At 40.3% G+C, this 72,089-nt stretch overlaps 1 protein-coding gene across 1 annotated transcript; it reads right to left on the bottom strand.

Annotated features, from left to right (window-relative positions):
• Positions 1 to 47,678: 47,678 nt before the first annotated feature.
• On the bottom strand, positions 47,679 to 63,180 carry LOC122045656 (derlin-1.1-like). Its single transcript, XM_042605974.1, has 7 exons — positions 63,089 to 63,180; positions 50,665 to 50,800; positions 49,529 to 49,602; positions 49,354 to 49,447; positions 49,080 to 49,208; positions 48,836 to 48,996; positions 47,679 to 48,011 (listed from the first exon to the last, which is right to left on the bottom strand). Exons 1-7 carry the CDS (start codon positions 63,103 to 63,105, stop codon positions 47,891 to 47,893), a joined length of 732 nt encoding a protein of 243 aa, XP_042461908.1. The 5' UTR covers positions 63,106 to 63,180; the 3' UTR covers positions 47,679 to 47,890.
• Positions 63,181 to 72,089: the final 8,909 nt, after the last annotated feature.

Raw genomic sequence — 72,089 nt, 5'->3', positions numbered from 1 at the left:
ACAAGTTTAACTTAAAAGGACACATGGTAGCTAGGAAAGGTTCAGATCACGTACAAAATTTTTGTACAGTAGAGCCATTGGATTTTCCGAGTAGCAACCAACAAGTGGTATCAGAGCGAGGTTTTGCCTTTGTGTATTTGGTATTAGTTTAATTATGCACATGTCATACATAATTTAGGCAGGTTAATAGTAGGATGTGCTAACTTTGTGGATGCAGGATCCAACCATTATGGCTTATAGTTATTATGTGTGTGATTGGACCCTTGGACATGTCAAGGGCATTTATTATGTGTGCATAATTGTATTATAAAATACAGCAGGAGCTGTATTTAGTTTTAATAGGATTTTATTTTTTGATCTAGTTACATGTACATTCCGTTTATGGAATATAGGATCGATGGATGTAAATTTTTATTTTATGTTCGATCTAGTTCACATGTGCATTCCTTCGAGGAATATAGGATCGAAAAATGTAAAATCCTATTTATGTCGTGGATTGAATCTTGCAAGGCGTGGAACCTTTTTGAGGACCAGAGACGCAGCGGAACAAGGGGCAAGATGGATGCGACAACTAGACCCGGTGGCAGTGGCCAAAGATGATAGCAGCTAGGGTTGGCGACACACGGAGGACAACAATAGATAAAAGTCATAATAGTTGAAAATTAGTTTTTCTATTTATTGCTTTTTATGCTGTGACTGTGTGTGCTTGTTAGTATGCATGTTTAGTAGGCTAGCATAGTCAACATTCCTCACTTTAAATAACTAAGTGGGAGAGGGATTTATTTTTAAATAAATTCCACGGTCTCCATTACTGGTTTATAAGTTATGTAACAAGCTTGCGCGTTGGCTCTGAGTGCCTTCCTCCATATCGGATGAGCTTGTTTGCGGATCACTAGATTAAACTTCCATTCTTAGGATGACTATAAGAAGTTAATTAAGAGCGTGTGATCTTCCCCATCGGAAGGGGCACAATCTTATTAATGGACTTAGTGTCAAGTAATGGTACACACTTAGGCACGTCTAATAGTATCCTCCCCATAGGAGTCACTGCTATTATTCGTGTGACCAAAGTAAACCAACTATTAATTTTATTTGTCAAAAAGTTAGGTTGACAAGATAATAAAATTAATGGGTAAAACCCTCCTTTTACAAATGTTGAATTTGTATACGTCCACACTATCGTGGCATACAAAATTCATGGTGTTTTGAGGTGTTGGTTAATTTAAAATAGTATTGTTTGAGGAATCAATATTATTCTAAATTTAGAGTTCTGACCAAAAGTTATTTGTGATTCTTAGAATGACTTTCAACCCACTGTCCATCATACTAAAAGAGAACAGACTTACTAGTCCTAACTACATAGATTGGAAAAGGAACCTGGACATTGTTCTTACTGCTGAAGGCTATAAGTTTGTACTGTCAGAGGAATGCCCAGAAACACCTAGCAATGATTCTACCCCAGAGGAGATTCAGTATCATAGTAAATGGGTAAAAGCTGATGAGATGGCGCGGTGTTACATCTTGGCTTCGATGTCAAATGTATTGCAACATCAGCATCAGGACTTACCAACAGCCTATGATATAATGAACAATCTCAAGGAACTCTTCGGACATCAGAATCGGGCTGCTAGGCAAGAGGCAATGAGAAAACTGATGACAACCACCATGACTGAGGGGACTCCCGTGAGGGTTCATATTCTCAAGATGATGGCTTACTTAAACGAAATACAAGTTCTTGGAGGGGAAATTGATGGGGAAACCCAAGTCGATATCATCCTCCAAACGCTGCCTAGAAGTTTTGAGCATTTTCGCCTGAACTATAATATGAATAAAATGATGTATTCATTGGCGGAACTTCTGACAGAACTTCAGGTAGTCGAAGGGTTGTTTCGTCAACATTTTCAAATTCACTATGCTGAAAATGGTTCTACTTCTAAGTCGAAAGGCAAGAAGAAGAAGAAACAAAATGGCTCAGCAAAGAAGGTGAATAAACCTCAAGGTGCAGGACAAAAAGCTGGAATAAAGAAACCGAAGAGCAAGTGATTTATTTGCAAGCAGACTGGACATTGGAAGGCAGACTGTCCTCGTAGGAAACAGAAAAATAAAGGTATATCTCATACTCTAGTTGTTGAAATATGTTTAGCGGTGTTATCTAACAGCACCTGGTGTGTAGATACGGGAGCCACTGATCATGTCTACAATTCCTTGCAGGGGTTCCAGGAAACCCGACGACTATCTGAAGGAGAGATTACCGTCTACATGGGCAATGCTACTAAAGTGGCGGCTGTTGCAGTGGGAGATGTCTACTTTGTGTAACGCCCGCCCTCCCTGCTAACCCTAAGGGACGGGGCTACGATACTCCATGTACAGATTTTTCTTTTTAAAACAGCGGAAGACTTAAAATAATTTTTTTAGTTTAATAAAAACTTTTCTTTTGTTTTTCTTTTCATCAAATCCGAACTACACTATCACGGCATCAATAACATGATATCAAAATTAGTAGAAACATAACATCAAGTCACACATACGGTACTACAATTCATGATACCAAAGCATAGTTCTTTAAAAGTTTTTAAAGCAGGTTCTTATTTGGTTGCCTAGCCACTGCCACACACATCTCCTGGCCTCTCCTGCTGCTCCTTTAGCTCATCCAGCTTTTTCCTTTATCTGTGGTACAAGGAAAGTAAGCTATGAGCACTCATGGCTCAGAAAGTTCCTTTCCTACTCACTAAAACCGAAAATCATCACATGATCAAAGAATGTCTCAACATAACATGATCTCAACTAGTCATGGCATAACATATCATACTCTTTAAGCATATCATGCAACATAACAAAATCATAACTAGTCATGGCATATCATCTCTTAAAGCATAGCATGAAACATAACATAATCATATCTAATCATGGCATATCATAGTATCATCATAAGGTGGCATGGCATATCAAGCTCTTAAAGCATAGCATGAAACATAACATAATCATATCTAATCATGGCATATCATAGTATCATCATAAGGTGGCATGGCATATCAAGCTCTTAAAGCATAGCATGAAACATAACATAATCATATCTAATCATGGCATATCATAAATCATAGCATCATCACAACATGATCATAAGGTATATGCAATATGATTTTGAAAACATGTATCCGAAAAACATGTGTATGTCTCATGATCTTTAAAACCATTTCTTCTTACATATATACTTGAACATAATATCAACATAATCAGGGCCCCGGCTTGTACCACACATAGATAAATCATGTAGATATGCGCGCTTCCTAAGTATATCCAAGGTAGCAAGTCTTGAATCATACTAGGAACTAGGTCCGGATCACACAGCCATAGACCTAGGGACGTACAAAGGAGCCCATCCCTTTGTTTTTACTAGCCTGGATCACACAGCCAAAGGCCTAGGGGCTTATTAGGAGCCCACCCTTGGTAAAAGCCTTACAAAGTAAAGTAGCATGTATAAAAATGCATCATTTAGTCACATAGCATATCATAGAAGTATGCATCACTTAGGCATACATTATGTCATAAAAGTATGCATCACTTAGGCATACATCATATCATAATTAGTATGCATCACTTAGGCATACATCATGTCATAAAAAGTATGCATCACTTAGGCATACATCATGTCATAAAAAGTATGCATCACTTAGGCATACATCATGTCATAAAAGCATGCATATTTTCACCACATAGCATATCATGAGAGCATGCATATTTTAGACACATAGCATATCATCAAAGCATGCATATTTCTATCCACATAGCATATCATAAAAGCATGCATATTTTAAGCACATAGCATATCATCAAAGCATGCATATTTCTATCCACATAGCATATCATGAAAGCATGCATATTTTAAGCACATAGCATATCATCAAAGCATGCATATTTCTATCCACATAGCATATCATAAAAGCATGCATATTTTAAGCACATAGCATATCATCAAAGCATGCATATTTCTATCCACATAGCATATCATAAAAGCATGCATATTTTAAGCACATAGCATATCATCAAAGCATGCATATTTCTATCCACATAGCATATCATGAAAGCATGCATATTTTAAGCACATATCATATCATGGAAAGTATAAATCACAAGCATACATGTTTAAGCATAAGGGTGTATCATGTGATTATACTATCATAAGAAACATGGTAACATAGTTAGCTTGGGTTCTAAGCTTCCTAATCCCTTGGGTTCTTATCATGGCCGAACCCCCCTTAGATCTCAATTTAGGTAAAAACAACCTCCAAGCATGTGGAACCTAAATTATCATCACATCAATTTCATAGGAAGCATTATTAGCATGATTAACTTGGTTTCTAAGTTCTCCAAGTCCCTAAACTTCATGTGGCCAAACCCTATCAGGTGTGAAACAAGGTCCCAAATTTCATGAAAGCATGGAAACCTTAAACCATATTTATAGCATTTTTTTTCCAAGTAACATAGTAAGCATATTTGAGCTAGTTCCTAAGTTCTTCAAGCCCTTAACATATGTCATGGCCGAAATTTAACAAGTATTCATTAAGGCTAAAAGCAAGCATACAAGCATGTGAAATTGAACTAACATCATGTATACATTCATAATAAGGCATCATACAATGGGTATGGCCGAAACTTACCCTAGCCTCATTTTAGGTCATTAAACAACATATAGCATGAGAACTTTGGCTTTCTACTTATCATATTTCATGTAGAGTGACATGAGCATATTTAATTTTTGTTCTAGGGTTTCTAGGGCATCTATCCCTTCATGGCCGAAACATACAATGGTCCATTTAGGTCATGGAAAAATTATACAAGCATGTGACACAATCAACATATTATCATATTTCCATAAGAAGCATTTTTAACACAATTGGTTTCAATTCTAAGGCCTCTAGGTCATTTAAACCCTACTTGGCCGAGACTCATCAGTGTTTAAATTTGCTTCAAATAGCCTAAAAGCATAGGAAGTCATACAAGTTTCATAGCATGTATAAAGACAAGCATAATAAACATACATGTGAATTGTGTCTTAGGCTTCCTAGGTTTCTTTCCTTTTTCTTTTATTTTTTTCCTCATGGCCGAAACCTACCAATCTCTAAACTAGGTTTTAAGTGGCCTAAATCATGGAAAACCTAAGTAAGTTTCATGGCAAAAATTACTAAGAACATCATATACAAATTTGGTTCATAAACAAGCTAGGACCCTTGTGATCTTACATGTCATATATCATGTAACTAAATTCTCTATACCCTAATTAAGCATGAGAGCATTAAACAACTTTCATATCTTAATATCATAGAGGTCTTGAGCATGTTAAAATTTTGTTTAAGCTTTTCTATGCTATCCATCTTATCATGGCCGAAAATCTTAATGAAGAGTTCATGAATTTCTAACAATATTCGACATGCAATTCTTTAAGAGAACTCTATATTCTATCATATAAACATGGTTATCTAAATTTAAAGGTCTTCCTAACCCTAAGCTCTTTTCTTGGCCGAAACATATGAGTGGGTTTCTTTTGGTTCCAAGTAACTTTCAAGCAAGAAAAACCAATAAAAGACCCTTAGTAATTCATGGAGGGAATCTTGTACTAGTTTGGTTAAACAATGATTTCCCTAACCTCTTTAAAATATTTTTGGCCGAAATTCTAGGGTTAGGTACTCCTCTGACCAAGCATCATATAGGTATAAAAACATGAAGGAAAACCTTCCTACATAGCATAGAAAAATATCATGAAATAAGGACTTGTTTAAACCTTCCTAGATTTGAAAACTCTTCTTTGGCCGAATTTTTCTTAAATTCTATTCTAGGTTTTCTAATCCTCATAAAATCCGAAAAGTACATAAAACGCCTTGTACCACAGGTGAGGGGAAGCTTACATCCTTTTCGCTTGTGGATCTAAGGTGTGGTGATGGAAGAAGTAGCCTCTTCTTCTAGTTCCCTTCCCTTGATTCCCTTGCTAAGTCCTCCTTGTATCTTAGGCTTTCTTAGGAGAAAACCTTGGCTTGGGGCCGAAGATGGAGGAGAGGGGACTGAGGGTTCGGTGAGGGAGAGGGAGGATGAGGGAAATGAGAGAAAAATAAAACCTCTCTTTACTTACTCTCTTTTATGTTAAGGGGGAAGAGGTAGAAAAATTGGTTTTTGCTTTCCTTCTCCCTTAGCCCCTTTTTTTCATTTTTCTTTTTATTTTATTTATTTATTTGTTCTCATCATTCATGATGAAACAAGGGGGAGTGAATCCCCTTAATGGTCCTCTTTAAGTCACTGCAAAAAGAGAGAGGAAGAGGGAGAGAAAAGAAGGAAGGCAAGTTGCCTTTCTCTTGCTCTTTTCTTGTTTTCTTTTGGCTAGCTTTTACTCTCACCCTTATCATGAGTTTCCCTCCTTTGCTATCAATATATTATTCCTATCCCAACTGGTTATTACCCATTAATCCTATCATTTACATCATGAGAGGTTCAAGGTTCAATCCTTGACCATTCCCTATTTTTATTTCTTTTTATTTCTTTTTGGTTCAACATTCTATTAATATTTTTCTAAGGCAAATTCATCATTCTCTTATTTATCTTAAAAGCTTAGTGGGTGTTACACTTTGTTAGGACTAATGGACGTGGCTAGAGAGGGGGGGTGTGAATAGCCGCCCCAAATCGTTCGTTTCTTTCTACAAATCAAGGTTAGCGCAGCGGAAATAAACAATAGAAACGACAACGGAGAATAGAAAACCTCAAACTCGTCGATGTAACGAGGTTCGGAGATGAAACTCCTACTCCTCGGCGTGTCCGTAAGGTGGACGAAGCCTATCAATCCGTCGGTGGATGAGTACCCGGAAAACCGGCTAATAAGAACACTCCTTCTGGGTGGAGAAACCTCGCCACAGAAACTTCTTGCAACAGCAAGAAAGGTGTACAAAAATACAGCACAAAACATAAGACAATATGAATGTACAAAACAAAGCTTGCCTACTGTTCTTGTCGACTGGAATCCGAAGCAGCAACTTCAGGAAACTCACAGCAGCAGCTGATCAGTCGAGGAAAGCTCACCCGAAGCTTCAAGAAGGAGCTCACACGAAGCTCAGTAAGCTAAGAGCTCAGCAAAGCTCGATCACAGTCAGGAGTAGGAAGAAGAAGAGAAGACTCCACTGTAGAAGCCCTCAGCCCTTTTATAGCCTGCATCCACCTGCGAGAAGAACAGAGGCCAAAGACAGCAGAAGAATCTAGCCGTTGTCTCTCAACGGCTAGGGCCAGACCGATCAGGCATCACCCTGATCGGTCATGGGGACCGATCAGGCTCTATGCTGATCGGTCCCCAGACCGATCAGAAAGGTTTCACAGAGAGTTGCCCAACTCTCTGTGCGTACCCTGATCGGTCCCGGGGACCGAACAGGCTTCCTGCTGATCGGTCCCCAGACCGATCAGTAAGCTCACAGAGGCACTGATCACTTTCTGATCGGTCTCCAGACCGATCTAGGTCTTGGTTTTTGCCCAAACCAAGTCCAAACCAATATCCGGTCAACCTTGACCTCTTGGTACATCATGCTTAGCATCCGGTCACTCCCTTGACCTGCTAAGACTCCCCACCAAGTGTCCGGTCAATCCCTTTGACCCACTTGGACTTTTCTCTTCGTGTCAAGTATCCGGTCACTCCCTTGACCTACTTGACCTTCTCAACACCAGATGTCCGATCACCCTTGATCCATCTGGATTTTCCCTTGCCCGGCTTCACTCACCAGGACTTTCACCTAGCTTCACTCACTAGGGTTTTCACCTGGCTTCACTCACCAGGATTTCCAATCTGCCCGGCTTCACTCACCAGGACTTTCACCTAGCTTGATTCACTGGACTTTCCCACTGCCTGGCTTCACTCACCAGGACTTTCACCTAGCTTCACTCACTAGGGTTTTCACAACTGCCTGGCTTCACTCACTAGGACTTTCCCACTGCCTGGCTTCACTCACCAGGACTTTCCCCATCCGGTCCAGAGAACGAGCTACCGAGCCCTCTCTGACCACAGTTCGGAGAACGAGCTACCGAGCCCTCTCTGACCACAGTTCGGAGAACGAGCTACCGAGCCCTCTCTGACCACAGTCCGGAGAACGAGCTACCGAGCCCTCTCCGACTTCCCATGTGCTAAGCTTCCATACTTGGACTTCTCCGTGCCAAGTCTCCATACTTGGACTTTTCCCGTGCCAAGCTCCCTGCTTGGACTTTTCACCATGCCAAACTCCCTGCTTGGACTTTTCCCATGCCAAGCTCCCTGCTTGGACTTTTCCCGTGCCAAGCTCCCTGCTTGGACTTTTCCGAGTCAGGTCAACTCACCTCGGGTCAACCAGGTCAACCTTGACCATGGGTTGCACCCACAATCTCCCAAGCTTGTATCCTTGTAAAACATCAAGATACAACTTTTCTGTTCACGTCAAACATTGTCAAACATAACTCGTCAAACATCAAAACACAACTCGAGTCAAGTCAACTTGAGTCTGGTCAACCAGGTCAACCTTGACCTAAGGTTGCACCAACATACTGATCTTTTAATAGGAATAGAAATTTGATTTTAAGAAATTATCTTTATGTACCCAGTTTTAGAAAGAATTTAATTTCAGTTTCTAAACTGTTTTTGGATGGATATTCAGTTTCCTTTAGTAACGATGTAGTTATTAAGAGAAATAAAGTGATTATCTGTTCTGGTGTATTAGTTGGCAATTTGTATACTTTAAATTCAATTTCTCCCACAAAGCATAATATGGAAATTAATAACACATCTTCTAACTCAAATAAGAGAAAAGAACCTTCGGAAATGAACCAAGCATATCTTTGGCATCTAAGGCTTTGTCATATTAACTTAAGTAGGATTCAGAGGCTTATAGCCGATGGACTCTTGGGTTCATTAGAGTTGGAAAATTTTCCAACTTGTGAATCTTGCTTGGAAGGTAAAATGACCAAGAGACCTTTTAAGGCCAAGGGGTATAGAGCCAAAGAAGTGTTAGAATTGGTTCATTCTGATTTGTGTGGTCCTATGTCTGTCCAGGCAAGAGGTGGTTTTGAATATTTTGTCTCTTTTATAGACGATTATTCAAGATATGGATACATTTACCTAATGCGCCGCAAGTCTGAGTGCTTTGATAAGTTCAAAGAGTACAAGGCTGATGTGGAGAAACGTCTAGGTAAAAGTATCAAGACACTACGGTCTGATCATGGTGGCGAATACCTCTTAGGAGAGTTTAGGAATTACTTATCAGAGGCCGGGATTCAATCCCAATTATCCGAACCTGGTACACCCCAACAGAATGGTGTGGCAGAACGAAAGAATATGACTCTTATGGAGATGGTTAGATCGATGATGTGTTATTCAGAATTACCAAATTCGTTTTAGGGGTACGCTCTGGAAACGACAGTGTACATTCTGAACTTAGTACCTTCTAAATCAGTTTCTTCTACTCCCACAGAATTGTGAAATGGGTGAAAGCCCAGTCTAAGACATTTTCGGATTTGGGGTAGTCCAGCACATGTGCTGAAACTAGATGCCATACAGAAGTTCGCGTGTTTGTGGGGTATCCCAAAGGAACGAAAGGTGATTTATTTTATAGTCCTAAAGACCAGAAGGTCATTGTTAGCACCAATGCCCAGTTTTTAGAAGAAGACAATATAATGGATCACAAGCCCAGTAGTAAAATTGTTCTATAAGAACTTAGAGAGGACACGTCTACTTCAGTACCAACAGTACAAGATGAAGTACCACAAGAGACTGCAACACGTGTCACACATGATACACAACCACAGACAGTGCCTCGTCGTAGTGGGAGGGTTGTAAGGCAGCCTGATAGATTCATGTTTTTGGGAGAGTCTTCGGACTTGATCCCGGGTAAACATGAACCTGATCCCCGAACATATGACGAAGCACTCCAAGATATAGATGCAGCATCTTGGAAAAAGGAAATGAATTCTGAAATAGAGTGTATGTACTCTAATAAGGTCTGGGAGCTTGTAGAACCACCCGATGGTGTAAAAGCCGTTGGATGCAAGTGGATCTACAAAAGGAAAAGAGGCAAGGCAGAAACCTTCAAAGCTAGGCTTGTTGCGAAAGGGTACACTCGGAAAGAGGAATCGATTATGAGGAGACCTTTTCACGGTAGTCATGCTTAAGTCTATCAGGATACTCTTATCCATTCTTGCTCATATGGATTATGAGATTTGGCAAATGGATGTCAAGACAACTTTCCTTAATGGAAGTCTTGAAGAGAACATCCATATGAAGCAACCAGAAGGGTTCATTGAAAAAGGCAAAGAGCATCTAGTGTGCAAGCTCAATCGGTCCATTTATGGACTGAAGCAAGCTTCAAGGTCTTGGAACATCCGGTTTAATGAAGTAATCCAGTCATATGGATTTATTCAGTGTCCGGATGAGTCTTGTGTATACAAGAAGTGTAACGGAAACGTGGTGGTATTTCTTGTACTATACGTAGATGATATTTTGTTAATTGGCAACAATGTCAAGGTATTATCGGACGTAAGGGTATGGTTGTCCAAACAATTTGATATGAAGGACTTAGGAGAATGTGCACACATCCTTGGGATCAAAGTTATAAGAGATCGCAAGAAAAGAATGTTGTGTTTGTCCCAAGCTTCATATATAGATACAATCCTTGCTCGTTTTAGCATGCAGGATTCCAAGAAAGGTTTTTACCTTTTAGGCATGGAGTAGCTCTATCTAAAGAGAGGTCTCCGAAGACATCAAAGGAGATAGAGGACATGAAAGTAGTTCCTTATGCTTCGGCTGTAGGAAGCCTAATGTATGCAATGCTATGTACGAGACCTGATATCTGTTTTGCTGTGGGCATGGTTAGCAGATATCAGAGTAACCTTGGACATGGACAGTGGACTGCGGTAAAGCATATATTAAAGTACCTGAGAAGGACTAGAGATTATATGCTAGTTTACCAAGCAGACGATTTGCTCCCTGTCGGTTATACGGATTCAGATTTCCAATCAGATAGGGACAACAGCAAGTCTACATCAGGCTATGTGTTTACTTTAGGAGGTGGAGCCATTACATGGAGGAGTGTTAAGCATAAATGTGTTTCGGACTCAACCATGGAAGCTGAGTATGTAGCAGCCTCTGAGGCGGCTAAAGAAGCAGTATAGCTCAGGAACTTTCTAATGGACTTTGATGTGATTCCTGGTTTGCCCAAAATCATCACAATTTATTGTGATTGATCCGGCGGTAAGAAGGGAGGGCCCACCCTCTGAAGGGTCCCAGCCTAAGGAAGGATGGAGGGTTGGCCCAGCGAATAATGGTCCGAGCGGAGCTATAGATAACCCATCCATGGGCTTGGGTTTCCGACGCCAAGGCAGGAAGATCGAAGGGCCGAGCGGAAGTCCGCTCGGCTGGGACCGAAGGGCCGATCGGGTGGTCCGTTCGTCCAAGATAGAGGCGAGGGTACAAAGGTGGCCGAGCGGCCTATGCGCTCGGCACGGGTTATGGGATGTCAGCAGAAGCATGTCTGATGATTAGGCCATACACAAGATCACACGATGGAGGATCTTGCCGTCACATCAGGGGAAGGTTGCTACAGTAGTAGTATGGCCTCATGGACGTCTTTCTGACAGATCCATATCTGGGCATGGCCCTTCTGACAGACCCATACCTGGGCATGGTCGAAGGCAGGTGGTTGCTTTGACTGGTGCGCCTAGGCTTCTTCGAGAGGTCTATATAAGGCCTCCATTTCTTCATCGGAGGTACGAGGGTCTCCTACTTAAAAGCCACTTTTTTGCTATTCCTCGCCTGACTTGAGCGTTGGAGGGCCGTCGCCGGGACACCCCTCCCGGCTCGGTTTTGCTGCAGGTTCGCCGGAGCGCTCGAGGATTCAGCAGGGAGTGCCACGTGCCCAGTGTCCGTTGGCTCCTGGTTCGGACAGGATCAAATTGGCGCCGTCTGTGGGAACGCTCCTGCATCCGACTGGAAACAATGGACGAAGCTGGACGACAACATACGGTGGCGCTTTCGACGGAAGAACTCGAAGCTCTGGTCGAGATAAGGGCCGCCAAACTTGTGGAACAAAAACAGAAAGCAGCAGCCGAGCGGCCTGAGCAACAAGCAACATCTGCGTCAGGTGGCCGAGCGGAAGCACCTCCAGCCACCGTCGCATTCCATCGAGCCTTGTTTCGCACCCCTGAAGCCGTACCAGCTCGAAGAGATAGAGGATCTTCCTCAGATGAAATGCCAAGGCGGGATGACAGGAAGGGGAAAGCTCCCCGAGCGGACTCCTCCCCCGAGCGGATCAATCGCCAATTTTCGGAGGCTATCCTACGAGACCCTCTGCCCAAGCACTACGTGCCTCCGACGATCGGCGAATACAATGGAACAACAGACCCGGATGATCATCTGAGTAAGTTCGATAATACAGCCACGCTCCATCAATACACAGATGGAGTAAAGTGTAGAGTCTTCCTTACCACCCTCTCGGGATCGGCTCAGCGGTGGTTCGGAGGTTCTTGAGACGGATCCGTCACCGGCTTCAAGGACTTGAGCGGCCTTCCTCCACCGCCCGATGGTCGGCGTTATCAAAGACAAGTGTCACTTGGCCATCAAGCAAGAGGAGAGAATCGCTTGAGCTTACATTCGTGATTCAACCAAGTGGCGATGGATATCCCCACGGCCACATCGGAGACAATGATGAATGCCTTCACGCAAGGCCTTGTGGATGGGGACTTCTTCCGGTCGATCATCGAAAGCCGCCCGAGATTATGATCACATGCTACATCGGAACGAATATATAAATGTGGAAGAAGCGCAAGCCGCTTCGGAAAAAGGAAGCTCCGGTAGGCGGGCACTGTTCATGCGGCGGAAGCGACCGCGCTCTGACCACCCGGAGGGCGGGGCGAAGCAATTCGATCCCTCATGCGGATCGCACGTAAGAAGTGGCTCTAAGCCAAAGAAGAGGTGGACCCCTATGTTCTGCTCCTTCCACCAGTCGGATACGCACAACACGAGGGACTGTCGAAGTTTTCCCTTCGTGGCTAATCTCATTCCCAGGAAAGCCGAACGACGGTCGTCTCCCACCGACAGGAGACAAAGGACCCATGACGCTGACCGGACCCGCGTCGAGAGGCGACATCACCAGACGCCCGATCGGCACCGATCCCCAAGACAGGAAAATCGCCGGGCACAAAGACTGTCCAAACGCGAGATAAGATATGAAGGCCAAGGTCGCTCGACCTGGTAAGGAGTTAGCCTTCAAGGCCGTCTAGCCCAGACGTTAAACCGTAGAGCCGCGCCGACCGGCTATAAAAACCGAGCGGAAAACCGACGAGCACCGTCGTTAAAGATCGAGAGCCGCGCCGACCGGCTATAAAAACCGAGCGAAAAACCGACGAGCACCGTCGTTAAAGATCGAGAGCCACGCCGATCGGCTATAAACATCCGAGCGGAAAAACGAAGATCAAAGTAAGACCGTGGAAACTACAAATATTAAAAATCGAAAGCCGCGCCGATCGGCCGCGGAAAACCGGCGAGCACCGTCGTTAAAGATCGAGCGCCGCGCCTATAAACATCCGCGCCGACGAGCACCGTCGTTAAAGATCGAGAGCCGCGCCGATCGGCTATAAACATCCGAACCGACGAGCACCGTCGTTAAAGATCGAGAGCCGCGCCGATCGGCTATAAACATCCGCGCCGACGAGCACCGTCGTTAAAGATCGAGAGCCGCGCCGACCGGCTATAAAAACCGAGCGGAAAACCGACGAGCACCGTGGTTAAAGATCGAGAGTCGCGTCGATCGGCTATAAAAACCGAGCGGAAAACCGACGAGCACCGTCGTTAAAGATCGAGAGCCGCGCCGATCGGCTATAAACATCCGCGCCGATGAGCACCGTCGTTAAAGATCGAGAGCCGCGCCGATCGGCTATAAAAACCGAGTGGAAAACCGACGAGCACCGTCGTTAAAGATCGAGAGCCGCGCCGATCGGCTATAAACATCCGCGCCGATGAGCACCGTCGTTAAAGATCGAGGGCCGCGCCGATAAACATCCGAGCCGACGAGCACCGTCATTAAAGATCGAGAGCGCCGATCGGCTATAAACATCCGGCCGAGCACCGTCGTTAAAGATCGAGCGGATAAAGGCATGAGCGCCGGCGAGCACCGTCGTTAAAGATCGAGCGGATAAAAGCATGAGGGCCGAACGGCTCAAGGATCAGCAGCGTCGATCGGCTAAACATCGACGAACACCGTCGTTAAAGATCGAGAGCCGCGCCGACCATCCAGCGCCGGCGAGCACCGTCGTTAAAGATCGAGAGCCGCGCCGATCGGCTAGCGCCGGCGAGCACCGTCGTTAAAGATCGAGCGCCGATCAGCTATAAACATCCGCGCCGACGAGCACCGGCGTTAAAAAACCGCGCCGGCGAGCACCGTCGTTAAAGATCGAGCGCCGATCGGCTATAAACATCCGCCGACGAGCACCGTCGTTAAAGATCGAGAGCCGCGCCGGCCGGCTATAAAATCCCGCGCCGGCGAGCACCGTCGTTAAAGATCGAAAGCCGCGCCGACCGCGCCGACGCGCACCGTCGTTAAAGATCGAGCCGCGCCGATCGCCTATAAACATCCGCGAGAACCGTCGTTAAAGATCGAGAGCCGCGGCGACGATCGGACGAACCGACGAGCACCGTCGTTAAAGATCGAGCGCGCCGATCGGCTATAAACATCCGAGCGGAAAATATAAAGATCCGCGCCGACCGGCTATAAAATCGAGCGAAACCGGCGAGCACCGTCGTTAAAGATCGAGTCGGTCAAACCCTCCGAGCGGAAAACCGACGAGCACCGTCGTTAAAGATCGAGCGCCCGATCGGCTATAAACATCCGCGCGATGAGCACCGTCGTTAAAGATCGAGAGCCGCGCCGATCGGCTATAAAACCGCGGAAAACCGGCGAGCACCGTCGTTAAAGATCGAGAGCCGCGCCGATATAAACATCCGCGCCGATGAGCACCGTCGTTAAAGATCGAGAGCCGCCGATCGGCTATAAACATCCGAACCGACGAGCACCGTCATTAAAGATCGAGGCGCGCCGATCGGCTATAAACATCCCGGCGAGCACCGTCGTTAAAGATCGAGCCGCCGGCTATAAAAACCGGCGGAAAACGGAGCACCGTCGTTAAAGATCGAGCAGCGACCGGCTATAAAAATCGAGAGGAAAACCGGCGAGCACCGTCGTTAAAGATCGAGCCGCGTCGATCGGCTATAAACATCCGCGCCGACGAGCACCGTCGTTAAAGATCGAGCGCCGCGCCGATAAAAAACCGCGAAAACCGGCGAGCACCGTCGTTAAAGATCGAGCCGGCCCGGAAAATCGAGCGGAAAACCGGCGAGCACCGTTAAAGATCGAGGCGATCAGCTATAAACATCCGCGCGAGCACCGTCGTTAAAGATCGAAAGCCGCGCCGACCATAACCGCGCCGGCGAGCACCGTCGTTAAAGATCGAGAGCCGCGCCGATATCCGCGCCGACGAGCACCGTCGTTAAAAATCAAATCGGACCGGCGACTATAAATACCCCGAACAGACGAACGAACATCAGAGTAAGAAACTGCGGAAACTACAAATATTAAAACATTCAGGCCCGATTGGGGGTTGGTCCTTCGATACTCGGCGTTTGTTAACTTCGCGCAGGCAAAATACGTGCAGAGCGAATAGGCCTCCCCGCTCGGACTTTATGCAATGGGCCAAGCCGATCGGACGCGTGACGGTGAACGCTTAAGAGCATGACTGACTCTAAGCATACACGTTAAGCAAACAAAAGAATATTATGGATAATGAGTAAGAAGACAAAAGCAGATGGGCATCGTTGCATTAAAGGAAAAATTAGGCCGAACGGCCCCACGAATATTATAAGCAACGGAAAGGCGACGAACGCCCGCTCGGACACATAGTCCAGTCAGTCGGACTCACTGCCTCCTTCGACTAGACTTGAAGGGAAGGCAAGTGATCCGGCGGTAAGAAGGGAGGGCCCACCCTCTGAAGGGTCCCAGCCTAAGGAAGGATGGAGGGCTGGCCCAGCGAATAATGGTCCGAGCGGAGCTATAGATAACCCATCCATGGGCGTGGGTTTGCGGCGCCAGGGCGGGAAGAGCGTACGGCCGACCGAAGGGCCGATCGGGTGGTCCGTTCGGCCAGGATAGAGGCGAGGGTACAAAGGTGGCCGAGCGGCCTATGCGCTCGGCACGGGTTATGGGATGTCAGCAGAAGCATGTCTGATGATTAGGCCATACACAAGATCACACGATGGAGGATCTTGCCGTCACATCAGGGGAAGGTTGCTACAGTAGTAGTATGGCCTCATGGACGTCTTCCTGACAGATCCATATCTGGGCATGGCCCTTCTGACAGACCCATACCTGGGCATGGTCGAAGGCAGGTGGTTGCTTTGACTAGTGCGCCTAGGCTTCTTCGAGAGGTCTATATAAGGCCTCCATTTCTTCATCGGAGGTACGAGGGTCTCCTACTTAAAAGCCACTTTTTTTCTATTCCTCGCCTGACTTGAGCGTTGGAGGGCCGTCGCCGGGACACCCCTCCCGGCTCGGTTTTGCTGCAGGTTCGCCGGAGCGCTCGAGGATTCAGCAGGGAGTGCCACATGCCCAGTGTCCGTTGGCTCCTGGTTCGGACAGGATCAGTGATAATAGTGGTGGAATTACAAACTCGAAGGAACCACGAGCCCATAAGGCAAGTAAACATATAGAGCGCAAGTACCACCTGATACGAGACATCGTCAAGCGAGGAGAAGTTGTCGTCGCCAAGATAGCATCAGCAGATAACCTGGTAGATCCTTTCACTAAGGCCCTTCCGGCGAAAGCTTTTGTTCGGCATGTGGAGGGGATGGGAATCAGATGTATGGCAACAGATATGGCAGCTTAGACTTTTAGTATAAGTGGGAGATTGTTGGAGTGTATACTTAAAAGTTTAGCTTTTGTACACATTTATTTTTAAAATAAAAGAATCATATTGGTCAATATCTGTATTTATTTGTTAAATGTAATTGTTCAATTAATTTATATAGTAGATAACATGGAGTGTAGTGTCACACTCAGAAGATCATGTTGTCGGTTATCTATAAATTATAAACAGTTGCTCATGACTAAGATGGAAAGGAACAAACCATCAGAATAGTCGTAGTGTAATTAAGTATTAGTTTATCTTGACTAATAAATTACACTGATACACTCTAAGTGTATTGAGTAGGACCATTTAGGTAAGTTATTTTTGTACTGACTTAGTAAAAGAACTAAATCTTAGTTATTATGGAAGTATGTGCTCTTAATCCTAATATAATAACAAGCACATATATTTAATATTTATTTATTTGACTTATCAAAGTGTGAGGTTTAGCTCGATAAATCAATATGCCCGATAAGTTGGGAAATGATATTACTTATAGTATGTGTTGTTGATTATAGAAGGAATCTGTGTCCTAGTTATCTAGGTTGAGAATGTCCCCAAGAGGAGCTCATAAGAATTGTCATGTTAAACCCTGCAGGTGGACCTAGTCCAACATGACAATAAAGTTGAGTGGTACTACTCTTGGAGCTAGATATTAATTAAATGAGTTGTCAGTAACTCACTTAATTAATGGGCATTCGTAATCTTAAACACAGGGAGACTAACACACTCATGATAAGAAGGAGCCCATAATGTAATTTGGGATTGGTGCGGTAGTGCGGTAATAACTCTCTAGTGGAATGAGTTATTAACGATGAACTTGAGTTGTGTGTTCGGGGCGAGCACGGGATACTCAAGTTCATCGGAAGGTCAAAACCAATTTCTCCTCTAGGTCCCTGTTGTAGCCTCAATAAAGCCTCAAGTCCATCCAAAGAAAAGCCTATCTTGGTGTCCAAGTAGGGGCCGGTTCATTGCTTGGTGACCAAGCAATGGCCGACCACATATTCTCTAGAAATGGTCGGCCCTTGCCTTGGGCAAGGGGGTCGGCCGCAATATTTAAATTAGGAAGCTTGTTTTTGAATTTTTAAATTTCCTCAGATATTTACAATTTGTAAAAAGAGAGATTTTAAAAATTTATAAAATTTTCGTAATTTAAATTAGGCCACAAGGTTTTAAAAGAGAGTTGTAAAATTTATAAAACTTTCTTTTAAAAATAAATATTATTAGAAATGTTTTAAATTTTAAAACTTTCCTTTTAATATCCACATTAAAAAAAGAGAGAGTTTGTAAAATTTTATTAGAAGTTTTCTTCTTTTAAAATTTTATAAAATAAAATTTCCCTTTTAATAAGTGGCCGGCCACCTTGCTTGGTGCCCTAGCAAGGGGCCGGTCAAATAATTAAACATCAACAAATAGTTGTTTAATTAATAAATCAATCTAGGATTGATTAATTAAAAGGAAAGAAAAAGGAAAAAAAGGAAATAGGAATGAGTTTAATTTTTTATAAAACTCTTTCCCTAATTTTCCGTTGGGAAACTAATATAAAAAGGGGGGAAGGGGAGGCCTTGAAGAACATAACAATTGATATTCACAAGGCGCCAAAATTTGGTGTCGGCCTTTTTGCATGTCACAAGGCGCATCAAATTAATAAAGATTGGAACTCAATTAAAATTAAAACAAGTATTGTAGTAACGAGTCCCGAGTCGTATTTTTCCAAGGATAACTAATATGTGTGTGCATTCTAGAATTGGTTACAATCAAAAATCTAATTTAACTTGAATAAAAATAAACCCCAAAAGTACATTAGAACAATTTAAAATGACTCAAGAAATGTGTTTCTTATCCAAACATTTTCCACTTCATCTCAACACATTAGGATCAATTTAGTATCATTAAATCAAATTCTTCCATTAACAAATTATCCAATCACTTCACATGATCTCAACATACAATATAGGTAACAATCAACAAGCTAAAGTTAGCATTCAACATTTGAATTCCTTCTCAGTCATAACTATTCCGGTACATAGAGCAAAGATAACAAGTAATAAGTATACTCAAGATTTTAACCAAACTTGTAAAACCGAAGTATCATCCAATCCTCATTCACACTAAATTCAATCATTAAGCTCAAATTCTCAATCACAGATGCATTGAACAGATGACCACAACCAAAAATCTCGAGTTAAGCATTCACAAGTTTATCCTCATCACATCAACCATAGATTCAATTTTGAACACAATGTTAGCTAACTAAATAACCAAAATTAAATATCTAATGTAAATCAGAACTCTAATTCGAAACCAAAACTAATTGCAAACTAATTTTGAAACTGAACATGGGTTTTAAATTACAGAAATCTAAAGGAATCGGATTGCAAGTAAGAAAACAGTAATAGAATTGCAATTGAGATTCAAATAAAATGAAATGGAAAGGAACAAAATCAGATCTGATGATCTGAGCAAATTCATGGACAAGTCAAAGACAAGATAAAGAAAAACAAAACCTAAACATTCCTCATCCGAATCCAAGCTCAAACCTCCATAATCTGCTGTTAAACAAATATGTTTTCGGAAACCTCCCTTAAAACATCCAACAATCAATCTCTGAGCTTCCAACGATTACCAGAGAATGCTCATAACTCTTGGAAACCTCCCTCAAAGCTCACATCCATCTGGTACCCTCACCATCCGAAAAACAGAGCAAAGATCCTGTGATTGGCAAAGCTAATCCAATTGATCAGATCGATTTAACCTCGTGGTGGTATGGAGATCGAAAAACAACTAGAGACTTGCGGAAACCTCTCTTCAAGCTCTGGTGGATGCGAAGATTACTTAATCTGGAAACCTCCCTCGATCAAGTGGCGGTGGCGGAACAGAACCCAAATCGCGATCTAGAAACCTCCCTTGATCGCTCTCTGATCACCGGAAGATGAACGCCAGTAGCTTAGGATAGCTGTCGTTGTTGAAAGTTGCTCGCCGGATCTGGAAATGAGGAATGGGAACTCGACCGCGGGGAAGAGGAAGACGAAGGTACTGTGGAAATGTCGCGAAGCCGAGCCCGTCTTCTGCACTGTAGCTTCTTGCTATTTAAACAACTCCCTGTCTGATCGGACGACTGAGGATTCTCGGCGCTTGATTAACGGTGGAAAACATCTCAGATCCGGATGAAAAGGTACTGATCTTCATCTATGGTCCAGATCTACTCCTCATTAAGTTGGATGAGCCGGATCTTTAACGGATGACTCAGATCTGCTTGATCTTCAATGGACGGTCCAAAACACTTCAAGGCTTGATCGCTTCGTTTAGCCCTAGATTTAAGTCCAAGTGTGGCCTAATCTAATCGGGTCCATGAACCTTTTGATGCCTACAAAATAATAAACAAATATTAGCATCAAATACCATGAAAATAGGCTAATTTGTAATTAGGTCCAAAATCATATGCAATTATGAAATACAATGTAAAATGTGAGATAATGCTATGAAAAGATCATGAAAAATATGCATTATGAATTAAAATAATATAGCCAAAGTCATGGTTATCACCGGCCACCTTGCTTGGTGCCCAAGCAAGGGGCCGGTCAAATAATTAAACATCAACAAATAGTTGTTTAATTAATAAATCAATCTAGGATTGATTAATTAAAAGGAAAAAAAAAAGGAAAAAAAGGAAATAGGAATGAGTTTAATTTTTTATAAAACTCTTTCCATAATTTTTCGTTGGGAAACTAATATAAAAAGGGGGGAAGGGGAGGCCTTGAAGAACATAACAATTGATATTGTGTTGTTGGAGATCATCAAGTGGTCGGCCCCTCTCCCTCTCTTCCCTTTGCTCTCTTTTGCTCCTTTGTGGTGGTGGTGGCCGAATTCTAGAGAAAGAGGAGAAGTTTTTCGGGTGGTGTTCGTCTTGGAGGATCATCGCCCACACGACATCCAAGAGGAGACGAGGGATACGACAGAAGATCTCGAGGTTTTTAGCATACAAGGAAGAGGTACACCTAGTATTTAATTTCCACATCATACTAGTTAATTTTTCTTTGTATAAATACAAAATACAAGAGGCATTCGATTCTTGTTTTTCGAATTTAATTTCGATGTTATGTTCTTTTTTTTTTTCCTTGTGATTTGATTGTTCCTTTTGGTTAACCTAGAGTTATATAAGGAAATTAAATATTAACTTTCCTTAAAAGGCTTTGTCTAGTCGGTGGTGGTTGCTCCCATATCCAAGAAGGCCAAGTATCTCGCCATGCAGTACTGGAAGCCAATTTTGGAAACTAATATTTAATTGAATTTATAACCTAGGTGATTTGGATCAAACGTGTTAAGTTCCGCAGGAGATCCAAATCTAAACCTAAAAGAACATATATGTTAAACTTGGAATCAAACGTGTTAAGTTCCGTAGGAGATACAAGTTTAACTTAAAAAGACACATGGTAGCTAGGAAAGGTTCAGATCACGTACAAAATTTTTGTACAGTGGAGCCATTGGGTTTTCCGAGTAGCAACCAACAATGTTCAGTACCTAGTTAATAGAGGATTTGTTCCATGGTTGTATTGGATTGGTTAATTAAATTAATGACAGTGTTGAGTATATTTATTCTTATGCAATGATTGGTTAATAGGTAGGCTAGTTACTAATCTCATGATTGGCTTCGGTCAACTAATGAATCCATTTTCTCACAATATTCAGATTGCATCATTGGGGAGCTGAGGAATCGAATTTGGGGGTAAGATCTAGTGATTATTGGTTTAATGCAGAGAAGAATTTGATTTGGTTGCATGGGATTAATTCTAGTTCTAGACATAGGAATTGTTATCAATGGATGATGGATCGATTAGTGTTGAACTGATTTAACTCTAGTTTAAGTGGTGAATCATATTAGTAAGACCTAAACATTTATTCAGAGATAAGTGAAGATCGTGATCTAATTGGTTTAGAAGATTGGACTTAGATATTTGATTTATATGAAGATAGCCAAATTTTATATGTTGATGTAGGGCTCTGACTATGACGAGCATTGTGAGGTGGGAGTCTCTTGGCACGGGCTGCGTATAAAGGCAGGTAATTCTTGCTTTATCTCTTTAGTACATTGATCTTAGTGCATGAGCTATATTTTTGGATAGTTCCTGTATTTATCTTGGCTCCACTCGTATTTTTTCTATACTTGATACTTATCCACTCAATCTTTGAGAAACTCGTTTCTATATCTATACAGTCTCTCGTTGATATCTATGATATTTACCAAATACCATATATCAAATACTAGATATTAGATATTGGATATATGGATACTAGATACCATGCTTACTTGCTTGAATGTTGTTATTTACACACCTTACTGAGCATGCTGGCTTCATATAGCATACCTATTTTTTGTTTATATATATATGATGACTGCTGCATTTTATGCATCATGTCATTGCATGCATGCCGGCGACCATGTCTCTCTTGTGGTTGAGAGGGGCGTTGGCCAGGGTCGCACGCTCGGCCACTCATGGGTAGTGGTAGCTGGAGCATGTCGCTTGTCCTGTCATGCTCCCACTCGCTTACTCATGAGTAGTGATAGCTGGAGTTGCGATCAACAGGGATCCCCGTCACAGACGTAGCTAGTTAGCTACTATGCAACTATCCCCTCGGCCACTCGAGAGTATTGGTAGCTGGAGTGGTGTACAGTCTGTCATTGTTCCGGCCTCTCAACCATACAGGGGTCATGGTGTAAAGGGGTGGACGGGAGTGACCATCCGTGCATACGCTGTTATTATTATATCTGCTGATTGCTAGTTTATGTTGTTGTTGCTTATGCTATTATGCTTACATATGTTGAGATATACATATGTTGTATGTGCTTAGATACTGGCGTATTTATTGTTAACATGTATATACCTCACATGTTACCCATGTAGTTATGAGCAGTATTATAGCAGATCTTTGCTACACCTGACCTTCTATTACTAGCCTAGGATATGGTTTCAGGTATGGACACTTATTATGATATCACTATAGTATCTGTTATTTTTCCTATGAGACTGTATACCTTTGTATCTCTAGTTCTTTACTATACTCATGTACTATCTGTTTTATTATCCACTGAGTCTTAGTACTCACCACCTCGTAAACTGGGTAAAGGACTTATGGAGTCGCTTGGAGAACCTGTCTGCCAGTCCCACGTCACATCTGAGGATGATCTTCTGGTTTTGGTTTCCTTTGCTATTTGTGTTTTGGTTTTGTGATCTTTGTATTGTAATAATTCGATGTCGACTTGGAGTTTTGACTTATGGTATCTTGTATTGGGTTTGGTGATGTTGTGTCAAACCGAGCCGACTCGCAAATAGTTGTTTTGGTTTGTTTTATCTTAATTATTTTATGATTTTCGCTGTATTATGTTTCAGCCGTGTGGGTTATCTATTAAACTGCGTGGTTGTGTTTACTTCCAGTCGTGTGGGATGTCTATTAAACTACGTGGTTGTGTTTTTATCCAGCCGTGTAGGCTGATGTATATTGCTGATGAGTATGCTTATGCATGTATGTATATATGCCTCATATTGTCACTGGTACAGGGGAGATGCTGCCGAAATTTTGTCGGTAGGGACTCCTTTGAGGGTGTGTCAATTTATTGGTATCAGAGCCACAGGTAACGAGGCCTATTTTCTGTATTTTGGATTTTCGTGATTTGATTTCTCGATGTGATTTTTTGAGTTTTGGGATCAGGCAACGATAGGAATCTCCAAGCTATAGGAGGTATGTTGTATATTGTTATCATACACTTTTGTTGTTATTTGACTAGTTGTTTATACCATGAATTGTTGGGATCTAGCGCGCTAAACACGCGAAAGCGCAGCGGAAAAATTACTAGATCCTCTTATCCAGCGGATCCATGCGAAGGGAAGAAAACAATTTTCATGACAAATAATCTATGCTAAGCTACATGATAGGATTATACCTTTGTTGCGTGCCCTTCGCAATCCCAACAGCAACCTTTTCTTTGGATCCAGATCTCAGCGCGTTCAAGTATCCGTGCCTCTATGGTATCCACACGAACATATCCTTCGTTCGTCCCACGAACGAAGCCTTCGGAGAAGAACCATCTTCCTGTGCTAGCAAGAAGTATGGTTCGGCCATGGAAGAAAATTCAGCCATGGAAGAAGGAGGAAGAAGGAGGAGGAAGATCAAGAGACACCCATCTCATCTAATGAAAAATCTCACCAAAAACCTATATATATTCATCCAATGAATATGAAGGATTTTTGTCTCATTGTATTTCTCTTAATGGGTTGGATTATTATATTGGATTAACCATTAATCCAATAACCCAATAAGTCTAACCCATTGAGTGTAACCCATCAATCCAATTTGTCTAATTCGGATTGAACTCAATCCAATGAGTGGGTTCATTTGAATCTAACTCAATTAGTAACCAAAAGGCCTAATCATCTCATGATTGGCTCTTAGGGCTAATTACTAACATGAATGACTTGTGTTGTGTCAGCTATTAGTTAGATCCATCAAACACTACTAGAGATTAGGGATTACAGTCTCATGAGATTTCTCTTATCATACCACCAATATTATTAGTCTCTGTTATCACTAGTTTGGTAGTGTACAGTATCTGCTAAATATCATGTTGCTTCGGTTAGTAGAGAACCGATTTACCCTTATTGACTTGGGTAGTAGAAGATCGATTTAACCTAGTTGGTTCGGTTCGTAGAGGACCAATTTACTTTTGTTGGTTCGGTTAGTAGAGGATCGATTTACCTTTGTTGACTTGATCAATGGAAGACTAATCCATTCTTGTCGGTGTAGTTAGTAGAGTACCGAGTTACTTCTATTAGTTCGGTCAATAGGAGACTGACCTACTCTATTTCATGAAGATTCTGACCTTCGGGTTATTTGTGTTTGGTTAGATAACCTAGAAGACACATATGAGTACATGACTTGTACAGATGTAGAATGGACTGAATTAGCCGCCTACCATTGTTGGCTTGATTAGTCTGTAGAAGATCAATGTATCCTATTTCATGGGGACTTTAACCATGGATTGTATGTACCTGGTAAGATAACCCAGAAGGTATATTCGGATAGATGACCCCCACTGATGTGGAAAAGTGTAACGCTACCTGCTTAACACTTACAGAATATAACTGTTACTTGGTTGTATAAATTGGAGAGTACATTCAGATATATGACTTCTACTAGTGCGGAAAAGACGATGTTAGCTGTGTATCCTTTACGTGACCTGGCACCACGTAAAGGAAGATGCATAAGGGGGTTTTAGAGAAACAAGGCGAGGATTGGTCGACTCGCCTAACGCTGCTCTATGTGAGATTCTGACTCATGGACTAATCGGATATAGGTAGATATTCACGGTGGTACATATAGATATATTGCCCGTAATGATGCGGAGAATGTGGTGTTAGTTGAGTAACACCTATTAAATCCAACTGTTAATAAGGGTAAGTTTCAAATGATGATCTTCGAGGAGCAGAGCGACGATCTACAGTTATATTGGTTAGTTATTTGTTGATAATGCTTTGTTGATAGTGCTTCACTACCCTTGTCTGCACTTCACTAGAGGTTATTGAACCTCAGGTGGAGCAATCATAGTAGGATGTGTTACAAAACAATGGTTAGTTGACTCAACTAGTATTGTCTCCATCGAGTAGCTTGAGACCTTGACCACATGATCAATTACTAAAGGTCTTGAAGTCTATATGTTAGATCAGGATGTTCGATATTTTATTAACATTTGTCGGAAGGCATTTACGGGTATGATTATGAGATTTGAGGTGATATTCTCTGATGGGTAGATTTTCAGTAGGAGGTTAAGTGATCCTTTGGACTTTGCATTGTTATTTCCTTTACTGTGGATATTTGAGTATCTGGAGGATGAGATTATACATACTCTTTGGATATTTTTGGATAAGATTAGTAGAGTTTTGTATACTCATATCTCATGGATTGATCGTATTTCTACCATTTGGAGAGTTGGTCACTAAGAAAATTATCAGGTTTGATTGATGTTGAGGATGATTTGAGATTGATGGATATTACTAGATCAGGTGTGGTGATATGTTATTTGTTGATGATCTATTCGTGGATGTTTGGCTTGATGCTGTATTATTTGATGTTTGTTGTTGATAGTGACATGGGAAGTAGCGCATGTGTGATATTTATGAATATGGTGATTTGTAGTTGGTGATCAGATCATAGACTTGTTGTCATTAATCTTACTTTTGAGTATGTTTGTTGTATGGACATTAGGAGTCCTTGATACTGCCAATTAGACTTACAGTGCCCTAGATATTTCCATGGACTCAGTGAATTTGGTATTCTTAGGATATTTAGATCAGTTGATATTGTCTTCATTGACGAGATTGTGATATATGCCCGATCCGAGGTGGATCACGTACACTATCTTCGCATAGTTCTAGAGATGTTTCGACGGGAACATCTTATGCAGAGTTTGGTAGTGCGCATTTCGATTGTCTTCTGTGGAATTATTGGGGCATATTGTCTTTAGTAGGGGTATATCAATGGATCTACAGAAGATAGGAGTTGTTACCAGTTGGGAGTAGTTGAAGTCTGTACAGGAGACTCGCAACTTCCTTGGTCTAGCTGGATATTACCGGAGATTGGTTGAGGGTTGCTCCAACGTTGTTATGTCATTGACTGGACTATCTAGGAAGGGTATGGAACTTTCCTAAATAGTTGTTTACGAGACCAATTTTATGAGTTGAAACAAAAAGTTGATAACTGCACCTTCCTAGTTTTACTTTCTAGTGTAAATGGATTTGTACTTTATACAGATGTATCGTACCTGGAGTTTGGTGCAGTTCGAATGTAGCATGAGCGGAGTGGTCTTGTGCCAGTAGTTAGAATTCTTGTAAAATGAGAATGAGATTCTTTATTACCGTGAGAGGTTATATGTTTACCTATGTCACATCCTGTCCGGGAGGAGTTACTGCAGGAAGCACATCGTTCGAGATATGGGATACATTTGGGTGGTATCCGATTGTATAGAGACTTGAAGCGTTTCTATTTGTGGAATGGCATGAAGAAAGATATCATGGATTTTGTAACTTGATGTCTAGTATGTTAACCAGTGGAGGTTGAACATTGATACTAGTAGGATAGTTTCAGTTGATTCAGATACTGGAATAGAAATGGGAGTTTGTTACAATGGACTTTGTTGTGGAATCACCCAGGACTTGTAGAGGATATGTTGAGATATTGGGTAATCGTTGATTGATTGACTAAATTGCTTCCATTATATCGATCCATAGGGCAGATTCCTTGGATTGATTAGTAGAGTTATACTGTAGAGAGATTACCTGACTAGATGGTATATCTCTTAGTATTGTATTGGATGAAGATCCGCGATTCATATTTCGATTCTAGAAGAGTCTATAGCAGATCGTGAGTATAGAGTTTTGTTGTAGTAGGGGTTTCCAATCCCATACAGATGGATAATTTAAACGCACTATACAGATGTTAGGAGATCTGTTGTTAGTGTCCGATTTGGATTTCGGAGACAGTGGTGGAGACCATTATGTTTAGTAGATTTTACTCACAGTTGGCTAGGTAGCAGTGTGGGAGTAGCGAAAATAAGGTGAGCTCATAACCCACAGAGTCATCTCTTATGGTTAGAGTAGTATATGAGTATGTTGTTTGGTTGTTATCCTTGGATAAGGATCCTTGAGTTGAGTAGTAAATTTGGAGATAAAATTTTTATTAGTAGGGAGAATGTAAAATATCGAACCAGATAATAATTAAATAATAAGGATATTTGAGAAATAATCTTATTAGATTTTTTGAGAATTTTTCTGGATTTAATAGGAGCCCATATGATAAGTTTAAGGGGATGAAACGGTTAGGCCAAGATAAAGCCGATTTGGAATACCCTTAAGTGGAAGTTGATTAGTTTTTATTAACCCAATAAACCTAAGTATTAAACACAACCCTAGGTTTAGTTGAATCATTTCTCCCTCCCATCTCCGCCGACCTCCCTCCTTCCCGAGTCTCGCGATTCCCCTCACCAAACCATTGCCTCTGTCCTCAGCACGGGATCGCGCCGACGTTGCTCATCCCGACGTCGGTCGCGCCTTCTTCCCTCTTCTCCACCGATCTCTTTTCAGTGTCGATCCCTCTACCTTCCTCTCGCTTGCCCCGATCGCGAGCCCTTCTTGAGCCAATTTCTCTTCTGCTTCCACGCAAGTGCGATGGAAGCCGATCCACCACCGGATCGCCGATCCACGTCGTCGCCCTCTTCCTTCTCTCTCTGGGTGATCTCTACCCAACACTCCGACGTCGCCCAGTGCTGCGTTGACCGACGGACACCGGTTGAGACGTGCCCTAACTTCCACCCGTCTCCCTGATCTTGACGCTACTTTCGCACACTCCTCGCACTCGATCATCGATTCTCGCTACCGCCTCATATCTGATCACTGGCGCACCTCAACAGCTTGTCCTCTGCCAGTCACGGCCCATCTGCTATTGGAGGGTTCTTTCTTCCTTACAACCGTATCTGGATTTCTTCACTAAGTAGTGTTAGATCAGAGTAAGGTAAGATCTATTTAGTACCTAGTTAATAGAGGATTTGTTCCATGACTGTATTGGATTGGTTAACTAGATTAAGGACAGTGTTGAGTATATTTGTTCTTATGCAGTGATTGGTTAACAGGTAGGCTGGTTACTAATCTCATGATTGGCTTCAGTCAGCTAATGGATCCATTTTCTCACAATATTCGGATTGCATCATTGGAGAGCTGTGGAACCGAATTTGGGGGGAAGATCCAGTGAATATTAGTTTAATGCAAAGAAGAATTTAGTTTGGTTGCATGGGATTAATTCTAGTTCTAGACATAGGAATTGTTATCAATGGATGATGGATCGATTAGTGTTGAACTGATTTAATTCTAGTTTAAGTGGTGAATCGTATTAGTAAGACATAAACATTTATTCAGAGATAAGTGAAGATCGTGATCTAATTGGTTTAGAAGATTGGACTTAACTATTTGATTTATATGAAGATAGCTAAATTTTTTATGTTGATGTAGGGCTCTGATTATGACAAGCATTGTGAGGTGGGAGTCTCTTGGCACGAACTGCGTATAAAGGCGGGTACTTCTTGCTTTGTCTCTTAAGTACATTGATCTTAGTGCGTGAGTTATATTTTCGAATAGTTCCTGTATTTATCTTAACTCCACTCGTATTTTTCCTGTGCTTGATACTTATCCACTCAATCTTTGAGAAACTCGTTTCTATATATATGCAGTCTCTCATTGCTATCTATGATATTTAACAGATACCATATACCAGATACCATATATTAGATATTGGATATATGGATACTAGATACCATGCTTACTTGCTTGAATGTTGTTATTTACACACCTTACTGAGCATGCTGGCTTCATGTAGTATACCTGTTTTTTGTTTATATATATATATATATGATGACTGCTGCATTTTACGCATCATGTCATTGCATGCATGCCGACGACCACGTCTCCCTTGTGGTTGAGAAAGTCGTTGGCCAGGGTCGCACGCTCGGCCACTCATGTGTAGTGGTAGCTGGAGCATGCCGCTTGTCTTATCGTGCTCCCACTCGCTTACTCAAGGATAGTGACAGTTGGAATTGCGAGCAACAGGGGCCCCCGTCGCAGACGTAGCTAGTTAGCTACTATGCAACTGCCCCCTCGGCCACTCAAGAGTAGTGGTAGCTGGAGTGGTGTATACTCTGTCATTGTCCCGGCCTCTTGACCATACAGGGGTCATGGTGTAGAGGGGTGGACGGGAGTGACCATCCGTGCATACGCTATTATTATTATATTTGTTGATTGCTAGTTTATGTTGCTGTTGCTATACTGTTATGCTTACATATGTTGAGATATACATCTGTTGTATGTGCTTAGATACTGACTTATTTATTGTTAACATGTATATACCTCACATGTTACCCATGTAGTTAGGAGCAATATTGTAGCAGGTCTTTCCTACACCTGACCTTCTATTACTAGCCTAGGATATGATTTCAGGTATAGACACTTATTATGATATCACTGTAGTATCTGCTATTTTCCCTATGAGACTGTATACCTTTGTATCTCTAGTTCTTTACTATACTCATGCACTATCTGTTCTATTATCCATTGAATCTTAGTACTCACCATCCCGTAAACTAGTTTATTTCGCCAGGTAGCAGGTAAAGGACTTATGGAGTCGCTTGGAGAACCTGTCCGCTAGTGCCACGTCACATCTGAGGACGATCTTCTGGTTTTGGTTTCCTTTTCTATTTGTGTTTTGGTTTTGTGATCTTTGTATTGTAATAATTCGATGTCGACTTGGAGTTTTGACTTAGGGTATCTTGTATTGGGTTTGGTGATGTTGTGTTAAGCCGAGTCGGCTCGCAGATAGTTGTTTTGGTTTGTTTTATCTTCGTTATTTTATGATTTCCGCTGTGTTATGTTTCAGCCGTGTAGGTTGTCTATTAAACTGTGTGGTTGTGTTTTTATCCAGCCATGTGGGCTGACTATTAAATTGCATGGTTGTGTTTTTATCCAGCCGTGTGGGTTGATGTGTTAGGACCTTCGGATGCGGCTAGAGAGGGGGGGTGTGAATAGCCGACCCCAAATTCTCGTTTCTTCCTACAATTTAGGTTAGCGCAGCGGAAATACAATGTAGAAATGAAAGTGGAGAAGATCAAACCTCAAACACGATGATGTAACGAGGTTCGGAAATAATACTCCTACTCCTCGGCGTGTCCGTAAGGTGGACGAAGCCTATCAATCCGTCGGTGGATGAGACCCTGGAAAACCGGCTAATAGAAACTCCTTCTGGGTGGAGAAACCTCGTCACAAACTTCTTGCAACAGCAAGATAGGAGTACAAAGATACAGCACAATACAAAGGCAGTAAGAATGTAAAAACACAGCTTGCCTTCTCGTCGACTGGATGAAGCAGCAACTTCACGAAACACCTACAACAGCAGGAACCAGCCGAAGGAAGCTTCCACGAAGCTTCAGGAAAATGAGAGCTCAGCAAAGCTCTGATTGCAGTAAGATCAGAAAGAAAAGAGAGGCCAATTCTTCTACTGTAGAGGCACTCGACCCCTTTATATCCCTGAACCTACGAACCTGTGAAGAGGGCAGAAGACACAGCAAAAATCTAGCCGTTGTGACTCAACGGCTAGAGCTGGACCGATCAGGCTCCACCCTGATCGGTCCAAACCTTCTCTGATCGGTCTTGGGGACCGATCAGGTCCTATTCTGATCGGTCCCCAGACCGATCAGCACTCTTCACAGACCGATCCCCCTCTTTCTTCTCCCGATCTTCTTCACTTCTGTATGATTACTGATCGGTCACCCGACCGATCAGGTAATTCACAGAAACACACTGTTTGGTTACTGATCGGTCACCAGACCGATCAGTCAAATAGCGTATCACTGGATCGGTCACCAGACCGATCCAGGTTTAGAGCTCCCAGCCCTAAACCCTACCTGGTCCTGAGAACGAGCTACCGAGCCCTCTCTGACCACAGTTCGGAGAACGAGCTCCCAAGTCCTCTCCGACTTCCCATGCCAAGTTTCCATACTTGGACTTTTCCGTGCCAAGTCTCCATACTTGGATTTTTCCCGTGGCAAGCTCCCTGCTTGGACTTTTCCGTGCCAAGTCTCCATACTTCGACTTTTCTCGTGCCAAGCTCCCTGCTTGGACTTTTCCGTGCCAAGTCTCCATACTTGGACTTTTCTCGTGCCAAGCTCCCTGCTTGGACTTTTCCGTGCCAAGTCTCCATACTTGGATTTTTCCCGTGGCAAGCTCCCTGCTTGGACTTTTCCGTGCCAAGTCTCCATACTTGGACTTTTCTCGTGCCAAGCTCCCTGCTTGGACTTTTTCGTGCCAAGTCTCCATACTTGGACTTTTCTCATGCCAAGCTCCCTGCTTGGACTTTTCACCAGATGTCTGGTTAACCTTGACCTATCTGGGTTTCCCTTGCCTGGCTTCACTCACCAGAACTTTCCAACTGCCTGGCTTCACTCACCAGGACTTTCCCTTGCCTGGCTTCACTCACCAGAACTTTCACCTGGCTTCACTCACCAGGATTTCCCGAATCAGGTCGACTCACCTCGGGTCAACCAGGTCAACCTTGACCAAAGATTGCACCCACAATCTCCCAAGTTTGTATTCTGTCAAACATCATAATACAACTTTTTTATCCTCGTCAAACATCAAAATACAACTTCTCTATTTTTTGTCAAACATCAAAATATACCTCGAGTCAGGTCAACTTGAGTCGGGTCAACCAGGTCAACCTTGACCTAAGGTTGCACCAACAATCTCCCCCTTTTTGATGTTTGACAAAAACCATAATCAAGTTAGGTTAACCCGATAACCTAACTTAGGTTTTCCAATAGTTCTCCAATCAATGTTCTTCCTTGAACATTCTCCCCAAACTCCAATGTTCTTCCTTGAACATTCTCTAGACATTTCTCCCCCTTTTTGACACACATCAAAAAGAGTGAATCAAAGTTAAGAGTTTCTTCCTAATGAAAGTCTCATACCTTTCATTGAAACCCTTAATTTCCCCTTGATACTAAAGACAACAATCAATTTAGTGACCATCCCATGTCACTCATCCTCAGAAATCGAGTAAAAACTCCCCCTAAAAGTCAACTCCCCCTTGACCATTGCACCAACAATGTCTTGGAGAGTTTCAATCCTTTAGAAATCTAAAATACCAACTTCTAGCTGAAATTTCAGACAATCAGTCGAAAATCAGTATTTTGGCACGCTCAACCCTTTACTGGATTGGTCACCAGACCGATCAGACTTTCCTGGATCGGTCCAGTGACCGATCCACACTACTCTGGACCGATCAGCATCCCCTCTGATCGGTCCACAAAGCTCTGATAGGAATTTTTTCTTCGCGAAATTCAGAAACCCCTAAAAAATTACAAAAAATTCCAAAAATTGTAAAATTTTGAGGATACATTCCTCATAACATATATTATCATGGAAAAATAGTTTTCTATGAAAATAACTTCCATTTTTAAATCTTGATACAAAGTTTGAAAAACTTTGAAATAGCTCAAGGTTAATCCATCTTTGTATCAACTTGCTCAATGATGAATGCTATCACTAGAAAAGCTTCATCAAGGTTTTTCAAATCAATTTTGAAATGATTTTAAACCATTTAATTTAGGACCACAATCTTAGGGCTAAGTGTACATGACTTGTACGCAAGCTTTCCCTATGATCCTCAATTTCGAATTAGGCTCATCTAGGTACAAGAACTATGCACCTTGATCCTAACTCATAATCCTAATATCTCACACACATCTAAGGTGTATCAAACACATCCAAGTCAATTTTGATGTGAGATATGGGTTTAGGTCATTTTAAGCTAAGTTCTCATGCATTTTCTAAACAACAATTTGATCTCCATATCAAATTGTGTTTTTATCCTTAAATCAATTTAATTGATCATACATGCAAGAGATGATGACATGGCATAAAATAATATCATAAGTGGAAACATGTGCCAATATCATGATGTCATGGCATAAAGTATGAAACTTAAATGAGACATGACATATAACTAACCTAAGCATTATCATGACATTTCAAATTATAGTAAATTAGATATGATGTCATGACATGGCATATGGCAAACAATATATGGCAAATAACATATAAAGGTATAGAAAATACCTAATTCTAGCTTTAGTTGCCATTTTTGATAATTTTGATCATTTTGCCATAAATTCTATATTCCTAAGTGTAATAGATCTAAAATCATATACTAAAGATTTTTAGATCACTATGTGCCAATTAGATTGACCCTAGAAAATTCCTCAAGTGTGGTTGGCACATCCTAATCACCTTAGGAATGAGTAAAATTTTAAATTTCATTTTCAAAGCTTGATTACACCTTGAAAATTCCTAAAATGCCACCTTTTGCCATGATTAGGTTGACTACCTATCCAATTAAGGTTGTCACACCCTAACTCATCTAGCGTGATGGAATCACGCTCCTAGGAACCCAAAACCTATTTGAGCTCATTGGGTTCACTAAATATTCACTAGGGATGACTTCCCTAGCAACCCTCCTAATGACCCTCCTAGGCTTTAAAGCCTTGGTCATTTGGGACTCATCAAGATCAACTCTAGGGGTGACTCCCCTTGTGACCTTGGGGATGGTCTTTCTAGCCCTAGGTCTTGTTCCATAATCGAATGGAACATTATGATAAGTGGGCTTGACCACTTGAGTCTTAGGTTTGTGACCCAAACTGTTGGAACCCCAAGGTTGTTTTGGTGTGAACAACAAGTTAAGTTAGGTCCTGTGTGTATCTAACCTTGTGTCTAAGTGTGCAGGAGCTTAGGAACACAGGTAGTCGAGCGGAAGACGCAGCTAGCGAGAAAGACGGCAGTCCGAGGGGCGAGGTGCTGCGGAAGAGTACACCGGCGGACGAGAAGGAAGCGCGCGGTGGTTCCGAGGGACGAAAGCCGGAGCGGAAGATTGCTCGGGGAGCAAGAGACGCAGCTAGCGAGAAGGTCGACAACCGAGGGACGAAGACTGCGGATGAGTACGCTGGCGGATGAGAAGGAAACACGCGGCAATTCCGATGGACGAGAAGCCGGAGGGAAGCACGCTCGAGAAGACCGGAAGTTGGGTTCGGGTGAGCCCTTTTCCGGATAGGAGAAATCACCCATGCAAGCGGATCCGGAGTAGAAGACCCGGACCGAACCGAACCAAACCGGAGCAGTGGTCCCCGGATGAAAAAGTCAACGTTGGTTGACTTTGGGCTCCGGGGCGCCCGGAACAGTCCGGGGCGCCCGGAACCCTTCCGGGCGCCCGGACCCTGATTTTCACCAGATCGAGATTAACTCGATCTGAACGTTGGGGGATAAAATTTATCCCCCCCAGGGCGCCCGGAACCCTTCCAGGCGCCCCGACCAAGGCTATAAATATAGCCTTGGTCCAGAAGCTTCAAATCAACTGAGAACTCAAGCATTCTTTCTACACTTGTACGCTTTTCTGTTTTAAGTTTCTGTTGTGCGCTTCATTGCTGTAAAAAGCTTCTCCGCCTGAAGGAGATACTAGTGCTACGCTTTCTTGGATTAACAACCTTCCCGGTTGTAACCAAGTAAATCTTGGTGTGCCTTTTACTTTTCTGCTTTTATTTATTTCTCTTATTTTATGCAAGTGTTAGTTTAAGAGTTCGAGAATGGTGTTTGCGTTTTGATTCTTGCAGGGCTATTCAACCCCCCTTCTAGCCGGCCCAACGGTCCTACAAGTGGTATCAGAGCCGAGGCGCTTCAAGAGGACTAACCGCCGAACGAAGCAACGTCATGGCCGGACTATGCATCCACCCGCCGAAATACGAAGGGGACTTCGCTACGTGGAAAAAACTGATGCAGGTATTTCTTACAACAGATATTGAACTATTTTTAACAATGAAATTTGGCTTTGAAGCTCCAGAGGACAAGGAAATAGATAAATGGACAAAAAAGGAGCATGCTGACTTCGTGGCGAACGGCAAAGCAGAGTACCATCTGCTAAGCGTTCTTCCGCCTCAAGAAGTCAACAGGATTGGTAAATACAACTCCGCAAAGGAATTTTGGGAGAAGTTCCTCGAGCTGCACGAAGGTACGTCTGAAGCCAAACTTGCTAGACGAGATCTGCTTCGCAATCAGCTCACCAGCCTGCGACTTGGGGAAGATGAGACAGTCGCACATCTGCACTCCAGAATAAAAGAAATCATCACCGGACTCACGAATCTCGGAGAAAAGGTAAGTAACCGAGATTCGCTCAGGTACGCCTTAAATTCATTACCAAGGAATTCAAAATGGGCATCACTAGTAGATGCTTTTTACATTTCTAAGGACTTAGAAAAAATTTCATTAGAAGAATTTTTTTCAACATTTGAAGTGCATGAGTCAAGATGTGCAGGAATGAAGGAGCCCAAGAACAACGTCGCCCTCAAAGCTTCGAGAGACGAACCTGAGTCGGAATCTTCTCTCGACGACGAGGAAATGGTAATGATGGTAAGAAGATTCAAGAAACTTTGTAAATCCAGATCTACTAACCATCCGCAGGGGAAGAAGAAAAGGACGATCCGCTGCTACCATTGCGACGAAGAAGGGCACGTCAAGGACAATTGCCCCAAGCTGAAGAACAAGAACAAGGAAAAGGGTAAGAAACCTATCCAAAAGCGAAAAGCCCTAAAGGCGACGTGGGACGATACGTCGTCGGAGTCGGAAGTCGAGGCATTCTCCGGACTTGATCTAATGGCAAGTCATCAAGACGACGACTCCAAGTCAAGCTCTTCCGAAATGAGCATCGAGAGCATCGATGAAGGGGGAGCTTCGTCAGAAGAAAGCAGCAGTTCAGGGGGAGACACGGAAAATGAACTCGATAAGGTAAGTCAGGTACGTTCTCTTCCTCCTGATAAACTTTATAAATTTGTTAAGTTATTAACTAAAGACTGCTGTAAATTAGAAAAAGAAATAAAAAATTTAAAAATAAGTTTAGCTAAGTCTTGCCCTCTAGAAGAATTAGATAAATCAAAATTGGAAAATGAAAAATTGAAACTTGAAAATAATGAGTTGAAAATTCAAGTAGATAATTTGAAAAATCATGCATGCTCATCTAATTCTAGAAAGTTTAAAAATTTAAATTGGTATTATAGATATCACCCGGGACAAATTAAGAATATCTCTAAAAAATATGTCCCTAAGAAATTTTTAATCAATCCAGTAGGCTGGAACCTTTATTGGGTTCCTAAATCTTGCTTAGTCTAAGTTTTAAAATTAAAATTAGCGCTTTTCAGTGAAAAAATTAAATAATAAGTTTCTCTATAAGGCTTTGTCTAAGGAAGTGGTTGTTGCTCCAATAACCAAGAAGGCCTAGTGCCTCGCCACGACCTGGAAGCCAAAATATTGAAATAAATGTTTAATTAACTTTCTGTCAAAGCATTAAAATTAGAATTAATTAATGCATTCAAAGTTTTTTTAAACATTTTTGTTCAAAATTTTTATACTTAGAAAAATACTTTTTGCCTAAGTCAAATTCTTACTTAAGAAAAATTCTAACGTTTAAAAATTTATTCCAGAAATTCTTACTTAAATTCTTTTTAGAAAAATTCTCAAAAATCACTTTTTAATAAGCTAACATTTTTTTTCTAAAAATTACTTAGAAAAATTTTCTAAACTTCTTAAAAACTTAGATTTTTTTTTAAATATTCTTTTCTAAACCCTTAGATTGTTTTTCTTGGAACCCCATTTTTTTGTGATCAAAGGGGAAGAAGAAAAAGTATAGTCTAGGGGGAGGTAGAAAATTGAAAATTGCAAATTTATGTTTCAATCCTTTTGCACTAAATTGAAAATTAAGTTAGTCTTAATCTTTATATCTATTTTTTGACCCTAGCTTAACTTGGGTTGATCACACCAAAAAGGGGGAGATTGTTGGAACCCCAAGGTTATTTTGGTGTGAACAACAAGTTAAGTTAGGTCCTGTGTGTATCCAACCTTGTGTCTAAGTGTGCAGGAGCTTAGGAACACAGGTAGTCGAGCGGAAGATGCAGCTAGCGAGAAGGACGGCAGTCCGAGGGACGAGGTGCTGCGGAAGAGTACACCGGCGGACGAGAAGGAAGCGCGCGGTGGTTCCGAGGGACGAAAGCCGGAGCGGAAGATTGCTCGGGGAGCAAGAGACGCAGCTAGCGAGAAGGTCGACGACCGAGGGACGAAGACTGCGGATGAGTACGCTGGCGGACGAGAAGGAAACATGCGGCAATTCCGAGGGACGAGAAGCCGGAGGGAAGCACGCTCGAGAAGACCGGAAGTTGGGTTCGGGTGAGCCCTTTTTCGGATAGCAGAAATCACCCATGCAAGCGGATCCGGAGTAGAAGACCCGGACCGAGCCGAACCAAACCGGAGCAGTGGTCCCCGGATGAAAAAGTCAACGTTGGTTGACTTTGGGCTCCGGGGCGCCCGGAACAGTCCGGGGCGCCCGGAGCAGCCCGGGGCGCCCGGAACCCTTCCGGGCGCCCGGACCCAGTATTTTCACCAGATCGAGTCAAAACTCGATCTGAACGTTGGGGGATAAAATTTATCCCCCCAGGGCGCCCGGAACCCTTCCAGGCGCCCCGACCAAGGCTATAAATATAGCCTTGGTCCAGAAGCTTCAAATCAACTGAGAACTCAAGTATTCTTTCTACACTTGTACGCTTTTCTGTTTTAAGCTTCTGTTGTGCGCTTCATTGCTGTAAAAGGCTTCTCCGCCTGAAGGAGATACTAGTGCTACGCTTTCTTGGATTAACAACCTTCCCGGTTGTAACCAAGTAAATCTTGGTGTGCCTTTTACTTTTCTGCTTTTATTTATTTCTCTTATTTTATGCAAGTGTTAGTTTAAGAGTTCGAGAAGGGTGTTTGTGTTTTGATTCTTGCAGGGCTATTCAACCCCCCCTTCTAGCCGGCCCAACGGTCCTACACAAACCTCTCATGTTCCTGGGCTTTGATTTCTGACCCTTAGACCCTTGAGTTGACTTCTCTAAATTCTTAAGGGTCTTTTCTAAGTTGTCAAGTCTTGACCTCAAGACTTGATTATCCTTCTCTAATACCTCAAGCTTTAATTTTCCATTTTTCTTTGAGGTATTCCTAGGCATATGTCTAGTTGTTTTGGGATTCCTACCTAGGTTTTCCTTAACCTTAGATGAGTTAATTCTAGGGTTGGTTTTTCTAGTATTGTCCTTATCTAGGCTAACATGTTTGGCACCTAAGCACGTGTATCGGTTACTATAGTTATCATGCTTATTATTATTGACAATAGCAATAAGGCTACTAGCATGCATCCTACTAGATTTGCAAGAATGTACCTTAGAGATTACCTTAGGGTTTGCCTTAGCTCCCCTTATAGACGTGCTCGGTCTCTTGTCCTTGTGAGATTGTCTCCCCCTCGGACATTGGCTCCTATAGTGTCCCCTTCGCTTGCATTGGAAGCACACCACGTGCTCCTTGCCCTTGCGTATCGGGACTCCGGCTTCCTTGACTTTTGGTGCCGGTGGAGTCTTCCTAATCCTCTTTGGACATTTGCTCTTGTAATGTCCATATTCCCTACACTCAAAGCACATTATATGTAATTTACTTGAAATTAAGTTGCTTGAGTTACCTAGGGTTGATGATGGATATAAGCTCTCTTCTTCATCCCTTCCGGAGGTAGAGGCTTCTTCTTCTTGCTTCAATCTTAAAGAAGAACTCTTCTCCTCTTCTTCCTTAAATGTTGAGTAGCCCTCAACTTCTAATTCCATACCTCCATGATGTGAGCTACTTGGCTCACTTGACTCCTCTTCATGACTTGAATTAGAGCTCTCCTCATATAACTTAGCCAAGTTGTTCCACAACTCCTTGGCATTGTTGTATCTACCTATCTTGCACAAGATATCATTAGGTAATGAAAATTCAAAGATTTTTGTTACCTCGTCGTTGATTATGGATTGGTGGATTTGTTCCTTCGTCCACTTCTTCTTCTCGAGAGGTTTTCCTCCTTTATCCATCGGAGGAATAAAAGCTACTTGTACACAATTCCAATTTTCTAGGTTAGTCATAAGAAAATACTTCATTCTTACCTTCCAATACGCGAAGTCGTCGCGATCGTAGAAGGGTGGAATCGTGATGTCTTCTCCAAGTTGATCCATTCTCTAGCTCGTGCTCCCTCGGGTGTTAATCCGACGAAGAGCGACCTCGCTCTGATACCACTTGTTAGGACCTTCGGATGCGGCTAGAGAGGGGGGTGTGAATAGCTGACCCCAAATTCTCGTTTCTTCCTACAATTTAGGTTAGCGCAGCGGAAATACAATGTAGAAACGAAAGTGGAGAAGATCAAACCTCAAACACGATGATGTAACGAGGTTCGGAGATAATACTCCTACTCCTCGGCGTGTCCGTAAGGTGGACGAAGCCTATCAATCCGTCGGTGGATGAGACCCCTGAAAATCGGCTAATAGAAACTCCTTCTGGGTGGAGAAACCTCGCCACAAACTTCTTGCAACAGCAAGATAGGAGTACAAAGATACAGCACAATACAAAGGCAGTAAGAATGTAAAAACACAGCTTGCCTTCTCGTCGACTGGATGAAGCAGCAACTTCACGAAACACCTACAACAGAAGGAACCCGCCGAAGGAAGCTTCCACGAAGCTTCAGGAAAATGAGAGCTCAGCAAAGCTCTGATTGCAGTAAGATCAGAAAGAAAAGAGAGGCCAATTCTTCTACTGTAGAGGCACTCGACCCCTTTATATCCCTGAACCTACGAACCTGTGAAGAGGGCAGAAGACACAGCAAAAATCTAGCCGTTGTGACTCAACGGCTAGAGCTGGACCGATCAGGCTCCACCCTGATCGGTCCAGACCTTCTCTGATCGGTCTTGGGACCGATCAGGTCCTATTCTGATCGGTCCCCAGACCGATCAGCACGCTTCACAGAGAGTTGCCCAACTCTCTGATCGGTCTGTGGACCGATCAGGACTCAAGTGAATCGGTCCACAGACCGATCCCCCTCTTTCTTCTCCCGATCTTCTTCACTTCTGTATGATTACTGATCGGTCACCCGACCGATCAGGTAATTCACAGAAACACACTGTTTGGTTACTGATCGGTCACTAGACCGATCAGTCAAACAGCGTATCACTGGATTGGTCACCAGACCGATCCAGGTTTAGAGCTCCCAGCCCTAAACCCTACCTGGTCCTGAGAACGAGCTACCGAGCCCTCTCTGACCTAGTCCGGAGAACGAGCTACCGAGCCCTCTCCGACTCCATCCGGTCCAGAGAACGAGCTACCGAGCCCTCTCTGACCAAAGTTCGGAGAACGAGCTCCCAAGCCCTCTCCGACTTCCCATGCCAAGTTTCCATACTTGGACTTTTCCGTGCCAAGTCTCCATACTTGGACTTTTCCCGTGGCAAGCTCTCTGCTTGGACTTTTCCGTGCCAAGTCTCCATACTTGGACTTTTCTCGTGCCAAGCTCCCTGCTTGGACTTTTCCGTGCCAAGTCTCCATACTTGGACTTTTCCCGTGCCAAGCTCTCTGCTTGGACTTTTCCGTGCCAAGTCTCCATACTTGGACTTTTCTCGTGCCAAGCTCCCTGCTTGGACTTTTCCGTGCCAAGTCTCCATACTTGGACTTTTCTCGTGCCAAGCTCCCTGCTTGGACTTTTCACCAGATGTCTGGTCAACCTTGACCTATTTGGGTTTCCCTTGCCTGGCTTCACTCACCAGAACTTTCCAACTGCCTGGCTTCACTCACCAGGACTTTCCCTTGCCTGGCTTCACTCACAAGAACTTTCCAACTGCCTGGCTTCACTCACCAGGACTTTCCCTTGCCTGGCTTCACTCACCAGGACTTTCACCTGGCTTCACTCACCAGGATTTCCCGAATCAGGTCGACTCACCTCGGGTCAACCAGGTCAACCTTGACCAAATATTGCACCCACAATCTCCCAAGTTTGTATTCTGTCAAATATCAGAATACAACTTTTCTATCCTCGTCAAACATCAAAATACAACTTCTCTATTTTTTTTCAAACATCAAAATATACCTCGAGTCAGGTCAACTTGAGTCGGGTCAACCAGGTCAACCTTGACCTAAGGTTGCACCAACATGATGTATATTGCTGATGAGTATGATTGTGCATGTATGTATATATGCCTCAGATTGTCACTAGTACAGGGGAGATGCTGCCGAAATTTTGTCGGTAGGAACTCCTCTGGGGATGTGACAGGATACCAAGTAAATCTACTTGTTAAAATTAGAGGGCTTGGCTTTGATTCTATCTACTGCATCATCATCAAAGTGAAGCAACGAGCTATTCACCCCCTAGCTCCAAAGTGTCCCAACAAGTGGTATCAGAGCAAGGCTGCTCTTCACCAGACTCATCGTCGGAAAGGGCAAAGAGCTAGAGGAAGAAGAAGTTGAAGTACAAAAGTCAACAAGTCAAAGATTTCAAAAGCACAACTTCAAGATGAAATTTCGAGATGGACTTAGATTCGACACGAGAGTGCCTCCACCATTTACAATGACAAGATTCAATTCTTGGAAATCAAGAATTGAAAACTTCTTCATGATTAAGATAGAGCAATGATTTGCTCTAATGGAAGGATTTGAGGCTCTGAGGGATGGCAAGGGTAAAATCATCAAAAGGAACAAAATGGAGTGAGGAACAAGTCAAAAAGTGTGAGGGAAATAATAAGGTAACCAAATTATTGGTTAGCTTATTGCCTAGCACTATTATGTGCAAAATTGGGGAATATCAAGACGTCAAGGAGCTATGGAGCAAGTTGACAAAGATCCATGAAGAACCCTCTGCTACACCTGTTAGAGTGTATACTAAAAGCTTAGTTTTTTGTAGACATTTATTTTGAAATAAAGAATCACATTGGTCAAATGTCTACATTTATATGCTAAGTGTAGTTGTTCAATTAATTTATATTATAGATAACATGGTGTGTGGCGTCACACACAGAAGATCATGTTATCAGTTCTTTATAAATTATAAACAGTTGCTCACGACTAAGATGGATAGGAATAAACCATTGGAATAGTCGTAGTGTAATTTGGTATTAGTTTATCTTGACTATAAAATTACACTAATACACTCTGAGTGTATTGAGCATGATCATTTAAGAAAAGTTCTTTTTATACTGACTGCATAAAAGAACAAGACCTTTGTTATTATGGAAGTGTGTGCTCTTAATCATGATATAATAACAAGCACATATACTCAATATTCATTTCTTTAATTTATCAAAGGGTGCGATTTAGTTCGATAAATCAATAGGCTCAATAAGTTGGGAAATAATATTATTTATATGGTGTATTGTTGATTATAGAATGAAACTGTGTCCTAGTAATCTAGGTTGATGATTTCCCCTTGAGGAGCTCATAAGGATTGTCATGTAAACCCTGCAGGTGGACTTAGTCCAACATGACAATGAAGATGAGTGGTACTACTTTTGGAGCTAAATATTAATTAAGTGAGTTGTCAGCAACTCATTTAATTAGTGGGCATTCTATATCTTAAACACAGGGAGACTAACACACTCATGATAAGAAGGAGCTCATATAGTAATATGGGATTGGTGCGGTAGTTCAATAATAACTCTTTAGTGGAATGAGATATTATTGATGAACTCGAATTGGGTGTTCGGGGCGAACACGAGAAGCTCAAGTTCATCGGGAGACCAAAACCAATTCCTCCTCTCGGTCCCTGTCGTAGCCTCTTATTTATAAAGTCGTATACCCACCTTCTTACCCATCCTTAGGTGGCAGGCCAAGCCAAGCTTGGAGCCCAAGCAAGGGTCAGCCAAGACATGGCTTGGATGGGTTGAAGTGTGGCCGGCCTAGCTTGAACCCAAGCTTAGGTGGCCGACCACAATAAATTAAAAGGATTTTATTTTTTAAAATCTTTCCTTATGTGGAAGTCATGGTTTTAAAAGAGAGTTTAAAATTTAAATCTTTCCTTTTATAGTTTTCTACAAAAGATTAAGAGAAAAGTTTGATATCTTTCCTTATTTGTAGTTAAAAGGAATATTTTAATTTTTGATAAAACTTTCCTTTTTTGTAACCATCCTCATGATTTTAAAAGTGAGTTTTAAAATTAAATCTTTCCTTTTATAGCTTTGTACAAAAGATTAAGAGAAAGATTTGATATCTTTCCTTATTTGTAGTTAAAAGAAAGATTTTAATTTTTAAAAAACTTTCCTTTTTGTAAATCATCTACATGTTTTAATAAAGAGATTTTAATTTATAAAAGTTTCCTTTTATAACCAACCATGAAGGGAATTTTTAAAAGAGAAATTTTTATTTCCGGAAACAAATTAGGAAGTTTTAATTTTGTGTTTAAAACTTTCCTTCTTTGGAGGATTTGATATGGCCGGCCACATCCATAGAAGAAAAGGAAATTTTTTATCAATTAAATTTTCCTTTCATTAGCAAGGAAAATAAGGAAGTTTTTATTAAAGCTTTCCTTATTTGTCAAGACCAAGGAATATAAAAGAGAGGGTAGAGGTGTCTCACCATATAACAATATATCATCTAGTATTCCTCTCTTCTCTTCCTTGTGGTGGTCGGCCCTCATCTTCTTCCTCTCCTCCTTTTCTTCTTCTTTGGTGGTCGGCGGCATCAACTCTCAAGGAGCTTGTTGGTGGCCGGACTTTGCTTGGAGAAGAAGTAGAGAAAGGAGGCTTTGTTTCTTAGCATCCCTTGGAGCTTGGTTGGTGACCAAAAGTTATTCATCTCTTGAAGATTGGTGGTGGCCGAAACTTGCTTGGAGAAGAAGGAAGCTTGGGTAGATTCTCGTCTCGATAGATCGTCGCCCACACGACGTCCGAGATAAGAAGAGGAATACGATAGAAGATCGTGAGGTCTATAAGCTATAAAAGGTATAACTAGTTATTAGTTTCCGCATCATAACTAGTTCATCTTTTTGTTTAGATCTTGAAATACCAAACACAAGAGGCTAACATTTCTAGGTTTCGAATTTATGATTCAAGTTTGTGTTTCTTTTGTTTTTTTCGATCTTGTGATTCGATTGTTCTTATTGGTTAAACCTAGGGTTACTATAAAGAGATTAAATATTGAACTTCGTTGAAAGCCTTTGTCTAGGAAGTGGTGGATGCTCCTATAACCAAGAAGGCCTAGTGTCTCGCCAGGTTTAACATGGAAGTCGATCTCTGAAATAAATATTTAATCAAATTTGTAACATAGGTGGATTTGGATTAATAATGTTAAGCATCGTTTGCAATCCAAGTCTAAATCTCTAAGAATAGATAAGTTGAATTTGGAATCAATAATGTTAAGTTCTGTTTGCGATTCCAAATTTAATTTCTAAAGAACACAATAGGTTGTTAGGAATGGTTCAGGACTTGTACAAATTTTTGTACAAGGAAACCAATACGATATTCTGAGTAGCAACCAACAACACCAAGTCAAGAAAAATCCAAGGAGGGCAACTCATTGGATCAACAAGAAGAGAAATCCGAAGTTGAGAGGTGCTCAATATCGAAAGAAGAAATTCAAGAAGAGCCATCCTCGGGAGAGTGCAACGTTAAAGGCAAAGAGGAAGCATACTCTTTGTTCCATGTACATGAGGATGAAAATGAAAAGGCCTCCACCTCTAGGATTGAGATGGAGCGTCATTTGGTGACATCGGAGGAAGAAGAGGCTTCCTCATCCGAGTCAAATGAAGAGGAAGATAGTGTCACCTCTACAAATCAAGAAATATCTAATGGAGGATCATGTGTCACCCCTATAAGCAAAGGTATAGATATTTTAATTTGTAAAAATAAAAGTCATATCATTTTCTTTGAGTGTAGGGAAAAAACAAGAATAAGTGTCCAAAGTTGACTAAGAAGAAGAGTCAACCGGCACCAAAGGTCAAAGAGAAGTCCAAGAAGGTCGGTCTCTCGATACGCAAAGGCAATGAGCACATTGTGTGCTTCTCTTGCAATCAAAGTGGGCATTATCAGAGTCAATGTCCAAAAGGGAATAAATCGGGCAAGCTTAAAGGAGAAAGCTCAACTCGAGGGGGAGCTTTTAAGAGCAAACCCAAGGTATCATTTGTTGAAATTATTCTTTTAAATCATGATAAAATGTATGCTAGTTCAAATTTATATCACTTTAATGTAATTTATTATGAAAATAGGAAGCATAATAGGATTAAGGAAAAATATGTAACATATCATGCTAAAACTATCTTACCTAAGACTAGGAAGATAAATAATGATTTAGGTAAAAATTCTAAAGATCTCAAATATTTGCCTAAAAAGAAAAATGTCAAAGGAATTAAGGAAAAAATCTAAATTTGTCTTCAGGTCAAGACTTGATAAATTAGAGAGGACTCTTAAAAAATTGGCAAATGAAGAAAAAGAGTCTAAGAACAAAAACATATGGATAGATAGATAAGAGTCATTCAATGGTTATAAAGGTTTGGGGTACAAATCAAAAGACAAGAAGAATGTGGGCTCATACCATAGGATTTCATATAGCTATGGAACTAACTCTAGGTTTAGGGGTCAAACTAAGGTTACAAGAGAGACCATCCCTAAAATTAATCTTGCAAAGATCAATGTGACTAAGGCTTTAAAGAAGCCAAAGAAAGTCACTAAGAATTGGAACATGCTCCAAAAACCATGCATGATTCATCATCACAAGTGTTAGATATTCATACATGTTCACAAAATATTGTTAAATTTAACATCAAATATAAACTCACTGTCAAAAAACCAGCAAAGCCCTTTAGGTAAGGGAAGTTGGTGTTGAATTGTATTGTCCGAGTTAATGAAAATATGCCTACAATCTTAGGTAATTGTGGATCCATAAATTCATGGATGGCTTCAACCCGTTGAATCTAACAAGATTTTTAAAATCATCTACTATATCTATAAGACATAAAAGGACCTTATATGTATTAGAAGAAAACAAGACACAAACAAATATATACAAATTATAGAATTTACAAAATAATAAAACATCATCTTCTTCAACACGATTGATATAAAACTTAAACAACTCCTCAATTCTTGATTTGGTAGCTTCTTTTTAATTTGAGAAGTAAGTTAGAAAGAGGTTACTCGATGCTTTAGTTGAATTGATCGGAACTGAAGCACCTCAGTCTGCAATACCAAACAATAAAGAAATGTCTCTTCTTGTGAAAAGCAACCGGTACACCTGAACAACTTAAATGATTAGTTGACTTTTATGAAAAGATAAATAAGTATTAGACCCACGTTGAGCCTGATATGATCACATATCAGGCCCACATTAGGCCTGATATAGGATCGTATCAGGCCCCATCACATGTCAAACCCACATTGGGCTTGATATGATCTCATATCAAGCCCTCATTTACCATGATACCCCACTACCAGAGCCATTAGCTGACTAAAATATTAAACTTTTCAAAGTATTTTATTTTTCTATACAACTACTTCGTGATTAAAATTGACAATGATAAGTTGTACCTGAGAATGTAAAGGTTTGAGAAATTGAATCCCAATTTTAAAATATATTGGCTAATATATCATGAATATGCTGCATATCTTGTATGCCCAAGAAAATATTAAAGGGTGACTGTTTGATCATCGCTGTGTCGATCATGTAAAATAATAGATCCATGATACCTTCCTTTCTTTGTGAATGCTTTAAAAAAAAATTAAAATGACCCAAGACATTGTTCCAATGTAATTTATGTCCAACATCAACTGAACCCTATAATTTAAATATTTTAAAATTTTTAACCAAACTCATTGAACTTTTCACAATCAAAGAATTTCTAAGGTGATACCTTTACAGATAATTGAAGTGCAAAGGATGATACACCTGACCCACTTCCTTGCATCATTATGAAAGAAAATTATTACTGGAAACCTAAAAGCCTTCATCGTAGAGTCACGATCACTTCAATTTTATAAGTGGAAATGTGTGATGCCGCCTCAGGGACACGAAGACACTTACGTAAGATTTCAATGAGGGGCAATTTCACCACTAAAATAGATCTGTAATCAAAGAGTTACGAAGAGCGGCGAGGCATGCTCGAACTGAAAGAGGGAGGAAGAAAAATATTGACTCCATCACCATTACTATTATTTTTAATGACTCCATCACCATTACTATTATTTTTAAATCAAAATGTACTTCGGATATCTAAAAAATGACGACTGAGGAGAGGAGGTTGGCAGGAGGACTAAAATGAATATTCTACATTATTTTACTACGTCCTTTGATAAATACACAACTATAATATATTTTTGATAATTTTCATAATCCATATATTTCTTGCATCTATTCCACCTTTCATTCATTTCTTCTACACGCGAAGATGCAGTCAGAATAAAAGTTATCGCCAAAATATATGATCAGGTTGATAGAAAGTGCAGAAAAGAGGATAAACACAAGGGGTGATTTCATCTGTTAAGCCTGTAGCTCCTCCCTCGGAAGGCCCCGCTACCAGTGCTATTAGACGTGTTTGGCTGGCCACGAAAATTTGGTAGTGCTGCCAAACCCAATGAAGCGACTAATCTATGTCTGTAAATCAGATGGTCAAGGTTCAAACTGAAGCAAAAAAAAAAACAGTAAAATTTCAGATTCTTGATCAATCGAGTTTAATCAGACAGTTCTTGAATAAATGAGTTCAGGGCTTCCAAGTTTTCAGAAAATAAAGAACTAAATGAAAATTAACAAAAATAATTATGTGATAATGTTTCTCAATCAACATGATCGAGCACGCTAATAATATCAAATGACCCGTATGATATTCATGAAGGACGACTGATAGAATCCCCTACCTAAGTCAAGTCCCATCCCACCAATTACACCGAAATATTCTGTCCATCTTGTAACACCAACCAGCTTGGTCAATAGTAGTTGATATCAAAATGAACTAAAATTAAATGATACAAAGATTATATTTACATTTTTGATGGTTTAAGTCTATTGGTATCATCTAGGTCAACGTTCACACTAATTTGATATGAAATCTCATTTATCAAATTGTTTACAATGGGTAGGAGGGTGCTGTGCTTTGTTTGAGCATTCTCAAAAAGAGATCCTATATGGAAATTCTTCATTAGCAGACACCTGATCTTGATCTAGATCTAGATAAGTATTCACTATCCTAGTCGCTTAAATTCGTACTTTAGATATTAAACTGGTATCTGCTAGGTACCTGAGTTAAATGTGTAAAATATTCAGGTACACTATCTGAACCTATTATTAAGCATATAACCCAATTCCCAAACGCGAATTGAACGAATTTACCTGTGATACCCGATTATCAGATACTCATTGCCGACTCTAATTTGGCTCGATTAAAGATAACTCGTGTAAGATTAGTTAATATAAAAGGATACACCCAGAACGGAGTCTTGAGCAAATTTCTTCCAGTAGCAAGTGGATGTAACACTGCTAAGAAGTAATACACATGACCAGCAAAGATTCCCAGCAGGTCCGGCATAAGGGGATCACCAAAAATGACATCTAACATAAGCAATGCCCATGGTAGATAAAATGCCTACACATTGGAAGAAACATGACTAAGATTACACTCCGATTTGCTGATTGTATAAAGAAATCAAGCAAAGCTGCATATGATACCCTCAAACTGACAAGACCGTATATATTGATCTGTGCAGTTCGAAATTCTCGGCTCCAAACATAGACAAGCATGAAGACCATAGACGTCCCTAGAAAGCGAAACCGAAAGAAAGGAATGGCAGACAAAACCTAGAAGAAAGCCATGTGAACTCATTAACGTTTAATGCTTGCTACTGGAAACTAACAGAGAATCGAACAGAGACTGAGACTCAACAATTGTACACAAAAAAGAACCAATATGATTTGAATAAAAACTAGGTAAACAGGCACTGACCAGTAGGATAAATGCTCCAAACAACATCATCCATAGAAAATCTGCTGCCCGCCTATCAAATGGACCCCTCTCCAATTGTACACCGTATCTTGCTCTATATTTCAATTTTGACAACAATTGTATGAACTATCACAAAAACACTTACGAAACCTCACTCAAATCGAAACAACCATACATCATTATGAGCCGTATGCCGAAGTGGAATGAAAATGGACCAAGGAAGAAAAAATTGGTAAGAAGCCTCCATATCTGAAAATGAAAACAGATAGAGAGGTTTCATATGTAAATTGGAACAAGGGAACAACAAGCATGTGAAGTTCTTAAACTAACATGATCACAATCTACAAGGGGAAAGGAATATGTCAGTGTTGAAGGGACTAATTATTGGTGTTTGGTAACCAATGATAGGATCACAGTAATTGACATAGGGACTAACTACAGGTATTTAGTGCCCAATGATATGTCAGCTAACAGGAACAGAAGCAGTGTTACAGAAGTCATAGGGATGAATCTTTTTGTTGTAGGTCTTGCCAACTGTAGCCAATTGGAAATCTGGCTGCTGCTGCCAATTTTTATAACCAAGATATAAGCAAGTCAATTAATAAAAGGAAGGATTTCAAATAAATTAGTGAATAACAACAAAGGAAAACAGGAACAAAAAAATTGGAATTTCCAAGATGAAGCAAGACGCAAAGCTTTTTAATCAATTTTTTCTAATTTTGATCATGGTTTGAAATGCCGACTGTATTTACTGTTCCAAAATTATAAAAATTTGATAGGCATTATTGAGAAAATAGTGAAATATAAGCTCAAGATTTCAAAATATAACATCAATAACGAGCTTATCTAATAAAACTTAATATACACTTATATTTAAAATTTTTAAAAAGTACCGAAACTCTATCGGTACGGCATGATACGATACCGAAATCGTATCGTTCTGATCCAAGATCGAAACACCTGGCTCGAGGCAAAATTTTAAACCATGATTTTGATATATATTTTTTCCTTGACCAAATTGCCTATGAGAAGTAACATCTTTTCTCTCTACTAATAACTTCATGTATGCCATCTTAAGATTCTCCTCTCTACTAAATTATTTAGGTGGTAAAGAAATGATACATACAAAATAATTTAGTGGAGATGAGAATGTTAAGATGGGATATATGAAGTTATTAGTTGAGGCGGTAAAAGAATAATACACACAAAATAATGCACAATCAAATGTTGGTTATATATAGATATATAACCAACAACAACCAAAAATATAATTGATTGTACCTAGCAAAGGAGCAAAAGGGCAGTATCTACCTGAAGCTTAGTAAATACTGGATGATATTCCAAGGCAATACTCGCATAGCCTAATAAACCCAATTTGACTGCTGCAGTAGTCAAAAAGCACAGAGTCCCATAAGACTTGCTCAGTGGTGGAAGAGATTTGTAGAATCTGGAAGGAGATGCACTTAGTAAATGATATATCAAATGCATGATAATAGGTTCAAGACTCAACCATTTCAGTTGCTGTTGACTAATTGTAGTAAGCATCTTGAACTTGAGAATAAATATCTTTGAACTTGTTAACCAGTCCAAGGCCATGAACCAACATGCATAAATAACAGAAAAACGCTCAGAAAATAAGCCTACAGAATACATCATTCCTATTGCAAAAGCATATAGTTCATCAATTGGTGATATATTTATGTATGCTCACAGCTATGTATCAATAAATAGAACATAATATTTTCGTGTTTACATTTTGGATTAATTACAAGGACTCCTTAATTAGGCCTATTACATGTAATTAATCCTTAGTTTCAAGATTGCATCGTGTGAGCAATTAAGTATCGCTCTTTGAGATAAAATAAGAGGAAAATGTTAGATGTTCAAAGAAAACCAATGGAATGGATTCTATAGTTAGAAGGATTGAATCAATTAGAGTTGAAAGTATAAGAGGGAGAGGGAGAGGGAGATCAAAGATAACTCTAATTAATTTAATAAAAAATAATTAACTGATTTGGATATTTGTAATGTGGTCTTGCAAAGATTTTAATGGAGGGATAAGATCCATTAACTAAATGCCAAAGAATTGAACTTTTACAGTTTGATGATGATGACCCATGAACAAAACACTGAGTCAAAAAAAATAGTCATATACACCTGGTCAGCAAAGAAGAAATTGTCTTAATTTTTTAGTTAACAAAAATTTGGATTAATATTTTTTTCAATCAATCACAGCTTAAATCCAAGCATTTGCCAAGGCGTCAGAGAGTTTTACTTAAGTTTGGTTCATGAAAACCAATCTGCATTAAATCAATTTTTGGTTGACTAGGCAAAAATAAAATAAAATAATGCTCCTGGGTACTTCCTTCAATTCTGAAATCTGGCGAGAATGCACTGCAAAGTGCAATTAGACCTTAATTAAGGGGTTTGAGTAACTGAACCTTGTACCTTTTAGTGTAAGTTACAAGTCTGAAGTACCGAGGGAACTCTGTGATCCCAGCCTACATTTCCACCTAGCGAATGAAATATCGTTCCGTGCCGTCCGACACAGATAGTTTTTACCATTCCGTCAGGGAGGCAAAATCGGCACTTCACGCGTGCACGGCTTGAACAGCAGGGATACGTCGTCGGACGCTTCCAGTGCTCCCGGAGGCGTTGTGGGGCAGCTGAAGCGTTGCGGGCGTTGGGGCGTCATGATGCAACATTTCTAGCAGAGCCGAAAGCATCACAGAATGCTTCCAGCCCCGTCGAAAGCATCGCGGGATGCTTTCGACCCAGCCGGAAGCATCACACGATTCCGGCATCGCCAGAAGCATCCAGCACCGTCAGAGGTATCGCAGGCCTGCCCGCGTCGCTTTTGATGCCGTCAAAAGCATCGTCGGACGCCTTCGACGCTGTCAGAGGCGTCCGCAGCCTTTGGAGGCGTTGCAGTGCAAAATTAATATTACAAATTAAATAAATCAAACAATTCCTACTTAAGTGTGATATTTGAAAGAAACTTTCATTAACCCTAATTAAATTATTCCAATAAAATATAAAAAAATATTTAAATTTTTTTTAAAAATTAATAAATTTTATTAAATAATATTCTGAAATTATTTTTAATGTTTTAAATTTTATTTAAAAATTATAAAAAAATCTAAAAATTGTTTAAAATTTTTTTAAAAAAAATTATAAAAATTCTAATAAATCAAATTTATACTCTGATATTTTTTTAATTATTTTTTATATTTTTAATTATTTTGTAATTTTTTACTATTTTAATGCTTAATTGATATTCTAATTTTTTTACTATTTTAAATATATATTATTTAAATTATTAATTAATTAAATAAATAATTAATTAATTTATAAAATTATTATATATAAAATAGTATTTTGTATTAATTTATATAATTATGATTATTTAATTCGAGTTATTGATAGATCAATTTTTTTTAAAAATATATATATTTAATTATTTTTTCTAATAATATTAAGTTGTTTAATAATAGAGAACTTATATAAAATCAATATACAACTTATTTTTAAATTATACACAATAAATATATTTATCTAATAATTACTATATATAAATAAAAAAATACTAAAACCGTAGCAGCATGGTACCATACGATACCGAAATCGTATCGTTCTGGTCGGGGACTGAAATCTCGGCACAGGTCAAGATTTTAAACCTTGCTTCCACCTTTATGATTTTGCCCATTCAATCCATTAGATTTGATTTACCCAGTTGTACTGTTAACCTGATGAGATTCTTCCTTTTTTGCTTTAAAGAAAGTTACAGTTAAAGATGTAGAAAAGGACATGGTAAAACATTCAACTAATTTGTTTTTCAAAACATTAGACAGTTAAGTGTAAAGCTATGTGAATCCTAAAAATATAAAACCCTTCTTCAGCAGGAACACTGTTAGAATGCCCTCTCTTTCTTGGATAGGGACTTATGCAAGCATATATTTGCAGCAGCCAACAATTCTTTATCAGGTTCTCTTATTATTGTAAGCCATGTCAAAGAAATAAATGTATAAAAGATATCCTATAAATGGTTTGTTTTTTGTTCCTGGACCATGAAAAAAATATGAGGGCTATGTGACCACAATCCATATTCACCCATCTTCTTCGTTTCCCCCTATTCTCTAAAACAAGATTCCTAAGTCTTGAATCACCTAAGTAATTTCATTACATATTTCTTGGAAGTCGGAGCATTGTACCATGACCTCAATGTTTCTTAAGAATATTTGTCACAAGGACAATGTTGAGATTTCATTTCAAAAGTCATGATATTTGCTTTCATATACAATAGAGTGGCATGCTTAAATATATAGATGGATGATTTTAAATTAAAAATTTTGGAAGGTGGTTTTCTATGGTTGAGGCGGTAGATCTTAGTAAGTAGGGCAAAGGATTAGAAATTATGTGATCAATTAAATGCTTTGACCTTGCAAATTTGCATGATACAATCTGGTGCCTCTTCATGTTAAACTTGAAAAAAGTTGGAATTTTCTTGCAATTATAAACTATGCACCCTCTAAGTCAACTACAAACTGTAGCTACCTTGGACTCTAGGTTTTATGTGACATTAACAAACCAATGTATATAGATGTGTTCAAATATCTAGAATAGGTACGTGAGAAATTACAAGTTTCATGAGATAACAGTCAGAGAAACTTATTTTTTAGATAGAGCAAGATAAATGACAACACAAAAAATGTTTGAAGCTTATGCTATAAGAATATATGAGCCCTCAATGATCCACTCTTTTTGGATTAATCCCACTTGGATGGATTCCAGTCCCAAGGATCGGTTACAAATTAGTTTACCATCTTAACAAATGCCTTGGATGATGGGTCACTTGCAAATTGTCGCTGATCCTATCCGAAAGCTGAGAAGATAGCAGGATGGGAACGCGACTTTGGTGTTGACTAGAAGAACACTTCGCGATGGCACTAATACGGACTAGAAAAAGACTCCTTGTTATCCTATAAAACCGGGAGTGTTAATGCCGAGCCAAGAAAGATTCCCTAAAGTTGGACTTCCTATGCTTAAGTCAGTATCTGGCTTGATAGAATGGAATAGTAGCAGTGAACAGTAGTGAAGAGTATGTAGAACAATGAAGCATCGCATACCTCTGTCTGTGGATGGAGACCCTCTTTTATAGTGTCACTATAGCATCTGTACATGCATCTCAAAGCATATACATGTTTTCCAAAGCGTCATAAGAAAAGACAAGTCAAAAAGTGTCCCCAACACCTTTCCTCACGTAAATCTCTGATGTGACAGACTATAAGCTTCTAAAGTACTATTTGTTTGCTACACATTCTCTGTTGTCGGTGGCACAAACTTCCAAACGAGTACGATGAGATATGTATGTGGGTCCCACTATAGGCTGACCGGGATCCGCTTGGCGGGGATGTCACCCGCTCAGCCGTTCCGAACAGGGCTATTGGTCTGGCCTTCGCTTGGCTTTTCTTTTGTCAGAGAGCTACCTTTTGTTCGACCGGACATACTGTCTGATCGGCAGGGACGGTGAACCGGGCAGTTTACTATTTTTCTCTTACTCCCAGTTGCAAGTTTTCAAAGGATGGTCATTGGGACGGTCACGTCCGACCGGCATTGGAAGCTCATTCGGTCAACTTCATCTGATCTGTGGTCCTGGGCCTTTGACTATTTTGACTTTGACCTCCACGTCAGCCGCTCTTCTCTGCTTTGACCCATCTTTGGTAGGGCCCCCTCTTCATCACCATATCATAACCCTTCCTCTCAAGTCTAGTCGAAGGAGGCTGCAAGTCTGACTGACTGGACAATTCCCGATTGGGAGACTCCGATATTGCCGTCGTTTGGACTCGATGTGAACCACACTAAGTCGTTTATTAACTTCTTTAGCCTTTTTTGACTTACTTCCCGAGTAGGAGATAATGAGACTGATGCCGCTCGGACCCAATGTGAACCACACTTAGCCATTCATTAGCTTCTTTAGCCTTTTTCTAACTTACTTTCCGAGCGGCCACTCATCTCATTGCCTTTTAATTGCTGCTAACGTCACCCTAGTTTCTTGGAAATCATTGAAATCTTCTGCTAGCATGTCGACCACACCTTTTAATCATACGCTTCCATTTCTCATTAATGTCATTTGTATTTGAATGCCACATGTTGCAATCTTCTGCTGTCGCATGTGTGATGTGACAGGCGACTATTGGGATCTGATGTGATAGTTGTCTTTTTGAATTTGACAGCCCAGATTAAGCCTTGTTTTTCTCAAGCCCTTGATCGGACGGCTCAGGGCAACCGTCAGCAGGGTTTTTAAACCCTTTATTTCTTCTTTCTATGCATTGTCTTTGTCTTCACCACGATTTACCTCTTCGCTTCTTACTTCTTATTCTCTGCTCATTGCCAGCATCCTTTCTTTTTAAGTAAGTCCTTTCCTTCTCCTTTCGATCTTTTCTTTTCATCTCCCTTTTCATGGCACGTTCTCCTTCTCCACCTCAGGCTATCCCTGGATTGTAGTACACCTCCACCAAGTCTGACTTCAATGGTGAAGAGGTGGACCAAATGAAGATGACCTACCAATCCCCAACGATTACTAGGTCGTAATCCCTTCTGCTTACGACCATCCCCATACTCCTCCCGACGATTTCCTCTCGTTCTTTAAGGACCAATTATACGTCTGCCTGCACTTTCCCATCCATCCTTTTATTTCTGAAGTCTGTAGATATTTTCGCATCCTTTTATCGCAGTTATTGCCTAATTCCTTTAGGCTACTATGTGGCGTTGTGGTACTATTCCGTGTATACGGAATTCCTCTTTTGCCTCACATTTTTCATTATTTTTATTACCCAAAATTATCCAAGCTAGGCGTCTTCCTCTTTCAAGCTCGAGTGGGCGCCGTCTATTTTGAAAAGATGCCCACATCCAATAAGAGTTGGAAGTCTCACTACTTCTACGTCCGACTTCCTAGCCTAGAAAATGGAGTTGTTGGAATCCCTTGCGCTGGGAAAGTACCAATGGGAGCCAACCTACCTTCAAGCAGTCGTGCACCTGGCTAGTCAGAAATACCATATACACAAGTTGCTACTGGAAGGCGTCTTGTATACATCCAGGCTGAGTCCAATCCGAGCTCGATTGCCCGACTCCTTTGGTAAGTCATTTTTCCTTCTGTCATTTTTTAATCTAACTAATTTTTTTTTTTTTTTGCAACCCAAGTCATGTTCAAGGCGATGCTTAGCGACAAGGGCAAACTAACTCATGCGAAAATCAACGCCCAAGGGCAGCCGAGGGCTGTTGCTGGTCGGGCCATCTGAACAACTGACTGGCGAAGCATAAGCAAGTCGGCCAGCAACCAGTATGTCACGGCTAACACTGGCGAGCTGCTTCTCAAGCGACCCTCTATAGTGCTAATAGTGGTTCTGTCAAAATTAGCAACATCTGGCAAGCCATTGATCCAGTGCCAACGTCAAAAAAGACTTCCGACGGAGGCTTCCTTCCGCTCGGAGGCCTCTGTTCCGTAGACCTCTGTTACTGCGTCAGCTCCTCGGCCTCCATCGAAGAGGGGTGAGACCTCCTCATCCACCATCCCTGAAAGGACGACCGACCTGCCAACTCCTCCGTCATCCAATCGGACTCCTTCCCTATCTAAGCTGTCGGCCGGGGCAACCATAGCGTAGCCAATCTCCTACTTGATGCCTCCACCGGCTGACCCAGCAACCCCTACATTTGTTATCTGTTCCACTCCCCTATCCAAGTCCAAGGGCAGAGCGACTTCAGAACCCTCGGACCCGAGCGACCGTAGACATATCACGACCACCATCAAATTACCTACCAACGACTAGCACCATCCGGACGACGCCGAGCCGCGCTCCCCCGAACATAAGATCCGGATACAGGGTCCCTTGGCCCAGACCTGAGCGGATGCTAGGGCCAAGGCGGCCACTATTCCACCTGGTAAGCTCGCTGACAGCTTCAACCAGAAATCAATTGGGTAAGCTTATCTGGAGTTTTCTTATTCATTTTCTCAGTCGACCATAACTGACTTTTTTTTGCTTGCAGTTCTGGGTAGAAAGTCTGGTCATGTGCCAAAGACTAGCCTTCCTCGAACATGAAAACAAACAGCTGCAAATCCCGATCGGGGAGACAAGCGCCTCACGGGCCTTAGTCGATCGACTAACCGCTAAAGTGACCCAGCTGAAGAAAGACTTAGACACGACCCCCAGTAGCTCTTAGGGTCAGAGCGGGCGTTAACCGTGGAGAAAAACAAAAATTATAATCAGGCCCTCCAGCTCGACCAGTTGACCAAGCAGGCTCATAACTTTGAAATCAAGATTAACTCTGCGAATGTCAGGAAGCTCAGGGTCATCGAGGACTTAGATATAAAGAACAAAGAAGCTCAGGTCCTAACTAAAAAACTTGATGAAGCAGAAGCCACACTGGCCGCAGAGCAGGTCGATCGTACGGTCGAGCAGGCGGTCCACGAACTCTAGCTCGGCACGCTACTAGCATCGAAAGCTACGCTGGAGGCCTCCCAAGCTCAATTTTCTAAGTTCAAGGAAGAGCTCGGTCAGCTTGAGGCTTTTAGAGTAAGTACCTTCGCTCGGAGGCTTTTAACCAGATGTTGACCGATCAGACTCTCCACCTATTCGGCTACGACATTGATGGGACCCTTCAACGGCTAAAGGTGAACGGCTATCTTTCCACCGAGGTCCCAACCCAGTTCATTAAGAGGGAGAAAATCGTGGATTCGCTCCCAGATGATGTAATTGTCGATCTGGCGTAGATTTCTCTTAACCTTGTCCACAACTTTTTGTAGCAACCAAGTATTTCTTATAAAAATTCACTAAGTCTAACTTGATGCACGTCCATTCTACATTTTAGAATTCTTGTTCACGCTAACCTTTACTTTTCGTCTTCAAGACTTAGTTTCTTCGATTTACTTAATGTGAGAGCAATACGAAGCTCGAGAGCTAAGTTCGCTCGTAACTCGGCCGAACGACTCGATATTCTAGGATACTTGGTGCAAGGGCTTTGCTCGCTTATAACTTGGCCGAACACCTCAAGAGAGTAGAAATATGAGAGCATGCTCACTTATAACTCGATCGAACGGTGCGAAAGTCTGGGACACTTAGCCGAGGGTCTTGCTCGCTTATAACTCGCCCAAACGGTTCGAGAGTATGGGACACTTAGGCGCGAGGGCTTTGCTCACTTATAACTTGGTCAAACGGTTCACGAGTCTGGAGGCGTGAGAGTTTACTCACTTATAACTCGTCCGAATAGTGCGAGAGTCTGGGACACTTAGGTGCAAGGGCTTTGCTTGCTTATAACTTGGCCAAATTGCTCAAGAGTTTGGAAGCGTGAAAGCTTGCTCACTTATAGCTCGTCAGAATGGTACGAGAGTCTAGGACACTTAGGAGCAAGGGCTTTGCTCGCTTATAATTTGGCTGAACGACTCAAGAGTCTAGAAGTATGAGAGCATGCTCACTTATAACTCGCCCGAACGGTGCGAGAGCCTGGGACACTTAGCACAACGGCCTTGCTCACTTATAACTCGGCCAACTGGAGCGAGAGTCTGAAAGCGTGAGAGCATCCTCACTTATAACTTGGCCGAGCGGCTCGAGAATATGGGACACTTAGCGCGAGAGCCTTACTCGCTTATAACTCACTCGAACGATGTGAGAGTCTGGACACATAAGCGCGAGGGCTTTGCTCATTTATAACTCACTCAAACGATGTGAGAGTCTAGGACACTTAGGTGTGAGAATTTTGCTCGCTTATAACTTGGCAGAACAGCTCAAGAGTATGAATGCGTAAGAACATGCTCACTTATAACTCGCCCGGATGGTGTGACAGTCTCGGACACTTAGGTGCGAGGGCTTTACTCGCTTATAACTTAATCGAATGGCTCAAGAGTCTAAAAGCGTGAGAGCATGCTCACTTATAACTCGCTTGAACGATGCGAGAGTACACTTAGCGCAAGGGCCTTGCTCGCTTAAAACTTGGTCAGCCGGCATGAAAGTCTGGAAGCATGAGAGCATGCTCACTTATAACTCGACCAAGCGGCTCGAGAGTCTGGAACACTTAGCGCGAGAGTCTTGCTCCCTTATAATTCAACCAGCTGGCGCAAGAATCTAGAAGCGTGAGAAAATACTCACTTATAACCCGACCGAACGGCTTGAGAGTCTGGAATACTTAGCACAAGGGCCTTGCTCTCTTATAACTTGGTCAGCCGATGCAAGAGTCTGGAAACGTGAAAGCATGCTCACTTATAATCCGACCGAGCAAGAGTCTGTAACACTTAGCACGAGGGTCTTACTCGCTTATAACTTAGTTAGCCTGCGCGAGAGTCTGGAAGCGTGAGAGACAAGCTTGTGAGGAACGACGAACCGGCACACAAAATTTTGCCATAAGAATTTGGTAACCATCTGCTCAATTATCTTGGCGAGCTGTTTGGCTTCCACGCATTTAGAGAAGTAGTCCACGACTACAAGAAGAAATTTCCTCTGACCGGACGCCATAGGGAAAGGTCCAACAATATTCATGTCGAACGAACAAGAGTTAATGGATGCCTTCAGCTCTTCTGTAGGTCATGCGGTATCTTTTGTTATCTCTGACATGATAGGCAAGTCGCCACTATCCGAGCGGCTTCTACTTGCAAAGTGGGCAAACAATATTTGGCTAATAAGATTTTTCGAGCAAACGGTCACCCGAATGACTACCACAAGAACCGTAGTGTACTTCTTGCAAGATGTAATGCTCATATTCCGATCTGATGCATTTGAGCAATGGCCTCGAGAAAGCTCTCTTGTATAAGTGGTCTCCTATTAATGTGAACCACCCAGATTTCTTTTTTATTAATCGAGCCTACTCCCGATCGGCTGACGCATTGCCTGATCAGAGAAAATCAATCAAAGGGGTACTCTAATCACTTTGTGCTCCTATTTCAGCCGATCTCTCGATATGAGCCACCAACATCACTTGCTCGATTCGCTTATCCAACACTACGAGGCTTAAAGAACTTGCTAGCTTGGCCAGCTCATCCGCATACTGATTGTCCACCTGGGGGATCTTTTACATGATCACCTCTTGGAATTCTGTCTTTAACTTTTTGAAAGCCTCGGCATATAATTTCAGTCTGACATTATTTATTTCGAAAGTACTTGAAAACTTATGAACTGCCAATTAGGAATCTGAGTGGATAAGAACCTTTGTGGCTCCCACATGCCGAATTGCCTGCAGACCAACGATAAGAGCTTCGTATTCTGCTTCATTATTTATAACCCAGTAGTCCAGTTAAACGGACATTTGCATTCTATCTTCGCGTGGTGATATCAAAAGTATGCCCACACCGCTGCCCTACCGAGTGGACGACCTGTCCACATATATTTTTCAAGTTGCCTCTAGCTCGGTGTTCTATATTTCAGTCACAAAATCGGTTAAGGCTTACACCTTAATCGCTGATCTGGGCTGGAACTGTATATCGAATTCACTCAGCTCCGTAGTCCACATGATTAACCGCTCTGACGCCTCCGGATTGAGGAGTACTCTCCCTAGTGTACTGTTAGTTAAGACAATTATAAGATGTAAGAAAATAAGGACGTAACCGAGTGGCCAGGACCAGCTTGTACGCCAACTTCTCAAGACCGGTGTAGCGGCATTCGACATCTTTCAATAAATGACTCAAGAAATACATCAGCTATTGTTCAGTGTTGTTCTATCGTACCAACGCCGATCTGACCGCTCGCTCTGTGGAAGACAAGTACACCCAGAGCGACTCGTCAGTGATGGGTTTTGCTAGTACAGGTAAAGAAGTTAAATGATTCTTGAGTTCCTCCAGCGCTTTATCGCATTCAGCGTCCCATTAAAACTTGGTAGCTCGGCGTAGAACTTTAAAGAATGGCTGGCTTTCATCAGAAGACTTGGAGATGAATCTTGACAGGCTGTAATTTGTCCGATCAGTTGTTGAGCTTCCTTCAAATTGCGCAAAGGGGACATGTTTTGGAGTGCCTTCACTTTGTAAGGATTTGCTTTGATTCCCCGCTCAGTTACAATATAATCGAGGAATCGTCCACTCCTTGCTCCTAACAAGCACTTGCTAGGGTTGAGCTTGACTCTGTACTTCCTCAAGGTTCGACATGTCTATATCTACACATAGGTCAGCAGCTCGGAGGGATTTTATCAATATGTCAACATATACCTCCATATTTCTATGAAGCATCGCTTTCCTCCGCCTGTCGATGGAGACCCCCTTTTACAGTGTTAATGTAGCATCTGTGCACGCATCTCAAAGTGTATGCACGTTTTCCAAAGCGCCCTAGGAAAAGATAAGTCAAAAAATGTTCCTGACACATTTCCTTAAGCGAGCACGCAAATCTCTGATGTGATAGGCTAGAAGCTTCTAAAGTACTTTTTGCTTGCTGGGCAATTTCTGTTGTCAACGACACAATTTTCCAAAAAAGTACGATGAAATATGTATGTGGCTCACACTATAGGTCGATCGGGATCTTTGGCGAGGACGTCACCCACTCGGTCATTTCGAACGAGGCTATCGGCCTGGCCTTCACTTGGCTTTTCTTTTGTCGAAGGGCTGCCTTTTGTCCGACCGGATATGTTGTCTGATCGGCAGGGACAGTAGACCGGGTAGTTTACTATTTGTCTCTTACTCCCAGCTACAAGTTGTCGGAGGATGGCCGTTCGAACAGTCACATCCGACCGGCGTTGGAGGCCCGTTCGGCCAACTTCGTCTGATCTGTGGTCCTGGCCTTTGACTATTTTGACTTTGACCTCCACGTCAGCCGCTTTTCCTGACTTTGAGCTATCTTTGATAGGGCCCTCTTTATCACCGTATCAGCCACCATGACCTCCATCAAGGAGACCGTCTATCTCCCAATTCTTTCCTAAAGTCCTAATCATGGATTCTCTTAACAGATCCTCCTCCTAGACTACAAGCTAACGCTGTCCATTTCAATTCTATAAATCCAAGCAATTACAACTTCAAGTGCTTCATCTACAATAATTTCCGATACTCTCCATGGCAATATTTTTCTTTTTTAGTTTCTGCCGTTTATTCAGTTTTGGGCATAAGATCTTAACCATCTCTAGCTCTATTCTCAAGTTGTTTTTCAATTCAGTTTTGCACATAAGGTCTTGACCTTCTCTATTCTTTATCCCTAAACTTGTTAGACTGATTTCATTAATTGAGAGAAACACCAACCCAATTGTCTAGGATCTACACTTATCCTAGGATGTTGAAGAGTATAGTTACATGAAATACAGGTTGTTGCTTGCCCCTCATGCTTCACACCATATGAACACGAACATCACTATAGATCTTTGGACCAGCTAAAAGCTAAAGGAAAATTATGGTGCGAGCTTCTTCTGAAAAGAAAAACACTTTATTTAAATTACTAAGAGAAAAAACAAAACGCAATATTTGAGATAACATACCCTACACTTGAAGTAAATCATATTAGAAAAACGAAAGAGCAGGTCAACTTCGGAATTCTAGGAAAGTCTTACTAAAGACAGTGCAATCAAACATATCCAACAGCATATGAACCAAAATCAAAGATAAGAATCAGAGTGAGAAACTTCAGAAAAACAGACAGCAATCAAAACCTAACCTATCACCAATTTTAATTCAAAGATGAACTTAAAGCAAAAGATATAAATCCAAACAGCAAAAATTGATGAACACATCTGTTGTAGGAACACGAGAAATTAGGGCTTATGCCGAAGTTATTGTTCATACTCAGCAGGAGAAGACATCCTTGGTTTTGCAAGACGATCTCAATCTCGATCTCGATTCCTGTCTGTTTATGACACCAGCTAAGGACGGAAGAACTATAGTCTATAGAGAGGCTTCCAGTGATTAGTGATTGACGTAGAAAATCAACGGAGACCTCTCCGCAATCCCGGTCTGCCCCTGTCCCTTTCATAATTTGTATGGATCTTAGTTTCCTCATAGAAATTTGCACGTCGGACAGCTAAAATCCGATCAAATTTAACTGCAATTTCCTCTGGATTTATATTCTCATTCGAATTATAATTGGGTCAAGATCATAGACTGTCAGAGGCCGTCGGCAGTAGACGGGCCGTCACCTACTCAGCGCCATACATTTTGCCCACCTCCGGCCACTTATCTTGATCCCAAATTATAACTTAGGTGAGAAGATGAATCGAATTTGCGAAACAAAGGATTTAGGTATACCTAACCAGGGTTCGGAACCGACGGTTCGATGGTTCAGAATCGTCGGTTCGACGATTCCAGGCAGATCGACCCTTAACCTTAACCACCCAAGACGATTACAATTCATGGTTCAGAACCGCCGGTTCACGGTTCGGTTCACGGTTCATCACGATTCAAGATTATTATGTTAAAAAAATATAAATTATAAATTATAAATTATAAATTATAAATTATAAATTAAACATTACAAATTACAAATTATAAATTACAAATTAAAATTTATTGGAAAAAAGGTTTGCACTTATTTAAGTTGTCTACGTACCCCCTTAGGGGAATCAAAGTACACGTAGTTCTTTTACATTTTTATTCTTTTATATTTTCACTCACTTCCATTTCCCGTTCCTGTCGTATTTGTTCCTTCAGTATCAAAATCTTCAAGTTCGTCATAAGTTGCATTCCTTGGATTCTTTTCTCCGCTCTGATCCAATTGTCCAGTAATGCTTGGGCTTCCAATGAGTCGAGAAACAAAGTTGATCGTCGTTCATCTAATATATTGCCGCTAGCACTGAACGTCTGCTCCACAGCAACAGTTGACACTAGACAAGCTAAAATTTCTTTGGTGATCACGGAGAGGACGTGAAAGATTTGAGCCTTCTGTAACCACCACTTTAAAATATCGAAATTTTCGCTATCTGCTTTATTAAAATCAAAAGAAGTCGTAAAATAATTCTCAAGTTCCTGTATGGAACTTGAGGATCCTCATGGACGTTTTGTCCGTTCTTTTAATAAAAGTTGTGTTTTTGTAAGTTTTAAATTACCACTAGTTATTGTATTTCAGAAATATTAATTTGTGTTCCATATTTTACATAACATTGATTATAAATATCATATAAATAAATTCTAACATTATATATAATATTAACTGGATCAGGAGAAGAAGAATCTTTAATTGGAATTAAAGTGTCGTAATATAAAGTTAATATTTCTTGTAAAACTTCTAATTTAAATCTAGATCTAAAGCAAATGCAATTAAATAAATTTCAGAAATAAAATAAAAATATTTTTCCATTTAATTTTCATAACTAAGATGCAAGGAGATAAAGATTTATTATTAATATGTTCATTTAAAACTAATATTATATTAGAAAATTTTTCTAAAACCAATTGAGTAGTGGGATAATAAACACCGTAAAATTGTTCGGTTGCATCATTAAATACTTTTAAAATTTCACAAGTACTACTACAAATATTCCATTGTTGTGAAAATAAATATATATTAGTATTAGTATTTTGTGCAAAAAATGAACATAATAATTCTTTATATTCAAATGAATTTTGTAATAATTGGTATGTTGAATTCCAACGTGTTGGTACATCACGTGGAAATTTTTTAAGTCTCATTCCATTAGTTTTACAAAACCTACCCCATTGTTTCATTATAGATAGATGAGACCATAAATAAAAAATTACAATTCTAATTAGTTTAATATAACTTTCTAAAATTTTTAAATCATCTTGAACACATAAATTTAAAACATGACATACACAACGAATATGAAAAAATAAACCGCCAATAATAGGTTGACAAATAAATTTTAGATCATCTATACAAGCGGTATTGGAACTAGCATCATCTAATGATATTGAAAATATTTTATGAGTTAGGTTATATTCTTCTAAAATTAAATATAATAATTGTGCGATGTTATGAGCATTATATGATTCATCACAAACTCTATAAGCTAACAATCTTTTTTGGAGGTTCCAAGAGTTATCGATCCAATGTCAAGTTACACTCATATACGAATGTATTTGCCAATGATCACTCCAAATATCAGAACATAAAGAAACTTTATTATCTAATTTACTAAATTCATCAATTAAATTCTTTTTTCCTTGTTTTACTAATTTTTTAATTGTACGAGTAAGTGTAGTTCTAGGAATATGTTTAGCACATGGATTAAGAGACTCTTTACAAAAATCTTCAAATGTGCATTTAGATCCAAAACTAAAAGAAATATGTTCTACGGAAACAAATTGTAACACCCCGCCCCTCCTGCTAAGGCGACGGGGGTTACTTGTGACACATACATACTTAACACAGCGGAAGTCTTACTTAGAGAATTAAAAAAATATATATTTTCTTACTTAAAAATTCACCATAGATATAAAAGAACCACATAGCATACCGATCATATTTTTGAGTCTTAAATACCCAAACACATACTTAAGGTCATGGAGTCATAAGGTAAAAACATCAACATGGTAAATTTCTTATTAAATAAAAGCAGGTCATTTCTTTTAGCCAGTCCACTACCGCACACATCCTTCTAGCCCCTCCTGCTGCTCCACTAGTCCATCCATGTCTTGCCTTTATCTGTGGTACAAGAAAGTAAGCTGTGAGCACTCATGGCTCAGTAAGTTCCTTTCCTACTCACAAAAACCGTAGAGCATATTAAAAACATAAGTCATAAGGCATAAAGACAAATGTATCATGTCAAGAGCATATCATGGCATATCATAACATAACATAAAATATCATGGCATAACCATAAAGTATAAGCATGGTAAATTCCTAAACATATATCATGCAACATATGCAACATGTCTTTTGAAAACTTATACAATACATACTTAAACATAATCTCAACATGATTGGGGCCCCGGCTTGTACCACATACATAAATGCGCGCGTCCTATGTAGGTCCAAGGTAGCAAGTCTTGAACCCTACAAGGCATACATACTAGGCCCGTTTCTTAGTCCATCGACCTAGGGGCACTTAGGAGTCCATCCCTAACGAGGCCCGTTTCTTAGTCCATCGACCCCGGGGCGCTTATGGAGCCCCCCCTTGGTACAAGCCATACATAAAGTAAAGTAGCATGTCATACATATCGTAGTTCTTATTCTTACATGCATATCATGTTTCTTGACATATCATAAAACATGTATTTTTTTGGGCACACAGCACATGCATGAATCATAGCATACATCATGAACATATCACTTAGCATATCATAAGCATGCATATTTGGGCACACAGCACATGCATGAATCATAAGCTTGCATAATGAACATATCATTTTTATCATATCCTAAAGCATGCATGATTGAGCACATAGCACATACATGGATCATAAGCATACATAAGAGAGCATATCACTTATCATAAAAGACATAACCATTCATGGAATCATTAAATAACATCTCTTGATTCATTCATAACATGTGAGGTACATCTAGGTCACTAAACCCATATGGCCGAAAGTCATGAATAGAGGCATGATCTCTAGACAACATACAAATATAAAAATCTCATGATATCTTCACATACTAGCATAATAAAGGTCATAAGCATGTTAACCTAAATTTTTAAGCCCTCCTAGGTTTCAAATTCTTCATGGCTGAAACCTTTCATGTAGAGCAAACAAGTTCTAAATAACATGCAAACATGTAAACCCTAAGCTCATATCATATCATATTTCATAAGGAACCACTTAAGCATATTTAGTTTGGGTTCTAAATTCCTTAAGCTCCCAAACTTATCATGGCCGAACCCTAACATGTCTCCTTCTAGGTTACAAGTAGCATGGAAGTGTTGAACCTTAAGCCAATATCTTATACATTTTCATGAGAAACAACATAAGCATATTTGTTTTAAATTCCAAACTTCCTAGACCCCTTAACTCAAGGTGGCCGAAACCTATAACTCATGGAATTAGGTTTTTAGTGGCATAAGAGCATGGTAACCACAACTACATTTCATAGCATATATCACAAGACATCATAAGCATATATAAGTTGGATTCAAATTTCTCTAGACCCTTTAAACTTGTAGTGGGCGAAACTTAACAAGCATGAAACTAAGTTTCTAGTGGCACAAGAGCATGGAAACCCTACACAATTTTCATGGCTTCATAACAAGGAACAACATGAGTAAACTTAGAAAAAAAAACTACACATACTAGCTTTAAACCTAATGTGGCCGAAAGTTACATGCATTCAAAATTCTATATAACAAGCAACCATAAAACATCAACTAGTTTCATATTATATTATCAAGAAGGTCATGAGCCTCTTAGCCTTGGTTTCAACTTTCCTAGACTTCAACTCTCATCATAACCGAACCCTCATAAGCATGAAATAAGATTTATAACTAACATACAATCATGGCATAACATTTTAGCTTCATGTCTTGTCTTAGGAAAAATCTTAGCATGCTTGGTCTTAGGTTTAAAACTCTCCTAGGCCTTTACTCCTTACTTGGCCGAATATTCATGAGCATGTAAATGGAGTTTCAAATAACATACAAGTAAGAGAAAAGTTAACAACCTCATTATCATAGGGTACATAACCAAAAGAATAAGAAAACATGCTTAGTTTGAGTCTTGAACTTACCTAGTCTTCTTGTTCATGCTTGGCCGAAACATGTAAATCATGAAACTAATTTTTCATTAATTATTCTAGCATGAAAACCATAGATTAACTTCTTACATAAAATACATGTCACAAGAAAAATAGAAAGCATATCTAATTACCACTTTCTTAAACTCTTCTTCTTGTTTTCTTTTTGACCGAATTTTTCTTAAACAAAAACCTAAGTTTTTAAGCGATCTATCTCCATGGAAAAACCATACAAACTATTGTACCACAGGTGAGGGGAAGCTTACCTAATGTTCACTTGTTAATCCTTAAGAAATGGTACCCTTGGTGAAGAGGAAGTAGGGAGCTTCTTCTTCTAGCACTCCTTTCGATTTCTCTTACTTGGAAAGGTACACCTTGAAGGCTCCTTCTTGTAGTTTAGTTTTCTCTTAGGGAGAAACCTAAACTTGGCTTGTGGAGATGAGGGAGGAGGATGCTAGTCTCAGCAAAGGGTGAGGGAGAAGGGGGAAAAAATGAAATCCTTTAGTTCCTTTCCTTTTTATGCTAAGTGAGTGGAAGTTACAAAGATGAACTTTGCTTCCCTTCCTCCTTAATGCATACATGTATTTTTTTAATGAAAAGCTGTCCTCATTCCTTCCCCTTAACTCTTCTCTTCACTATCCTCTTTAAACTCCACGAAAATAGAGAGGAAAAGGGAGGAAGACAACTTGTCTTTTGCTACTCTTTTTCTTAACCAAGAGGTAAACAAGAGGAAGAAAGCTCATTGATTTTTCTCTTGTTCCCTTACTAAATTATATCTTTACTTTTAACTACAATTTCTATCATTTCCCTTTCACATATTATTCATTATCCTAGTGGTTAACATACATAATTTTATTTCTATCCTTGGTGGGAGGTTCAAGGTTCAAACCTTCACCTCTTCTTTTTATTTCTCTTATTTCTTTTTTTCTTTGATTCTTCTTCTTTTATGTTATAAAGCAAATAACACCCATGTACTTATCTTATAATTTTGTGGGTGTTACACAAATTTAGCTAACGATTCTCTTATCCGAATATAAAAATAAACCAGAATCGGTACTACCGCTAGTTGAAAAAAATCTTGATAATTGTATTTGAGAACGGTTAAGTCCAATTTCCATCAGGTGCTTCATTTCTACATATCGTTTCAATGACTCATAGTCGCCGCCGGCTTGGAATTTGTAGGAAGTATTACAGTTCTTACATTTTGCATGCATTTCTCCCGACAGAAGAGTGACCTTCTCAAAATGTTTAGTGAAAATAGAAGACTTTAGAAGAGGAAGTTCCCGAACCTTAGAAGTAATTGCATCGGTACTTCCTTTTGTTTCGGGTGTCGGATTCGAAAGATACTCAATCTCATCATCGGTGGATTGAATATTGGGGTCCTCCTCCCGCGAATTCATTATTTCCTTGCTCTTCCGAGCTCAAGATGACGCACCTTCGCGGCCTCCTTCTATTGTAATTGAAAATTGAAAACGAAAGCGTGCAGAGAATACGAAATTGAGATTAAGAGTAGAGAAGATGTGTGTGAAAATGATAAAATAAACTCTCTATTTATAGAATTTTGATAGTAACGAATACTAAATCATAGCCATTGATCAACAAACGGTCAAATGATCCTAACCGTTGAAAAAAATATCCTAAACCCCCCCCCCCCCCCCCACCCTCTCCCAACTGCTATGAACCATCGGTTAACCGACAGTTCCAACGGCTATGAACCGCCGGTTAACCGACGGTTCAAGCCGGTAAAGAAAAAAAAAATTCAAATATTGAACCGGTGGGCTGAATCGACAGTTAACTGGCGGTCCGTCAGTTTTGCACCAACGGAATCGGAATCGGTCTAGCAACTTGCCGGACCGGTTCCAATTTGATCTGACAAACCGGATCAACAGACAATCGGTCCATTAACCCAATTATAGGCCCAAGCTGGGTCCGGGCCAAATCCGGCCCGGGGTCGGATCTTAGGAAGGTGAACAAAGGATCTAACAAACAAAGAGACTAAGAACACGTCAGGAATTACGGACCATAAATTCTGAACTTGTCACCCATCATGCCACGTTACGTTTACAAAAAGGCTTCGAGCATCGACGTGGCAAAATGATTTTGACCATCCGATCGTTCGATCGAACGGCAAATGAAAATGCTTTTGGAAAGGGAAGCTAATGAGATAAAGAGAAATGGAATTGAAAATCTGCTTTTCTTCTTATATACTTTTAATAATAAATGCAAATGAGGCGTTCTTATGACAATTCCAATATATATTAAAACTGCAAAATATACACTGATATTGCATTTATTATTAAAAGAATATATATACGAATTTGATATCATGTACGTTCGTACCTACTGTGTGCATGCAGGATATCAATGGTTTTATTTTTTTTTTTTTTATATTTGAATTAAAAATAATAATTAAAATATTTTTTAAAAATTTTATTTTTAAGATTCAGGTTTTGGATTAGGTTCAGACTTTAGATTATACTATCAAAGCTATTTAGAGTTCAGACTTTAGATTATAGTATCAAATCTATTTTTTTTAGATTTTACCTGTAGGGTTCAGGCTTTGGGTTATAGTATCAAAGTTATTTTTTTTTTTTTTTTTTGTAGATTTTACCTCTAGGGTTCAGGCTTTGGGTTATAGTATTAAAACTATTTTTTTTTTTAGATTTTACCTCTAGGATTCAAGCTTCCCAATTAGGTTATAGTGTTTGGTTTTAAAATAAAATAAAATAAAATTAATTTAAGTATTTATTGAGTATTGTAATATGTTGAGGGGATATATTAATGTATTAGAAATTTATATAAGAAAATGTTAATTTTTTAATTGATTTTTTCAATTTAAAATATTAAAAAAATTAAAAAAAACAAAGTTATTAATTGATTTCCTGTGCGATGTGCGCAGTCACACACTGTGCGCGTCGCACGGGAGATCAATACTATATATATATATATCCGGTCCTTCTACAGAGGAGGTCCGGGACGAAAAAAAAATGTCCAAAATAAATTTGGGCCCCAACTACTCAAGACCCTAATTACATGTCTAAAAAAATAAAAGTAAAAGATAATATCAAAAAATTCTGAAATATGAATTTAGACCCAACTATTCAAGACCCCAATTATATGGATATAATACATAATACTAAAAAAAAAAAATTAGGTCCTCTCAAATTAGGGGTTAGGGTGATCGTCCAGTGCCACCCTCCTCCCGGGCCGGCCTATATATAATTTTATAATTTTTAAATAAATGAGTTTTGATATTTATAAATTTTATTATCTTTTTGCATTGACATTTGTAAGTTCAGCACGCACAGTTAAATTAAACACAATCTTATATTATTTTATAAAATTACTGTATGTATATCAGTGTATATTTTGCAATTTTAATATATATTGGAATTGTCATAAGAACGTCTCATTTGCATTTATTATTAAAAGAATATCTCATTTCCCATCAGTACATTGTATTTTCTGAAACTGTCTTTAGTCTAGCAATTACGAATTCATATGTTACAACATAACGCTTCAAATTTAATCAATACAAATAAATAATGTTATAAGTACCATAGTTCATAAATATTATAATATAAATATGATAATATACGTACTTCATCTTCGATCAACATTAGATAAAATTATTGTTCCAATATTAGATTATATTATATTATAATAACACTTTAACTTCGATTAACACTAATAATTATATATTATAGTAACTACAGTTTATAACTCTTATAATACAAATATTTCATCTCTAATCAACACTGCATAAATCAATATTATATTATAGCAATTATGAATAATAACTACTAAAACATACATAATTTAGTATGATATTATAGCAGCTACGGAACAATTATTATACTTGTATAGTTGTAGTAATTATGGAATCATAGTTATTATAATTGTCACGTCCCGATGATATACTTGTTTACTAAATTAGACGGTACCCCCTAGTGATAATATAAGAAATATGATATCGAACTCAGATCAAGCGAAATAAACATTGATGCGACGTAAAAACTCGATAACTTTTTTTTTATGTCAATGCGTGTATGTATACATATACTAAACTAAATAAGATAAAACTAACACTCAAATATTCGATACTAACATAACATCATAAATACAAGCAACGGAAACATAGACCAAACAACTCGAAAAGAA

Source organism: Zingiber officinale, chromosome 2B, assembly GCF_018446385.1.
Source record: "Zingiber officinale cultivar Zhangliang chromosome 2B, Zo_v1.1, whole genome shotgun sequence".
Lineage (NCBI taxonomy): Eukaryota > Viridiplantae > Streptophyta > Magnoliopsida > Zingiberales > Zingiberaceae > Zingiber > Zingiber officinale.
This window is presented reverse-complemented; position numbering and strand designations above follow the sequence as displayed.

Bases quoted from the DNA above. Each gene is read 5' to 3' on its own strand.
- LOC122045656 (XM_042605974.1), bottom strand. The intron at 49,603-50,664 runs GTAGATACTGCC...TTTCATTTTCAG, and splicing joins CAGTATTTACTAAGCTTCAG to ATATGGAGGCTTCTTACCAA. The intron at 49,448-49,528 runs GTATGGTTGTTT...ATTGAAATATAG, and splicing joins GGCATACGGCTCATAATGAT to AGCAAGATACGGTGTACAAT.